Consider the following 68,941-nt stretch of genomic DNA (forward strand, 5'->3'; position numbering starts at 1 on the left):
GGCACGCAAAGACGCTGCGGCTTCCAAAACGTGAACGCGACCTTCAAGGGAGGATTCCCAAAGGGCAGTTTGCTCCCGGCTGTGGAACGAAGTTGGAACCTGGGGCGCACCCTAGGGAAGTTGCACACTGCGAGTTAAGTGCAGGCCCAGACCCTTAGGCTTCCACAACGTAAACTCGACCTGAAGTCAAGTTTCCTATGGGGCAGCACGTTCCCTGCTGTGGAAAGAAGTTAGAACAAGGCCACACAGGAGGCAAGTTGGACACTCTCAGGGCAGGGCACCCCAGGTCCCCTTTTGCTTCCAAAAGGTATCATCGCTCCTAAGGTGACGTCTCCTGGGGGTGGCGTGAGATCCCAGGGGAGGAAAGACCTTAGAACAGGGGCGGACTAGAGGCCTGTTGGGTACTCCGAGTTGAGTTCCAGGGAAGCCCCTTAGGCTCCCCAAACCTACAAACGCAGCGAAGACGAACACTACTAGAGGGCAGTGTTTTCCCAGTTGCGGAAAGGTGTTAGAACAAAGGCGGACTCTAAGGCAGGTTGGAGACTCTGAGTGAAGTGCTCGCCAATGCGCCTCTACGCCAAGTTGCAAGCTCTGAGTAAAGTGCAGGCTAAGGCCCTTCTGCTTCCAAAACGTAGAAACGCTCTGAAGGCCAAGAGGCCTATGCGGCCGTGTGTTCCCATTGCAGGAAGGAAAGAACTTAGAACCAAGGCCGACTAGAAGGCAGATGGAGCTTCTGAGTTAAGTTGCCCGTCCAATCCCTTGGGCTGCAAAGCGTGTCATCGCGCTTCAGGTGAAGTCTCCTCAGGGGCAGTGTGTTCCCAAGCGAAGGGAAGACTTGAGAAGAAGGGCGTACTAGAAGCTTGTTGGATACTCCGAGTTAAGGGCACGCAAAGACGCTGCGGCTTCCAAAACGTGAACGCGACCTTCAAAGGGAGGATTCCCAAGGGGCAGTTTGCTCCCGGCTGTGGAAAGCAGTTGGAACCTGGGGCGCACCGTAGGCAAGTTGCACACTGCGAGTTAAGTGCAGGCCCAGACCCTTAGGCTTCCACAACGTAAACTCGACCTGAAGTCAAGTTTCCTATGGGGCAGCGTGTTCCCTGCTGTGGAAAGAAGTTAGAACAAGGCCGCACTGGAGGCAAGTTGGACACTCTCAGGGCAGGGCACCCCAGGTCCCCTTTTGCTTCCAAAACGTATCACCGCTCCTAAGTTGACGTCTCCTGGGGGGGGGGGCGTGAGATCCCAGGGGAGGAAAGACCTTAGAACAGGGGCGGACTAGAGGCCTGTTGGGTACACCGAGTTGAATTCCAGCGAAGCCCCTTAGGCTCCCCAAACCTACAAACGCAGCGAGGACGAACACTACAAGAGGGCAGTGTTTTCCCAGTTGCGGAAAGGTATTAGAACAAAGGCGTACTCTAAGGCAGTTGGAGACTCTGAGTGAAGTGCTCGCCAATGCGCCTCTACGCCAAGTTGCAAGCTCTGAGTAAAGTGCAGGCTAAGGCCCTTCTGCTTCCAAAACGTAGAAACGCTCTGAAGGCCAAGAGGCCTATGCGGCCGTGTGTTCCCATTGCAGGAAAGAACTGAGAACCAAGGCCGACTAGAAGGCAGTTGGAGCTTCTGAGTTAAGTTGCCCGTCCAGTCCCTTGGGCTGCAAAGCGTGTCATCGCGCTTCAGGTGAAGTCTCCTCAGTGGCAGTGTGTTCCCAAGATAAGGGAAGACTTGAGAAGAAGGGCGTATTAGAAGCTTGTTGGATATTCCGAGTAAAGGGTACGCAAAGACGCTGCGGCTTCCAAAACGTGAACGCGACCTTCAAGGGAGGATTCCCAAAGGGCAGTTTGCTCCCGGCTGTGGAAAGAAGTTGGAACCTGGGGCGCACCCTAGGCAAGTTGCACACTCCGAGTTAAGTGCGGGCCCAGACCCTTAGGCTTCCACAACGTAAACTCGACCTGAAGTCAAGTTTCCTATGGGGCAGCGTGTTCCCTGCTGTGGAAAGAAGTTAGAACAAGGCCACACAGGAGGCAAGTTGGACACTCTCAGGGCAGGGCACCCCAGGTCCCCTTTTGCTTCCAAAAGGTATCATCGCTCCTAAGGTGACGTCTCCTGGGGGGGGCGTGAGATCCCAGGGGAGGAAAGACCTTAGAACAGGGGCGGACTAGAGGCCTGTTGGGTACACCGAGTTGAGTTCCAGGGAAGCCCCTTAGGCTCCCCAAACCTACAAACGCAGTGAAGACGAACACTACTAGAGGGCAGTGTTTCCCCAGTGGCGGAAAGGTGTTACAACAAAGGCGGACTCTAAGGCAGGTTGGAGACTCTGAGTGAAGTGCTCGCCAATGCGCCTCTACGCCAAGTTGCAAGCTCTGAATAAAGTGCAGGCTAAGGCCCTTCTGCTTCCAAAACGTAGAAACGCTCTGAAGGCCAAGCGGCCTATGCGGCCGTGTGTTCCCATTGCAGGAAAGAACTGAGAACCAAGGCCGACTAGAAGGCAGTTGGAGCTTCTGAGTTAAGTTGCCCGTCCAGTCCCTTGGGCTGCAAAGCGTGTCATCGCGCTTCAGGTGAAGTCTCCTCAGTGGCAGTGTGTTCCCAAGTGAAGGGAAGACTTGAGAAGAAGGGCGTACTAGAAGCTTGTTGGATACTCCGAGTTAAGGGCACGCAAAGACGCTGCGGCTTCCAAAACGTGAACGCGACCTTCAAGGGAGGATTCCCAAAGGGCAATTTGCTCCCGGCTGTGGAAAGAAGTTGGAACCTGGGGCGCACCCTAGGCAAGTTGCACACTGCGAGTTAAGTGCAGGCCCAGACCCTTAGGCTTCCACAACGTAAACTCGACCTGAAGTCAAGTTTCCTATGGGGCAGCGTGTTCCCTGCTGTGGAAAGAAGTTAGAACAAGGCCGCACTGGAGGCAAGTTGGACACTCTCAGGGCAGGGCACCCCAGGTCCCCTTTTGCTTCCAAAACGTATCATCGCTCCTAAGGTGACGTCTCCTGGGGGGGGGGGCGTGAGATCCCAGGGGAGGAAAGACCTTAGAACAGGGGCGGACTAGAGGCCTGTTGGCTACACCGAGTTGAATTCCAGCGAAGCCCCTTAGGCTCCCCAAACCTACAAACGCAGCGAGGACGAACACTACTAGAGGGCAGTGTTTTCCCAGTTGCGGAAAGGTGTTAGAACAAAGGCGTACTCTAAGGCAGGTTGGAGACTCTGAGTGAAGTGCTCGCCAATGCGCCTCTACGCCAAGTTGCAAGCTGTGAGTAAAGTGCAGGCTAAGGCCCTTCTGCTTCCAAAACGCAGAAACGCTCTGAAGGCCAAGAGGCCTATGTGGCCGTGTGTTCCCATTGCAGGAAAGAACTTAGAACCAAGGCCGACTAGAAGGCAGTTGGAGCTTCTGAGTTAAGTTGTCCGTCCAGTCCCTTGGGCTGCAAAGCGTGTCATCGCGCTTCAGGTGAAGTCTCCTCAGTGGCAGTGTGTTCCCAAGTGAAGGGAAGACTTGAGAAGAAGAGCGTACTAGAAGCTTGTTGGATACTCCGAGTTAAGGGCACGCAAAGACGCTGCGGCTTCCAAAACGTGAACGCGACCTTCAAAGGGAGGATTCCCAAAGGGCAGTTTGCTCCCAGCTGTGGAAAGAAGTTGGAACCTGGGGCGCACCCTAGGCAAGATGCACACTGCGAGTTAAGTGCAGGCCCAGACCCTTAGGCTTCCACAACGTAAACTCGACCTGAAGTCAAGTTTCCTATGGGGCAGCGTGTTCCCTGCTGTGGAAAGAAGTTAGAACAAGGCCGCACTGGAGGCAAGTTGGACACTCTCAGGGCAGGGCACCCCAGGTCCCCTTTTGCTTCCAAAACGTATCATCGCTCCTAAGTTGACGTCTCCTGGGGGGGGGGGCGTGAGATCCCAGGGGAGGAAAGACCTTAGAACAAGGGCGGACTAGAGGCCTGTTGGCTACACCGAGTTGAATTCCAGCGAAGCCCCTTAGGCTCCCCAAACCTACAAACGCAGCGAGGACGAACACTACAAGAGGGCAGTGTTTTCCCAGTTGCGGAAAGGTATTAGAACAAAGGCGTACTCTAAGGCAGTTGGAGACTCTGAGTGAAGTGCTCGCCAATGCGCCTCTACGCCAAGTTGCAAGCTCTGAGTAAAGTGCAGGCTAAGGCCCTTCTGCTTCCAAAACGCAGAAACGCTCTGAAGGCCAAGAGGCCTATGCGGCCGTGTGTTCCCATTGCAGGAAAGAACTTAGAACCAAGGCCGACTAGAAGGCAGTTGGAGCTTCTGAGTTAAGTTGCCCGTCCAGTCCCTTGGGCTGCAAAGCGTGTCATCGCGCTTCAGGTGAAGTCTCCTCAGTGGCAGTGTGTTCCCAAGTGAAGGGAAGACTTGAGAAGAAGGGAGTACTAGAACCTTGTTGGATACTCCGAGTTCAGGGCACGCAAAGACGCTGCGGCTTCCAAAACGTGAACGCGACCTTCAAGGGAGGATTCCCAAAGGGCAGTTTGCTCCCGGCTGTGGAAAGAAGTTGGAACCTGGGGCGCACCCTAGGCAAGTTGCACACTGCGAGTTAAGTGCAGGCCCAGACCCTTAGGCTTCCACAACGTAAACTCGACCTGAAGTCAAGTTTCCTATGGGGCAGCGTGTTCCCTGCTGTGGAAAGAAGTTAGAAAAAGGCCGCACTGGAGGCAAGTTGGACACTCTCAGGGCAGGGCACCCCAGGTCCCCTTTTGCTTCCAAAACGTATCATCGCTCCTAAGGTGACGTCTCCTGGGGGGGGGCGTGAGATCCCAGGGGAGGAAAGACCTTAGAACAGGGGCGGACTAGAGGCCTGTTGGCTACACCGAGTTGAATTCCAGCGAAGCCCCTTAGGCTCCCCAAACCTACAAACGCAGCGAGGACGAACACTACAAGAGGGCAGTGTTTTCCCAGTTGCGGAAAGGTATTAGAACAAAGGCGTACTCTAAGGCAGGTTGGAGACTCTGAGTGAAGTGCTCGCCAATGCGCCTCTACGCCAAGTTGCAAGCTCTGAGTAAAGTGCAGGCTAAGGCCCTTCTGCTTCCAAAACGCAGAAACGCTCTGAAGGCCAAGAGGCCTATGCGGCCGTGTGTTCCCATTGCAGGAAAGAACTGAGAACCAAGGCCGACTAGAAGGCAGTTGGAGCTTCTGAGTTAAGTTGCCCGTCCAGTCCCTTGGGCTGCAAAGCGTGTCATCGCGCTTCAGGTGAAGTCTCCTCAGTGGCAGTGTGTTCCCAAGTGAAGGGAAGACTTGAGAAGAAGGGCGTACTAGAACCTTGTTGGATACTCCGAGTTCAGGGCACGCAAAGACGCTGCAGCTTCCAAAACGTGAACGCGACCTTCAAGGGAGGATTCCCAAAGGGCAGTTTGCTCCCGGCTGTGGAACGAAGTTGGAACCTGGGGCGCACCCTAGGGAAGTTGCACACTGCGAGTTAAGTGCAGGCCCAGACCCTTAGGCTTCCACAACGTAAACTCGACCTGAAGTCAAGTTTCCTATGGGGCAGCACGTTCCCTGCTGTGGAAAGAAGTTAGAACAAGGCCACACAGGAGGCAAGTTGGACACTCTCAGGGCAGGGCACCCCAGGTCCCCTTTTGCTTCCAAAAGGTATCATCGCTCCTAAGGTGACGTCTCCTGGGGGTGGCGTGAGATCCCAGGGGAGGAAAGACCTTAGAACAGGGGCGGACTAGAGGCCTGTTGGGTACTCCGAGTTGAGTTCCAGGGAAGCCCCTTAGGCTCCCCAAACCTACAAACGCAGCGAAGACGAACACTACTAGAGGGCAGTGTTTTCCCAGTTGCGGAAAGGTGTTAGAACAAAGGCGGACTCTAAGGCAGGTTGGAGACTCTGAGTGAAGTGCTCGCCAATGCGCCTCTACGCCAAGTTGCAAGCTCTGAGTAAAGTGCAGGCTAAGGCCCTTCTGCTTCCAAAACGTAGAAACGCTCTGAAGGCCAAGAGGCCTATGCGGCCGTGTGTTCCCATTGCAGGAAGGAAAGAACTTAGAACCAAGGCCGACTAGAAGGCAGATGGAGCTTCTGAGTTAAGTTGCCCGTCCAATCCCTTGGGCTGCAAAGCGTGTCATCGCGCTTCAGGTGAAGTCTCCTCAGGGGCAGTGTGTTCCCAAGCGAAGGGAAGACTTGAGAAGAAGGGCGTACTAGAAGCTTGTTGGATACTCCGAGTTAAGGGCACGCAAAGACGCTGCGGCTTCCAAAACGTGAACGCGACCTTCAAAGGGAGGATTCCCAAGGGGCAGTTTGCTCCCGGCTGTGGAAAGCAGTTGGAACCTGGGGCGCACCGTAGGCAAGTTGCACACTGCGAGTTAAGTGCAGGCCCAGACCCTTAGGCTTCCACAACGTAAACTCGACCTGAAGTCAAGTTTCCTATGGGGCAGCGTGTTCCCTGCTGTGGAAAGAAGTTAGAACAAGGCCGCACTGGAGGCAAGTTGGACACTCTCAGGGCAGGGCACCCCAGGTCCCCTTTTGCTTCCAAAACGTATCACCGCTCCTAAGTTGACGTCTCCTGGGGGGGGGGGCGTGAGATCCCAGGGGAGGAAAGACCTTAGAACAGGGGCGGACTAGAGGCCTGTTGGGTACACCGAGTTGAATTCCAGCGAAGCCCCTTAGGCTCCCCAAACCTACAAACGCAGCGAGGACGAACACTACAAGAGGGCAGTGTTTTCCCAGTTGCGGAAAGGTATTAGAACAAAGGCGTACTCTAAGGCAGTTGGAGACTCTGAGTGAAGTGCTCGCCAATGCGCCTCTACGCCAAGTTGCAAGCTCTGAGTAAAGTGCAGGCTAAGGCCCTTCTGCTTCCAAAACGTAGAAACGCTCTGAAGGCCAAGAGGCCTATGCGGCCGTGTGTTCCCATTGCAGGAAAGAACTGAGAACCAAGGCCGACTAGAAGGCAGTTGGAGCTTCTGAGTTAAGTTGCCCGTCCAGTCCCTTGGGCTGCAAAGCGTGTCATCGCGCTTCAGGTGAAGTCTCCTCAGTGGCAGTGTGTTCCCAAGATAAGGGAAGACTTGAGAAGAAGGGCGTATTAGAAGCTTGTTGGATATTCCGAGTAAAGGGTACGCAAAGACGCTGCGGCTTCCAAAACGTGAACGCGACCTTCAAGGGAGGATTCCCAAAGGGCAGTTTGCTCCCGGCTGTGGAAAGAAGTTGGAACCTGGGGCGCACCCTAGGCAAGTTGCACACTCCGAGTTAAGTGCGGGCCCAGACCCTTAGGCTTCCACAACGTAAACTCGACCTGAAGTCAAGTTTCCTATGGGGCAGCGTGTTCCCTGCTGTGGAAAGAAGTTAGAACAAGGCCACACAGGAGGCAAGTTGGACACTCTCAGGGCAGGGCACCCCAGGTCCCCTTTTGCTTCCAAAAGGTATCATCGCTCCTAAGGTGACGTCTCCTGGGGGGGGCGTGAGATCCCAGGGGAGGAAAGACCTTAGAACAGGGGCGGACTAGAGGCCTGTTGGGTACACCGAGTTGAGTTCCAGGGAAGCCCCTTAGGCTCCCCAAACCTACAAACGCAGTGAAGACGAACACTACTAGAGGGCAGTGTTTCCCCAGTGGCGGAAAGGTGTTACAACAAAGGCGGACTCTAAGGCAGGTTGGAGACTCTGAGTGAAGTGCTCGCCAATGCGCCTCTACGCCAAGTTGCAAGCTCTGAATAAAGTGCAGGCTAAGGCCCTTCTGCTTCCAAAACGTAGAAACGCTCTGAAGGCCAAGCGGCCTATGCGGCCGTGTGTTCCCATTGCAGGAAAGAACTGAGAACCAAGGCCGACTAGAAGGCAGTTGGAGCTTCTGAGTTAAGTTGCCCGTCCAGTCCCTTGGGCTGCAAAGCGTGTCATCGCGCTTCAGGTGAAGTCTCCTCAGTGGCAGTGTGTTCCCAAGTGAAGGGAAGACTTGAGAAGAAGGGCGTACTAGAAGCTTGTTGGATACTCCGAGTTAAGGGCACGCAAAGACGCTGCGGCTTCCAAAACGTGAACGCGACCTTCAAGGGAGGATTCCCAAAGGGCAATTTGCTCCCGGCTGTGGAAAGAAGTTGGAACCTGGGGCGCACCCTAGGCAAGTTGCACACTGCGAGTTAAGTGCAGGCCCAGACCCTTAGGCTTCCACAACGTAAACTCGACCTGAAGTCAAGTTTCCTATGGGGCAGCGTGTTCCCTGCTGTGGAAAGAAGTTAGAACAAGGCCGCACTGGAGGCAAGTTGGACACTCTCAGGGCAGGGCACCCCAGGTCCCCTTTTGCTTCCAAAACGTATCATCGCTCCTAAGGTGACGTCTCCTGGGGGGGGGGGCGTGAGATCCCAGGGGAGGAAAGACCTTAGAACAGGGGCGGACTAGAGGCCTGTTGGCTACACCGAGTTGAATTCCAGCGAAGCCCCTTAGGCTCCCCAAACCTACAAACGCAGCGAGGACGAACACTACTAGAGGGCAGTGTTTTCCCAGTTGCGGAAAGGTGTTAGAACAAAGGCGTACTCTAAGGCAGTTGGAGACTCTGAGTGAAGTGCTCGCCAATGCGCCTCTACGCCAAGTTGCAAGCTCTGAGTAAAGTGCAGGCTAAGGCCCTTCTGCTTCCAAAACGCAGAAACGCTCTGAAGGCCAAGAGGCCTATGCGGCCGTGTGTTCCCATTGCAGGAAAGAACTTAGAACCAAGGCCGACTAGAAGGCAGTTGGAGCTTCTGAGTTAAGTTGCCCGTCCAGTCCCTTGGGCTGCAAAGCGTGTCATCGCGCTTCAGGTGAAGTCTCCTCAGTGGCAGTGTGTTCCCAAGTTAAGGGAAGACTTGAGAAGAAGGGCGTATTAGAAGCTTGTTGGATATTCCGAGTAAAGGGTACGCAAAGACGCTGCGGCTTCCAAAACGTGAACGCGACCTTCAAGGGAGGATTCCCAAAGGGCAGTTTGCTCCCGGCTGTGGAAAGAAGTTGGAACCTGGGGCGCACCCTAGGCAAGTTGCACACTCCGAGTTAAGTGCGGGCCCAGACCCTTAGGCTTCCACAACGTAAACTCGACCTGAAGTCAAGTTTCCTATGGGGCAGCGTGTTCCCTGCTGTGGAAAGAAGTTAGAACAAGGCCACACAGGAGGCAAGTTGGACACTCTCAGGGCAGGGCACCCCAGGTCCCCTTTTGCTTCCAAAAGGTATCATCGCTCCTAAGGTGACGTCTCCTGGGGGGGGCGTGAGATCCCAGGGGAGGAAAGACCTTAGAACAGGGGCGGACTAGAGGCCTGTTGGGTACACCGAGTTGAGTTCCAGGGAAGCCCCTTAGGCTCCCCAAACCTACAAACGCAGTGAAGACGAACACTACTAGAGGGCAGTGTTTCCCCAGTGGCGGAAAGGTGTTACAACAAAGGCGGACTCTAAGGCAGGTTGGAGACTCTGAGTGAAGTGCTCGCCAATGCGCCTCTACGCCAAGTTGCAAGCTCTGAGTAAAGTGCAGGCTAAGGCCCTTCTGCTTCCAAAACGCAGAAACGCTCTGAAGGCCAAGAGGCCTATGCGGCCGTGTGTTCCCATTGCAGGAAAGAACTGAGAACCAAGGCCGACTAGAAGGCAGTTGGAGCTTCTGAGTTAAGTTGCCCGTCCAGTCCCTTGGGCTGCAAAGCGTGTCATCGCGCTTCAGGTGAAGTCTCCTCAGTGGCAGTGTGTTCCCAAGTGAAGGGAAGACTTGAGAAGAAGGGCGTACTAGAACCTTGTTGGATACTCCGAGTTCAGGGCACGCAAAGACGCTGCGGCTTCCAAAACGTGAACGCGACCTTCAAGGGAGGATTCCCAAAGGGCAGTTTGCTCCCGGCTGTGGAACGAAGTTGGAACCTGGGGCGCACCCTAGGGAAGTTGCACACTGCGAGTTAAGTGCAGGCCCAGACCCTTAGGCTTCCACAACGTAAACTCGACCTGAAGTCAAGTTTCCTATGGGGCAGCACGTTCCCTGCTGTGGAAAGAAGTTAGAACAAGGCCACACAGGAGGCAAGTTGGACACTCTCAGGGCAGGGCACCCCAGGTCCCCTTTTGCTTCCAAAAGGTATCATCGCTCCTAAGGTGACGTCTCCTGGGGGTGGCGTGAGATCCCAGGGGAGGAAAGACCTTAGAACAGGGGCGGACTAGAGGCCTGTTGGGTACTCCGAGTTGAGTTCCAGGGAAGCCCCTTAGGCTCCCCAAACCTACAAACGCAGCGAAGACGAACACTACTAGAGGGCAGTGTTTTCCCAGTTGCGGAAAGGTGTTAGAACAAAGGCGGACTCTAAGGCAGGTTGGAGACTCTGAGTGAAGTGCTCGCCAATGCGCCTCTACGCCAAGTTGCAAGCTCTGAGTAAAGTGCAGGCTAAGGCCCTTCTGCTTCCAAAACGTAGAAACGCTCTGAAGGCCAAGAGGCCTATGCGGCCGTGTGTTCCCATTGCAGGAAGGAAAGAACTTAGAACCAAGGCCGACTAGAAGGCAGATGGAGCTTCTGAGTTAAGTTGCCCGTCCAATCCCTTGGGCTGCAAAGCGTGTCATCGCGCTTCAGGTGAAGTCTCCTCAGGGGCAGTGTGTTCCCAAGCGAAGGGAAGACTTGAGAAGAAGGGCGTACTAGAAGCTTGTTGGATACTCCGAGTTAAGGGCACGCAAAGACGCTGCGGCTTCCAAAACGTGAACGCGACCTTCAAGGGAGGATTCCCAAAGGGCAATTTGCTCCCGGCTGTGGAAAGAAGTTGGAACCTGGGGCGCACCCTAGGCAAGTTGCACACTGCGAGTTAAGTGCAGGCCCAGACCCTTAGGCTTCCACAACGTAAACTCGACCTGAAGTCAAGTTTCCTATGGGGCAGCGTGTTCCCTGCTGTGGAAAGAAGTTAGAACAAGGCCGCACTGGAGGCAAGTTGGACACTCTCAGGGCAGGGCACCCCAGGTCCCCTTTTGCTTCCAAAACGTATCATCGCTCCTAAGGTGACGTCTCCTGGGGGGGGGGCGTGAGATCCCAGGGGAGGAAAGACCTTAGAACAGGGGCGGACTAGAGGCCTGTTGGCTACACCGAGTTGAATTCCAGCGAAGCCCCTTAGGCTCCCCAAACCTACAAACGCAGCGAGGACGAACACTACTAGAGGGCAGTGTTTTCCCAGTTGCGGAAAGGTGTTAGAACAAAGGCGTACTCTAAGGCAGGTTGGAGACTCTGAGTGAAGTGCTCGCCAATGCGCCTCTACGCCAAGTTGCAAGCTGTGAGTAAAGTGCAGGCTAAGGCCCTTCTGCTTCCAAAACGCAGAAACGCTCTGAAGGCCAAGAGGCCTATGCGGCCGTGTGTTCCCATTGCAGGAAAGAACTTAGAACCAAGGCCGACTAGAAGGCAGTTGGAGCTTCTGAGTTAAGTTGCCCGTCCAGTCCCTTGGGCTGCAAAGCGTGTCATCGCGCTTCAGGTGAAGTCTCCTCAGTGGCAGTGTGTTCCCAAGTGAAGGGAAGACTTGAGAAGAAGAGCGTACTAGAAGCTTGTTGGATACTCCGAGTTAAGGGCACGCAAAGACGCTGCGGCTTCCAAAACGTGAACGCGACCTTCAAAGGGAGGATTCCCAAAGGGCAGTTTGCTCCCAGCTGTGGAAAGAAGTTGGAACCTGGGGCGCACCCTAGGCAAGATGCACACTGCGAGTTAAGTGCAGGCCCAGACCCTTAGGCTTCCACAACGTAAACTCGACCTGAAGTCAAGTTTCCTATGGGGCAGCGTGTTCCCTGCTGTGGAAAGAAGTTAGAACAAGGCCGCACTGGAGGCAAGTTGGACACTCTCAGGGCAGGGCACCCCAGGTCCCCTTTTGCTTCCAAAAGGTATCATCGCTCCTAAGTTGACGTCTCCTGGGGGGGGGCGTGAGATCCCAGGGGAGGAAAGACCTTAGAACAAGGGCGGACTAGAGGCCTGTTGGCTACACCGAGTTGAATTCCAGCGAAGCCCCTTAGGCTCCCCAAACCTACAAACGCAGCGAGGACGAACACTACAAGAGGGCAGTGTTTTCCCAGTTGCGGAAAGGTATTAGAACAAAGGCGTACTCTAAGGCAGTTGGAGACTCTGAGTGAAGTGCTCGCCAATGCGCCTCTACGCCAAGTTGCAAGCTCTGAGTAAAGTGCAGGCTAAGGCCCTTCTGCTTCCAAAACGCAGAAACGCTCTGAAGGCCAAGAGGCCTATGCGGCCGTGTGTTCCCATTGCAGGAAAGAACTTAGAACCAAGGCCGACTAGAAGGCAGTTGGAGCTTCTGAGTTAAGTTGCCCGTCCAGTCCCTTGGGCTGCAAAGCGTGTCATCGCGCTTCAGGTGAAGTCTCCTCAGTGGCAGTGTGTTCCCAAGTTAAGGGAAGACTTGAGAAGAAGGGCGTATTAGAAGCTTGTTGGATATTCCGAGTAAAGGGTACGCAAAGACGCTGCGGCTTCCAAAACGTGAACGCGACCTTCAAGGGAGGATTCCCAAAGGGCAGTTTGCTCCCGGCTGTGGAAAGAAGTTGGAACCTGGGGCGCACCCTAGGCAAGTTGCACACTCCGAGTTAAGTGCGGGCCCAGACCCTTAGGCTTCCACAACGTAAACTCGACCTGAAGTCAAGTTTCCTATGGGGCAGCGTGTTCCCTGCTGTGGAAAGAAGTTAGAACAAGGCCACACAGGAGGCAAGTTGGACACTCTCAGGGCAGGGCACCCCAGGTCCCCTTTTGCTTCCAAAAGGTATCATCGCTCCTAAGGTGACGTCTCCTGGGGGGGGCGTGAGATCCCAGGGGAGGAAAGACCTTAGAACAGGGGCGGACTAGAGGCCTGTTGGGTACACCGAGTTGAGTTCCAGGGAAGCCCCTTAGGCTCCCCAAACCTACAAACGCAGTGAAGACGAACACTACTAGAGGGCAGTGTTTCCCCAGTGGCGGAAAGGTGTTACAACAAAGGCGGACTCTAAGGCAGGTTGGAGACTCTGAGTGAAGTGCTCGCCAATGCGCCTCTACGCCAAGTTGCAAGCTCTGAGTAAAGTGCAGGCTAAGGCCCTTCTGCTTCCAAAACGCAGAAACGCTCTGAAGGCCAAGAGGCCTATGCGGCCGTGTGTTCCCATTGCAGGAAAGAACTGAGAACCAAGGCCGACTAGAAGGCAGTTGGAGCTTCTGAGTTAAGTTGCCCGTCCAGTCCCTTGGGCTGCAAAGCGTGTCATCGCGCTTCAGGTGAAGTCTCCTCAGTGGCAGTGTGTTCCCAAGTGAAGGGAAGACTTGAGAAGAAGGGCGTACTAGAACCTTGTTGGATACTCCGAGTTCAGGGCACGCAAAGACGCTGCGGCTTCCAAAACGTGAACGCGACCTTCAAGGGAGGATTCCCAAAGGGCAGTTTGCTCCCGGCTGTGGAACGAAGTTGGAACCTGGGGCGCACCCTAGGGAAGTTGCACACTGCGAGTTAAGTGCAGGCCCAGACCCTTAGGCTTCCACAACGTAAACTCGACCTGAAGTCAAGTTTCCTATGGGGCAGCACGTTCCCTGCTGTGGAAAGAAGTTAGAACAAGGCCACACAGGAGGCAAGTTGGACACTCTCAGGGCAGGGCACCCCAGGTCCCCTTTTGCTTCCAAAAGGTATCATCGCTCCTAAGGTGACGTCTCCTGGGGGTGGCGTGAGATCCCAGGGGAGGAAAGACCTTAGAACAGGGGCGGACTAGAGGCCTGTTGGGTACTCCGAGTTGAGTTCCAGGGAAGCCCCTTAGGCTCCCCAAACCTACAAACGCAGCGAAGACGAACACTACTAGAGGGCAGTGTTTTCCCAGTTGCGGAAAGGTGTTAGAACAAAGGCGGACTCTAAGGCAGGTTGGAGACTCTGAGTGAAGTGCTCGCCAATGCGCCTCTACGCCAAGTTGCAAGCTCTGAGTAAAGTGCAGGCTAAGGCCCTTCTGCTTCCAAAACGTAGAAACGCTCTGAAGGCCAAGAGGCCTATGCGGCCGTGTGTTCCCATTGCAGGAAGGAAAGAACTTAGAACCAAGGCCGACTAGAAGGCAGATGGAGCTTCTGAGTTAAGTTGCCCGTCCAATCCCTTGGGCTGCAAAGCGTGTCATCGCGCTTCAGGTGAAGTCTCCTCAGGGGCAGTGTGTTCCCAAGCGAAGGGAAGACTTGAGAAGAAGGGCGTACTAGAAGCTTGTTGGATACTCCGAGTTAAGGGCACGCAAAGACGCTGCGGCTTCCAAAACGTGAACGCGACCTTCAAAGGGAGGATTCCCAAGGGGCAGTTTGCTCCCGGCTGTGGAAAGCAGTTGGAACCTGGGGCGCACCGTAGGCAAGTTGCACACTGCGAGTTAAGTGCAGGCCCAGACCCTTAGGCTTCCACAACGTAAACTCGACCTGAAGTCAAGTTTCCTATGGGGCAGCGTGTTCCCTGCTGTGGAAAGAAGTTAGAACAAGGCCGCACTGGAGGCAAGTTGGACACTCTCAGGGCAGGGCACCCCAGGTCCCCTTTTGCTTCCAAAACGTATCACCGCTCCTAAGTTGACGTCTCCTGGGGGGGGGGGCGTGAGATCCCAGGGGAGGAAAGACCTTAGAACAGGGGCGGACTAGAGGCCTGTTGGGTACACCGAGTTGAATTCCAGCGAAGCCCCTTAGGCTCCCCAAACCTACAAACGCAGCGAGGACGAACACTACAAGAGGGCAGTGTTTTCCCAGTTGCGGAAAGGTATTAGAACAAAGGCGTACTCTAAGGCAGTTGGAGACTCTGAGTGAAGTGCTCGCCAATGCGCCTCTACGCCAAGTTGCAAGCTCTGAGTAAAGTGCAGGCTAAGGCCCTTCTGCTTCCAAAACGTAGAAACGCTCTGAAGGCCAAGAGGCCTATGCGGCCGTGTGTTCCCATTGCAGGAAAGAACTGAGAACCAAGGCCGACTAGAAGGCAGTTGGAGCTTCTGAGTTAAGTTGCCCGTCCAGTCCCTTGGGCTGCAAAGCGTGTCATCGCGCTTCAGGTGAAGTCTCCTCAGTGGCAGTGTGTTCCCAAGATAAGGGAAGACTTGAGAAGAAGGGCGTATTAGAAGCTTGTTGGATATTCCGAGTAAAGGGTACGCAAAGACGCTGCGGCTTCCAAAACGTGAACGCGACCTTCAAGGGAGGATTCCCAAAGGGCAGTTTGCTCCCGGCTGTGGAAAGAAGTTGGAACCTGGGGCGCACCCTAGGCAAGTTGCACACTCCGAGTTAAGTGCGGGCCCAGACCCTTAGGCTTCCACAACGTAAACTCGACCTGAAGTCAAGTTTCCTATGGGGCAGCGTGTTCCCTGCTGTGGAAAGAAGTTAGAACAAGGCCACACAGGAGGCAAGTTGGACACTCTCAGGGCAGGGCACCCCAGGTCCCCTTTTGCTTCCAAAAGGTATCATCGCTCCTAAGGTGACGTCTCCTGGGGGGGGCGTGAGATCCCAGGGGAGGAAAGACCTTAGAACAGGGGCGGACTAGAGGCCTGTTGGGTACACCGAGTTGAGTTCCAGGGAAGCCCCTTAGGCTCCCCAAACCTACAAACGCAGTGAAGACGAACACTACTAGAGGGCAGTGTTTCCCCAGTGGCGGAAAGGTGTTACAACAAAGGCGGACTCTAAGGCAGGTTGGAGACTCTGAGTGAAGTGCTCGCCAATGCGCCTCTACGCCAAGTTGCAAGCTCTGAATAAAGTGCAGGCTAAGGCCCTTCTGCTTCCAAAACGTAGAAACGCTCTGAAGGCCAAGCGGCCTATGCGGCCGTGTGTTCCCATTGCAGGAAAGAACTGAGAACCAAGGCCGACTAGAAGGCAGTTGGAGCTTCTGAGTTAAGTTGCCCGTCCAGTCCCTTGGGCTGCAAAGCGTGTCATCGCGCTTCAGGTGAAGTCTCCTCAGTGGCAGTGTGTTCCCAAGTGAAGGGAAGACTTGAGAAGAAGGGCGTACTAGAAGCTTGTTGGATACTCCGAGTTAAGGGCACGCAAAGACGCTGCGGCTTCCAAAACGTGAACGCGACCTTCAAGGGAGGATTCCCAAAGGGCAATTTGCTCCCGGCTGTGGAAAGAAGTTGGAACCTGGGGCGCACCCTAGGCAAGTTGCACACTGCGAGTTAAGTGCAGGCCCAGACCCTTAGGCTTCCACAACGTAAACTCGACCTGAAGTCAAGTTTCCTATGGGGCAGCGTGTTCCCTGCTGTGGAAAGAAGTTAGAACAAGGCCGCACTGGAGGCAAGTTGGACACTCTCAGGGCAGGGCACCCCAGGTCCCCTTTTGCTTCCAAAACGTATCATCGCTCCTAAGGTGACGTCTCCTGGGGGGGGGGGCGTGAGATCCCAGGGGAGGAAAGACCTTAGAACAGGGGCGGACTAGAGGCCTGTTGGCTACACCGAGTTGAATTCCAGCGAAGCCCCTTAGGCTCCCCAAACCTACAAACGCAGCGAGGACGAACACTACTAGAGGGCAGTGTTTTCCCAGTTGCGGAAAGGTGTTAGAACAAAGGCGTACTCTAAGGCAGGTTGGAGACTCTGAGTGAAGTGCTCGCCAATGCGCCTCTACGCCAAGTTGCAAGCTGTGAGTAAAGTGCAGGCTAAGGCCCTTCTGCTTCCAAAACGCAGAAACGCTCTGAAGGCCAAGAGGCCTATGTGGCCGTGTGTTCCCATTGCAGGAAAGAACTTAGAACCAAGGCCGACTAGAAGGCAGTTGGAGCTTCTGAGTTAAGTTGTCCGTCCAGTCCCTTGGGCTGCAAAGCGTGTCATCGCGCTTCAGGTGAAGTCTCCTCAGTGGCAGTGTGTTCCCAAGTGAAGGGAAGACTTGAGAAGAAGAGCGTACTAGAAGCTTGTTGGATACTCCGAGTTAAGGGCACGCAAAGACGCTGCGGCTTCCAAAACGTGAACGCGACCTTCAAAGGGAGGATTCCCAAAGGGCAGTTTGCTCCCAGCTGTGGAAAGAAGTTGGAACCTGGGGCGCACCCTAGGCAAGATGCACACTGCGAGTTAAGTGCAGGCCCAGACCCTTAGGCTTCCACAACGTAAACTCGACCTGAAGTCAAGTTTCCTATGGGGCAGCGTGTTCCCTGCTGTGGAAAGAAGTTAGAACAAGGCCGCACTGGAGGCAAGTTGGACACTCTCAGGGCAGGGCACCCCAGGTCCCCTTTTGCTTCCAAAACGTATCATCGCTCCTAAGTTGACGTCTCCTGGGGGGGGGGGCGTGAGATCCCAGGGGAGGAAAGACCTTAGAACAAGGGCGGACTAGAGGCCTGTTGGCTACACCGAGTTGAATTCCAGCGAAGCCCCTTAGGCTCCCCAAACCTACAAACGCAGCGAGGACGAACACTACAAGAGGGCAGTGTTTTCCCAGTTGCGGAAAGGTATTAGAACAAAGGCGTACTCTAAGGCAGTTGGAGACTCTGAGTGAAGTGCTCGCCAATGCGCCTCTACGCCAAGTTGCAAGCTCTGAGTAAAGTGCAGGCTAAGGCCCTTCTGCTTCCAAAACGCAGAAACGCTCTGAAGGCCAAGAGGCCTATGCGGCCGTGTGTTCCCATTGCAGGAAAGAACTTAGAACCAAGGCCGACTAGAAGGCAGTTGGAGCTTCTGAGTTAAGTTGCCCGTCCAGTCCCTTGGGCTGCAAAGCGTGTCATCGCGCTTCAGGTGAAGTCTCCTCAGTGGCAGTGTGTTCCCAAGTGAAGGGAAGACTTGAGAAGAAGGGCGTACTAGAACCTTGTTGGATACTCCGAGTTCAGGGCACGCAAAGACGCTGCGGCTTCCAAAACGTGAACGCGACCTTCAAGGGAGGATTCCCAAAGGGCAGTTTGCTCCCGGCTGTGGAAAGAAGTTGGAACCTGGGGCGCACCCTAGGCAAGTTGCACACTGCGAGTTAAGTGCAGGCCCAGACCCTTAGGCTTCCACAACGTAAACTCGACCTGAAGTCAAGTTTCCTATGGGGCAGCGTGTTCCCTGCTGTGGAAAGAAGTTAGAAAAAGGCCGCACTGGAGGCAAGTTGGACACTCTCAGGGCAGGGCACCCCAGGTCCCCTTTTGCTTCCAAAACGTATCATCGCTCCTAAGGTGACGTCTCCTGGGGGGGGGCGTGAGATCCCAGGGGAGGAAAGACCTTAGAACAGGGGCGGACTAGAGGCCTGTTGGCTACACCGAGTTGAATTCCAGCGAAGCCCCTTAGGCTCCCCAAACCTACAAACGCAGCGAGGACGAACACTACAAGAGGGCAGTGTTTTCCCAGTTGCGGAAAGGTATTAGAACAAAGGCGTACTCTAAGGCAGGTTGGAGACTCTGAGTGAAGTGCTCGCCAATGCGCCTCTACGCCAAGTTGCAAGCTCTGAGTAAAGTGCAGGCTAAGGCCCTTCTGCTTCCAAAACGCAGAAACGCTCTGAAGGCCAAGAGGCCTATGCGGCCGTGTGTTCCCATTGCAGGAAAGAACTGAGAACCAAGGCCGACTAGAAGGCAGTTGGAGCTTCTGAGTTAAGTTGCCCGTCCAGTCCCTTGGGCTGCAAAGCGTGTCATCGCGCTTCAGGTGAAGTCTCCTCAGTGGCAGTGTGTTCCCAAGTGAAGGGAAGACTTGAGAAGAAGGGCGTACTAGAACCTTGTTGGATACTCCGAGTTCAGGGCACGCAAAGACGCTGCAGCTTCCAAAACGTGAACGCGACCTTCAAGGGAGGATTCCCAAAGGGCAGTTTGCTCCCGGCTGTGGAACGAAGTTGGAACCTGGGGCGCACCCTAGGGAAGTTGCACACTGCGAGTTAAGTGCAGGCCCAGACCCTTAGGCTTCCACAACGTAAACTCGACCTGAAGTCAAGTTTCCTATGGGGCAGCACGTTCCCTGCTGTGGAAAGAAGTTAGAACAAGGCCACACAGGAGGCAAGTTGGACACTCTCAGGGCAGGGCACCCCAGGTCCCCTTTTGCTTCCAAAAGGTATCATCGCTCCTAAGGTGACGTCTCCTGGGGGTGGCGTGAGATCCCAGGGGAGGAAAGACCTTAGAACAGGGGCGGACTAGAGGCCTGTTGGGTACTCCGAGTTGAGTTCCAGGGAAGCCCCTTAGGCTCCCCAAACCTACAAACGCAGCGAAGACGAACACTACTAGAGGGCAGTGTTTTCCCAGTTGCGGAAAGGTGTTAGAACAAAGGCGGACTCTAAGGCAGGTTGGAGACTCTGAGTGAAGTGCTCGCCAATGCGCCTCTACGCCAAGTTGCAAGCTCTGAGTAAAGTGCAGGCTAAGGCCCTTCTGCTTCCAAAACGTAGAAACGCTCTGAAGGCCAAGAGGCCTATGCGGCCGTGTGTTCCCATTGCAGGAAGGAAAGAACTTAGAACCAAGGCCGACTAGAAGGCAGATGGAGCTTCTGAGTTAAGTTGCCCGTCCAATCCCTTGGGCTGCAAAGCGTGTCATCGCGCTTCAGGTGAAGTCTCCTCAGGGGCAGTGTGTTCCCAAGCGAAGGGAAGACTTGAGAAGAAGGGCGTACTAGAAGCTTGTTGGATACTCCGAGTTAAGGGCACGCAAAGACGCTGCGGCTTCCAAAACGTGAACGCGACCTTCAAAGGGAGGATTCCCAAGGGGCAGTTTGCTCCCGGCTGTGGAAAGCAGTTGGAACCTGGGGCGCACCGTAGGCAAGTTGCACACTGCGAGTTAAGTGCAGGCCCAGACCCTTAGGCTTCCACAACGTAAACTCGACCTGAAGTCAAGTTTCCTATGGGGCAGCGTGTTCCCTGCTGTGGAAAGAAGTTAGAACAAGGCCGCACTGGAGGCAAGTTGGACACTCTCAGGGCAGGGCACCCCAGGTCCCCTTTTGCTTCCAAAACGTATCACCGCTCCTAAGTTGACGTCTCCTGGGGGGGGTGGCGTGAGATCCCAGGGGAGGAAAGACCTTAGAACAGGGGCGGACTAGAGGCCTGTTGGGTACACCGAGTTGAATTCCAGCGAAGCCCCTTAGGCTCCCCAAACCTACAAACGCAGCGAGGACGAACACTACAAGAGGGCAGTGTTTTCCCAGTTGCGGAAAGGTATTAGAACAAAGGCGTACTCTAAGGCAGTTGGAGACTCTGAGTGAAGTGCTCGCCAATGCGCCTCTACGCCAAGTTGCAAGCTCTGAGTAAAGTGCAGGCTAAGGCCCTTCTGCTTCCAAAACGTAGAAACGCTCTGAAGGCCAAGAGGCCTATGCGGCCGTGTGTTCCCATTGCAGGAAAGAACTGAGAACCAAGGCCGACTAGAAGGCAGTTGGAGCTTCTGAGTTAAGTTGCCCGTCCAGTCCCTTGGGCTGCAAAGCGTGTCATCGCGCTTCAGGTGAAGTCTCCTCAGTGGCAGTGTGTTCCCAAGATAAGGGAAGACTTGAGAAGAAGGGCGTATTAGAAGCTTGTTGGATATTCCGAGTAAAGGGTACGCAAAGACGCTGCGGCTTCCAAAACGTGAACGCGACCTTCAAGGGAGGATTCCCAAAGGGCAGTTTGCTCCCGGCTGTGGAAAGAAGTTGGAACCTGGGGCGCACCCTAGGCAAGTTGCACACTCCGAGTTAAGTGCGGGCCCAGACCCTTAGGCTTCCACAACGTAAACTCGACCTGAAGTCAAGTTTCCTATGGGGCAGCGTGTTCCCTGCTGTGGAAAGAAGTTAGAACAAGGCCACACAGGAGGCAAGTTGGACACTCTCAGGGCAGGGCACCCCAGGTCCCCTTTTGCTTCCAAAAGGTATCATCGCTCCTAAGGTGACGTCTCCTGGGGGGGGCGTGAGATCCCAGGGGAGGAAAGACCTTAGAACAGGGGCGGACTAGAGGCCTGTTGGGTACACCGAGTTGAGTTCCAGGGAAGCCCCTTAGGCTCCCCAAACCTACAAACGCAGTGAAGACGAACACTACTAGAGGGCAGTGTTTCCCCAGTGGCGGAAAGGTGTTACAACAAAGGCGGACTCTAAGGCAGGTTGGAGACTCTGAGTGAAGTGCTCGCCAATGCGCCTCTACGCCAAGTTGCAAGCTCTGAATAAAGTGCAGGCTAAGGCCCTTCTGCTTCCAAAACGTAGAAACGCTCTGAAGGCCAAGCGGCCTATGCGGCCGTGTGTTCCCATTGCAGGAAAGAACTGAGAACCAAGGCCGACTAGAAGGCAGTTGGAGCTTCTGAGTTAAGTTGCCCGTCCAGTCCCTTGGGCTGCAAAGCGTGTCATCGCGCTTCAGGTGAAGTCTCCTCAGTGGCAGTGTGTTCCCAAGTGAAGGGAAGACTTGAGAAGAAGGGCGTACTAGAAGCTTGTTGGATACTCCGAGTTAAGGGCACGCAAAGACGCTGCGGCTTCCAAAACGTGAACGCGACCTTCAAGGGAGGATTCCCAAAGGGCAATTTGCTCCCGGCTGTGGAAAGAAGTTGGAACCTGGGGCGCACCCTAGGCAAGTTGCACACTGCGAGTTAAGTGCAGGCCCAGACCCTTAGGCTTCCACAACGTAAACTCGACCTGAAGTCAAGTTTCCTATGGGGCAGCGTGTTCCCTGCTGTGGAAAGAAGTTAGAACAAGGCCGCACTGGAGGCAAGTTGGACACTCTCAGGGCAGGGCACCCCAGGTCCCCTTTTGCTTCCAAAACGTATCATCGCTCCTAAGGTGACGTCTCCTGGGGGGGGGGGCGTGAGATCCCAGGGGAGGAAAGACCTTAGAACAGGGGCGGACTAGAGGCCTGTTGGCTACACCGAGTTGAATTCCAGCGAAGCCCCTTAGGCTCCCCAAACCTACAAACGCAGCGAGGACGAACACTACTAGAGGGCAGTGTTTTCCCAGTTGCGGAAAGGTGTTAGAACAAAGGCGTACTCTAAGGCAGTTGGAGACTCTGAGTGAAGTGCTCGCCAATGCGCCTCTACGCCAAGTTGCAAGCTCTGAGTAAAGTGCAGGCTAAGGCCCTTCTGCTTCCAAAACGCAGAAACGCTCTGAAGGCCAAGAGGCCTATGCGGCCGTGTGTTCCCATTGCAGGAAAGAACTTAGAACCAAGGCCGACTAGAAGGCAGTTGGAGCTTCTGAGTTAAGTTGCCCGTCCAGTCCCTTGGGCTGCAAAGCGTGTCATCGCGCTTCAGGTGAAGTCTCCTCAGTGGCAGTGTGTTCCCAAGTTAAGGGAAGACTTGAGAAGAAGGGCGTATTAGAAGCTTGTTGGATATTCCGAGTAAAGGGTACGCAAAGACGCTGCGGCTTCCAAAACGTGAACGCGACCTTCAAGGGAGGATTCCCAAAGGGCAGTTTGCTCCCGGCTGTGGAAAGAAGTTGGAACCTGGGGCGCACCCTAGGCAAGTTGCACACTCCGAGTTAAGTGCGGGCCCAGACCCTTAGGCTTCCACAACGTAAACTCGACCTGAAGTCAAGTTTCCTATGGGGCAGCGTGTTCCCTGCTGTGGAAAGAAGTTAGAACAAGGCCACACAGGAGGCAAGTTGGACACTCTCAGGGCAGGGCACCCCAGGTCCCCTTTTGCTTCCAAAAGGTATCATCGCTCCTAAGGTGACGTCTCCTGGGGGGGGCGTGAGATCCCAGGGGAGGAAAGACCTTAGAACAGGGGCGGACTAGAGGCCTGTTGGGTACACCGAGTTGAGTTCCAGGGAAGCCCCTTAGGCTCCCCAAACCTACAAACGCAGTGAAGACGAACACTACTAGAGGGCAGTGTTTCCCCAGTGGCGGAAAGGTGTTACAACAAAGGCGGACTCTAAGGCAGGTTGGAGACTCTGAGTGAAGTGCTCGCCAATGCGCCTCTACGCCAAGTTGCAAGCTCTGAGTAAAGTGCAGGCTAAGGCCCTTCTGCTTCCAAAACGCAGAAACGCTCTGAAGGCCAAGAGGCCTATGCGGCCGTGTGTTCCCATTGCAGGAAAGAACTGAGAACCAAGGCCGACTAGAAGGCAGTTGGAGCTTCTGAGTTAAGTTGCCCGTCCAGTCCCTTGGGCTGCAAAGCGTGTCATCGCGCTTCAGGTGAAGTCTCCTCAGTGGCAGTGTGTTCCCAAGTGAAGGGAAGACTTGAGAAGAAGGGCGTACTAGAACCTTGTTGGATACTCCGAGTTCAGGGCACGCAAAGACGCTGCGGCTTCCAAAACGTGAACGCGACCTTCAAGGGAGGATTCCCAAAGGGCAGTTTGCTCCCGGCTGTGGAACGAAGTTGGAACCTGGGGCGCACCCTAGGGAAGTTGCACACTGCGAGTTAAGTGCAGGCCCAGACCCTTAGGCTTCCACAACGTAAACTCGACCTGAAGTCAAGTTTCCTATGGGGCAGCACGTTCCCTGCTGTGGAAAGAAGTTAGAACAAGGCCACACAGGAGGCAAGTTGGACACTCTCAGGGCAGGGCACCCCAGGTCCCCTTTTGCTTCCAAAAGGTATCATCGCTCCTAAGGTGACGTCTCCTGGGGGTGGCGTGAGATCCCAGGGGAGGAAAGACCTTAGAACAGGGGCGGACTAGAGGCCTGTTGGGTACTCCGAGTTGAGTTCCAGGGAAGCCCCTTAGGCTCCCCAAACCTACAAACGCAGCGAAGACGAACACTACTAGAGGGCAGTGTTTTCCCAGTTGCGGAAAGGTGTTAGAACAAAGGCGGACTCTAAGGCAGGTTGGAGACTCTGAGTGAAGTGCTCGCCAATGCGCCTCTACGCCAAGTTGCAAGCTCTGAGTAAAGTGCAGGCTAAGGCCCTTCTGCTTCCAAAACGTAGAAACGCTCTGAAGGCCAAGAGGCCTATGCGGCCGTGTGTTCCCATTGCAGGAAGGAAAGAACTTAGAACCAAGGCCGACTAGAAGGCAGATGGAGCTTCTGAGTTAAGTTGCCCGTCCAATCCCTTGGGCTGCAAAGCGTGTCATCGCGCTTCAGGTGAAGTCTCCTCAGGGGCAGTGTGTTCCCAAGCGAAGGGAAGACTTGAGAAGAAGGGCGTACTAGAAGCTTGTTGGATACTCCGAGTTAAGGGCACGCAAAGACGCTGCGGCTTCCAAAACGTGAACGCGACCTTCAAAGGGAGGATTCCCAAGGGGCAGTTTGCTCCCGGCTGTGGAAAGCAGTTGGAACCTGGGGCGCACCGTAGGCAAGTTGCACACTGCGAGTTAAGTGCAGGCCCAGACCCTTAGGCTTCCACAACGTAAACTCGACCTGAAGTCAAGTTTCCTATGGGGCAGCGTGTTCCCTGCTGTGGAAAGAAGTTAGAACAAGGCCGCACTGGAGGCAAGTTGGACACTCTCAGGGCAGGGCACCCCAGGTCCCCTTTTGCTTCCAAAACGTATCACCGCTCCTAAGTTGACGTCTCCTGGGGGGGGGGGCGTGAGATCCCAGGGGAGGAAAGACCTTAGAACAGGGGCGGACTAGAGGCCTGTTGGGTACACCGAGTTGAATTCCAGCGAAGCCCCTTAGGCTCCCCAAACCTACAAACGCAGCGAGGACGAACACTACAAGAGGGCAGTGTTTTCCCAGTTGCGGAAAGGTATTAGAACAAAGGCGTACTCTAAGGCAGTTGGAGACTCTGAGTGAAGTGCTCGCCAATGCGCCTCTACGCCAAGTTGCAAGCTCTGAGTAAAGTGCAGGCTAAGGCCCTTCTGCTTCCAAAACGTAGAAACGCTCTGAAGGCCAAGAGGCCTATGCGGCCGTGTGTTCCCATTGCAGGAAAGAACTGAGAACCAAGGCCGACTAGAAGGCAGTTGGAGCTTCTGAGTTAAGTTGCCCGTCCAGTCCCTTGGGCTGCAAAGCGTGTCATCGCGCTTCAGGTGAAGTCTCCTCAGTGGCAGTGTGTTCCCAAGATAAGGGAAGACTTGAGAAGAAGGGCGTATTAGAAGCTTGTTGGATATTCCGAGTAAAGGGTACGCAAAGACGCTGCGGCTTCCAAAACGTGAACGCGACCTTCAAGGGAGGATTCCCAAAGGGCAGTTTGCTCCCGGCTGTGGAAAGAAGTTGGAACCTGGGGCGCACCCTAGGCAAGTTGCACACTCCGAGTTAAGTGCGGGCCCAGACCCTTAGGCTTCCACAACGTAAACTCGACCTGAAGTCAAGTTTCCTATGGGGCAGCGTGTTCCCTGCTGTGGAAAGAAGTTAGAACAAGGCCACACAGGAGGCAAGTTGGACACTCTCAGGGCAGGGCACCCCAGGTCCCCTTTTGCTTCCAAAAGGTATCATCGCTCCTAAGGTGACGTCTCCTGGGGGGGGCGTGAGATCCCAGGGGAGGAAAGACCTTAGAACAGGGGCGGACTAGAGGCCTGTTGGGTACACCGAGTTGAGTTCCAGGGAAGCCCCTTAGGCTCCCCAAACCTACAAACGCAGTGAAGACGAACACTACTAGAGGGCAGTGTTTCCCCAGTGGCGGAAAGGTGTTACAACAAAGGCGGACTCTAAGGCAGGTTGGAGACTCTGAGTGAAGTGCTCGCCAATGCGCCTCTACGCCAAGTTGCAAGCTCTGAATAAAGTGCAGGCTAAGGCCCTTCTGCTTCCAAAACGTAGAAACGCTCTGAAGGCCAAGCGGCCTATGCGGCCGTGTGTTCCCATTGCAGGAAAGAACTGAGAACCAAGGCCGACTAGAAGGCAGTTGGAGCTTCTGAGTTAAGTTGCCCGTCCAGTCCCTTGGGCTGCAAAGCGTGTCATCGCGCTTCAGGTGAAGTCTCCTCAGTGGCAGTGTGTTCCCAAGTGAAGGGAAGACTTGAGAAGAAGGGCGTACTAGAAGCTTGTTGGATACTCCGAGTTAAGGGCACGCAAAGACGCTGCGGCTTCCAAAACGTGAACGCGACCTTCAAGGGAGGATTCCCAAAGGGCAATTTGCTCCCGGCTGTGGAAAGAAGTTGGAACCTGGGGCGCACCCTAGGCAAGTTGCACACTGCGAGTTAAGTGCAGGCCCAGACCCTTAGGCTTCCACAACGTAAACTCGACCTGAAGTCAAGTTTCCTATGGGGCAGCGTGTTCCCTGCTGTGGAAAGAAGTTAGAACAAGGCCGCACTGGAGGCAAGTTGGACACTCTCAGGGCAGGGCACCCCAGGTCCCCTTTTGCTTCCAAAACGTATCATCGCTCCTAAGGTGACGTCTCCTGGGGGGGGGGGGCGTGAGATCCCAGGGGAGGAAAGACCTTAGAACAGGGGCGGACTAGAGGCCTGTTGGCTACACCGAGTTGAATTCCAGCGAAGCCCCTTAGGCTCCCCAAACCTACAAACGCAGCGAGGACGAACACTACTAGAGGGCAGTGTTTTCCCAGTTGCGGAAAGGTGTTAGAACAAAGGCGTACTCTAAGGCAGTTGGAGACTCTGAGTGAAGTGCTCGCCAATGCGCCTCTACGCCAAGTTGCAAGCTCTGAGTAAAGTGCAGGCTAAGGCCCTTCTGCTTCCAAAACGCAGAAACGCTCTGAAGGCCAAGAGGCCTATGCGGCCGTGTGTTCCCATTGCAGGAAAGAACTTAGAACCAAGGCCGACTAGAAGGCAGTTGGAGCTTCTGAGTTAAGTTGCCCGTCCAGTCCCTTGGGCTGCAAAGCGTGTCATCGCGCTTCAGGTGAAGTCTCCTCAGTGGCAGTGTGTTCCCAAGTTAAGGGAAGACTTGAGAAGAAGGGCGTATTAGAAGCTTGTTGGATATTCCGAGTAAAGGGTACGCAAAGACGCTGCGGCTTCCAAAACGTGAACGCGACCTTCAAGGGAGGATTCCCAAAGGGCAGTTTGCTCCCGGCTGTGGAAAGAAGTTGGAACCTGGGGCGCACCCTAGGCAAGTTGCACACTCCGAGTTAAGTGCGGGCCCAGACCCTTAGGCTTCCACAACGTAAACTCGACCTGAAGTCAAGTTTCCTATGGGGCAGCGTGTTCCCTGCTGTGGAAAGAAGTTAGAACAAGGCCACACAGGAGGCAAGTTGGACACTCTCAGGGCAGGGCACCCCAGGTCCCCTTTTGCTTCCAAAAGGTATCATCGCTCCTAAGGTGACGTCTCCTGGGGGGGGCGTGAGATCCCAGGGGAGGAAAGACCTTAGAACAGGGGCGGACTAGAGGCCTGTTGGGTACACCGAGTTGAGTTCCAGGGAAGCCCCTTAGGCTCCCCAAACCTACAAACGCAGTGAAGACGAACACTACTAGAGGGCAGTGTTTCCCCAGTGGCGGAAAGGTGTTACAACAAAGGCGGACTCTAAGGCAGGTTGGAGACTCTGAGTGAAGTGCTCGCCAATGCGCCTCTACGCCAAGTTGCAAGCTCTGAGTAAAGTGCAGGCTAAGGCCCTTCTGCTTCCAAAACGCAGAAACGCTCTGAAGGCCAAGAGGCCTATGCGGCCGTGTGTTCCCATTGCAGGAAAGAACTGAGAACCAAGGCCGACTAGAAGGCAGTTGGAGCTTCTGAGTTAAGTTGCCCGTCCAGTCCCTTGGGCTGCAAAGCGTGTCATCGCGCTTCAGGTGAAGTCTCCTCAGTGGCAGTGTGTTCCCAAGTGAAGGGAAGACTTGAGAAGAAGGGCGTACTAGAACCTTGTTGGATACTCCGAGTTCAGGGCACGCAAAGACGCTGCGGCTTCCAAAACGTGAACGCGACCTTCAAGGGAGGATTCCCAAAGGGCAGTTTGCTCCCGGCTGTGGAACGAAGTTGGAACCTGGGGCGCACCCTAGGGAAGTTGCACACTGCGAGTTAAGTGCAGGCCCAGACCCTTAGGCTTCCACAACGTAAACTCGACCTGAAGTCAAGTTTCCTATGGGGCAGCACGTTCCCTGCTGTGGAAAGAAGTTAGAACAAGGCCACACAGGAGGCAAGTTGGACACTCTCAGGGCAGGGCACCCCAGGTCCCCTTTTGCTTCCAAAAGGTATCATCGCTCCTAAGGTGACGTCTCCTGGGGGTGGCGTGAGATCCCAGGGGAGGAAAGACCTTAGAACAGGGGCGGACTAGAGGCCTGTTGGGTACTCCGAGTTGAGTTCCAGGGAAGCCCCTTAGGCTCCCCAAACCTACAAACGCAGCGAAGACGAACACTACTAGAGGGCAGTGTTTTCCCAGTTGCGGAAAGGTGTTAGAACAAAGGCGGACTCTAAGGCAGGTTGGAGACTCTGAGTGAAGTGCTCGCCAATGCGCCTCTACGCCAAGTTGCAAGCTCTGAGTAAAGTGCAGGCTAAGGCCCTTCTGCTTCCAAAACGTAGAAACGCTCTGAAGGCCAAGAGGCCTATGCGGCCGTGTGTTCCCATTGCAGGAAGGAAAGAACTTAGAACCAAGGCCGACTAGAAGGCAGATGGAGCTTCTGAGTTAAGTTGCCCGTCCAATCCCTTGGGCTGCAAAGCGTGTCATCGCGCTTCAGGTGAAGTCTCCTCAGGGGCAGTGTGTTCCCAAGCGAAGGGAAGACTTGAGAAGAAGGGCGTACTAGAAGCTTGTTGGATACTCCGAGTTAAGGGCACGCAAAGACGCTGCGGCTTCCAAAACGTGAACGCGACCTTCAAAGGGAGGATTCCCAAGGGGCAGTTTGCTCCCGGCTGTGGAAAGCAGTTGGAACCTGGGGCGCACCGTAGGCAAGTTGCACACTGCGAGTTAAGTGCAGGCCCAGACCCTTAGGCTTCCACAACGTAAACTCGACCTGAAGTCAAGTTTCCTATGGGGCAGCGTGTTCCCTGCTGTGGAAAGAAGTTAGAACAAGGCCGCACTGGAGGCAAGTTGGACACTCTCAGGGCAGGGCACCCCAGGTCCCCTTTTGCTTCCAAAACGTATCACCGCTCCTAAGTTGACGTCTCCTGGGGGGGGGGGCGTGAGATCCCAGGGGAGGAAAGACCTTAGAACAGGGGCGGACTAGAGGCCTGTTGGGTACACCGAGTTGAATTCCAGCGAAGCCCCTTAGGCTCCCCAAACCTACAAACGCAGCGAGGACGAACACTACAAGAGGGCAGTGTTTTCCCAGTTGCGGAAAGGTATTAGAACAAAGGCGTACTCTAAGGCAGTTGGAGACTCTGAGTGAAGTGCTCGCCAATGCGCCTCTACGCCAAGTTGCAAGCTCTGAGTAAAGTGCAGGCTAAGGCCCTTCTGCTTCCAAAACGTAGAAACGCTCTGAAGGCCAAGAGGCCTATGCGGCCGTGTGTTCCCATTGCAGGAAAGAACTGAGAACCAAGGCCGACTAGAAGGCAGTTGGAGCTTCTGAGTTAAGTTGCCCGTCCAGTCCCTTGGGCTGCAAAGCGTGTCATCGCGCTTCAGGTGAAGTCTCCTCAGTGGCAGTGTGTTCCCAAGATAAGGGAAGACTTGAGAAGAAGGGCGTATTAGAAGCTTGTTGGATATTCCGAGTAAAGGGTACGCAAAGACGCTGCGGCTTCCAAAACGTGAACGCGACCTTCAAGGGAGGATTCCCAAAGGGCAGTTTGCTCCCGGCTGTGGAAAGAAGTTGGAACCTGGGGCGCACCCTAGGCAAGTTGCACACTCCGAGTTAAGTGCGGGCCCAGACCCTTAGGCTTCCACAACGTAAACTCGACCTGAAGTCAAGTTTCCTATGGGGCAGCGTGTTCCCTGCTGTGGAAAGAAGTTAGAACAAGGCCACACAGGAGGCAAGTTGGACACTCTCAGGGCAGGGCACCCCAGGTCCCCTTTTGCTTCCAAAAGGTATCATCGCTCCTAAGGTGACGTCTCCTGGGGGGGGCGTGAGATCCCAGGGGAGGAAAGACCTTAGAACAGGGGCAGACTAGAGGCCTGTTGGGTACACCGAGTTGAGTTCCAGGGAAGCCCCTTAGGCTCCCCAAACCTACAAACGCAGTGAAGACGAACACTACTAGAGGGCAGTGTTTCCCCAGTGGCGGAAAGGTGTTACAACAAAGGCGGACTCTAAGGCAGGTTGGAGACTCTGAGTGAAGTGCTCGCCAATGCGCCTCTACGCCAAGTTGCAAGCTCTGAATAAAGTGCAGGCTAAGGCCCTTCTGCTTCCAAAACGTAGAAACGCTCTGAAGGCCAAGCGGCCTATGCGGCCGTGTGTTCCCATTGCAGGAAAGAACTGAGAACCAAGGCCGACTAGAAGGCAGTTGGAGCTTCTGAGTTAAGTTGCCCGTCCAGTCCCTTGGGCTGCAAAGCGTGTCATCGCGCTTCAGGTGAAGTCTCCTCAGTGGCAGTGTGTTCCCAAGTGAAGGGAAGACTTGAGAAGAAGGGCGTACTAGAAGCTTGTTGGATACTCCGAGTTAAGGGCACGCAAAGACGCTGCGGCTTCCAAAACGTGAACGCGACCTTCAAGGGAGGATTCCCAAAGGGCAATTTGCTCCCGGCTGTGGAAAGAAGTTGGAACCTGGGGCGCACCCTAGGCAAGTTGCACACTGCGAGTTAAGTGCAGGCCCAGACCCTTAGGCTTCCACAACGTAAACTCGACCTGAAGTCAAGTTTCCTATGGGGCAGCGTGTTCCCTGCTGTGGAAAGAAGTTAGAACAAGGCCGCACTGGAGGCAAGTTGGACACTCTCAGGGCAGGGCACCCCAGGTCCCCTTTTGCTTCCAAAACGTATCATCGCTCCTAAGGTGACGTCTCCTGGGGGGGGGGGCGTGAGATCCCAGGGGAGGAAAGACCTTAGAACAGGGGCGGACTAGAGGCCTGTTGGCTACACCGAGTTGAATTCCAGCGAAGCCCCTTAGGCTCCCCAAACCTACAAACGCAGCGAGGACGAACACTACTAGAGGGCAGTGTTTTCCCAGTTGCGGAAAGGTGTTAGAACAAAGGCGTACTCTAAGGCAGGTTGGAGACTCTGAGTGAAGTGCTCGCCAATGCGCCTCTACGCCAAGTTGCAAGCTGTGAGTAAAGTGCAGGCTAAGGCCCTTCTGCTTCCAAAACGCAGAAACGCTCTGAAGGCCAAGAGGCCTATGCGGCCGTGTGTTCCCATTGCAGGAAAGAACTTAGAACCAAGGCCGACTAGAAGGCAGTTGGAGCTTCTGAGTTAAGTTGTCCGTCCAGTCCCTTGGGCTGCAAAGCGTGTCATCGCGCTTCAGGTGAAGTCTCCTCAGTGGCAGTGTGTTCCCAAGTGAAGGGAAGACTTGAGAAGAAGAGCGTACTAGAAGCTTGTTGGATACTCCGAGTTAAGGGCACGCAAAGACGCTGCGGCTTCCAAAACGTGAACGCGACCTTCAAAGGGAGGATTCCCAAAGGGCAGTTTGCTCCCAGCTGTGGAAAGAAGTTGGAACCTGGGGCGCACCCTAGGCAAGATGCACACTGCGAGTTAAGTGCAGGCCCAGACCCTTAGGCTTCCACAACGTAAACTCGACCTGAAGTCAAGTTTCCTATGGGGCAGCGTGTTCCCTGCTGTGGAAAGAAGTTAGAACAAGGCCGCACTGGAGGCAAGTTGGACACTCTCAGGGCAGGGCACCCCAGGTCCCCTTTTGCTTCCAAAACGTATCATCGCTCCTAAGTTGACGTCTCCTGGGGGGGGGGCGTGAGATCCCAGGGGAGGAAAGACCTTAGAACAAGGGCGGACTAGAGGCCTGTTGGCTACACCGAGTTGAATTCCAGCGAAGCCCCTTAGGCTCCCCAAACCTACAAACGCAGCGAGGACGAACACTACAAGAGGGCAGTGTTTTCCCAGTTGCGGAAAGGTATTAGAACAAAGGCGTACTCTAAGGCAGTTGGAGACTCTGAGTGAAGTGCTCGCCAATGCGCCTCTACGCCAAGTTGCAAGCTCTGAGTAAAGTGCAGGCTAAGGCCCTTCTGCTTCCAAAACGCAGAAACGCTCTGAAGGCCAAGAGGCCTATGCGGCCGTGTGTTCCCATTGCAGGAAAGAACTTAGAACCAAGGCCGACTAGAAGGCAGTTGGAGCTTCTGAGTTAAGTTGCCCGTCCAGTCCCTTGGGCTGCAAAGCGTGTCATCGCGCTTCAGGTGAAGTCTCCTCAGTGGCAGTGTGTTCCCAAGTGAAGGGAAGACTTGAGAAGAAGGGCGTACTAGAACCTTGTTGGATACTCCGAGTTCAGGGCACGCAAAGACGCTGCGGCTTCCAAAACGTGAACGCGACCTTCAAGGGAGGATTCCCAAAGGGCAGTTTGCTCCCGGCTGTGGAAAGAAGTTGGAACCTGGGGCGCACCCTAGGCAAGTTGCACACTGCGAGTTAAGTGCAGGCCCAGACCCTTAGGCTTCCACAACGTAAACTCGACCTGAAGTCAAGTTTCCTATGGGGCAGCGTGTTCCCTGCTGTGGAAAGAAGTTAGAAAAAGGCCGCACTGGAGGCAAGTTGGACACTCTCAGGGCAGGGCACCCCAGGTCCCCTTTTGCTTCCAAAACGTATCATCGCTCCTAAGGTGACGTCTCCTGGGGGGGGGCGTGAGATCCCAGGGGAGGAAAGACCTTAGAACAGGGGCGGACTAGAGGCCTGTTGGCTACACCGAGTTGAATTCCAGCGAAGCCCCTTAGGCTCCCCAAACCTACAAACGCAGCGAGGACGAACACTACAAGAGGGCAGTGTTTTCCCAGTTGCGGAAAGGTATTAGAACAAAGGCGTACTCTAAGGCAGGTTGGAGACTCTGAGTGAAGTGCTCGCCAATGCGCCTCTACGCCAAGTTGCAAGCTCTGAGTAAAGTGCAGGCTAAGGCCCTTCTGCTTCCAAAACGCAGAAACGCTCTGAAGGCCAAGAGGCCTATGCGGCCGTGTGTTCCCATTGCAGGAAAGAACTGAGAACCAAGGCCGACTAGAAGGCAGTTGGAGCTTCTGAGTTAAGTTGCCCGTCCAGTCCCTTGGGCTGCAAAGCGTGTCATCGCGCTTCAGGTGAAGTCTCCTCAGTGGCAGTGTGTTCCCAAGTGAAGGGAAGACTTGAGAAGAAGGGCGTACTAGAACCTTGTTGGATACTCCGAGTTCAGGGCACGCAAAGACGCTGCAGCTTCCAAAACGTGAACGCGACCTTCAAGGGAGGATTCCCAAAGGGCAGTTTGCTCCCGGCTGTGGAACGAAGTTGGAACCTGGGGCGCACCCTAGGGAAGTTGCACACTGCGAGTTAAGTGCAGGCCCAGACCCTTAGGCTTCCACAACGTAAACTCGACCTGAAGTCAAGTTTCCTATGGGGCAGCACGTTCCCTGCTGTGGAAAGAAGTTAGAACAAGGCCACACAGGAGGCAAGTTGGACACTCTCAGGGCAGGGCACCCCAGGTCCCCTTTTGCTTCCAAAAGGTATCATCGCTCCTAAGGTGACGTCTCCTGGGGGTGGCGTGAGATCCCAGGGGAGGAAAGACCTTAGAACAGGGGCGGACTAGAGGCCTGTTGGGTACTCCGAGTTGAGTTCCAGGGAAGCCCCTTAGGCTCCCCAAACCTACAAACGCAGCGAAGACGAACACTACTAGAGGGCAGTGTTTTCCCAGTTGCGGAAAGGTGTTAGAACAAAGGCGGACTCTAAGGCAGGTTGGAGACTCTGAGTGAAGTGCTCGCCAATGCGCCTCTACGCCAAGTTGCAAGCTCTGAGTAAAGTGCAGGCTAAGGCCCTTCTGCTTCCAAAACGTAGAAACGCTCTGAAGGCCAAGAGGCCTATGCGGCCGTGTGTTCCCATTGCAGGAAGGAAAGAACTTAGAACCAAGGCCGACTAGAAGGCAGATGGAGCTTCTGAGTTAAGTTGCCCGTCCAATCCCTTGGGCTGCAAAGCGTGTCATCGCGCTTCAGGTGAAGTCTCCTCAGGGGCAGTGTGTTCCCAAGCGAAGGGAAGACTTGAGAAGAAGGGCGTACTAGAAGCTTGTTGGATACTCCGAGTTAAGGGCACGCAAAGACGCTGCGGCTTCCAAAACGTGAACGCGACCTTCAAAGGGAGGATTCCCAAGGGGCAGTTTGCTCCCGGCTGTGGAAAGCAGTTGGAACCTGGGGCGCACCGTAGGCAAGTTGCACACTGCGAGTTAAGTGCAGGCCCAGACCCTTAGGCTTCCACAACGTAAACTCGACCTGAAGTCAAGTTTCCTATGGGGCAGCGTGTTCCCTGCTGTGGAAAGAAGTTAGAACAAGGCCGCACTGGAGGCAAGTTGGACACTCTCAGGGCAGGGCACCCCAGGTCCCCTTTTGCTTCCAAAACGTATCACCGCTCCTAAGTTGACGTCTCCTGGGGGGGGGGGCGTGAGATCCCAGGGGAGGAAAGACCTTAGAACAGGGGCGGACTAGAGGCCTGTTGGGTACACCGAGTTGAATTCCAGCGAAGCCCCTTAGGCTCCCCAAACCTACAAACGCAGCGAGGACGAACACTACAAGAGGGCAGTGTTTTCCCAGTTGCGGAAAGGTATTAGAACAAAGGCGTACTCTAAGGCAGTTGGAGACTCTGAGTGAAGTGCTCGCCAATGCGCCTCTACGCCAAGTTGCAAGCTCTGAGTAAAGTGCAGGCTAAGGCCCTTCTGCTTCCAAAACGTAGAAACGCTCTGAAGGCCAAGAGGCCTATGCGGCCGTGTGTTCCCATTGCAGGAAAGAACTGAGAACCAAGGCCGACTAGAAGGCAGTTGGAGCTTCTGAGTTAAGTTGCCCGTCCAGTCCCTTGGGCTGCAAAGCGTGTCATCGCGCTTCAGGTGAAGTCTCCTCAGTGGCAGTGTGTTCCCAAGATAAGGGAAGACTTGAGAAGAAGGGCGTATTAGAAGCTTGTTGGATATTCCGAGTAAAGGGTACGCAAAGACGCTGCGGCTTCCAAAACGTGAACGCGACCTTCAAGGGAGGATTCCCAAAGGGCAGTTTGCTCCCGGCTGTGGAAAGAAGTTGGAACCTGGGGCGCACCCTAGGCAAGTTGCACACTCCGAGTTAAGTGCGGGCCCAGACCCTTAGGCTTCCACAACGTAAACTCGACCTGAAGTCAAGTTTCCTATGGGGCAGCGTGTTCCCTGCTGTGGAAAGAAGTTAGAACAAGGCCACACAGGAGGCAAGTTGGACACTCTCAGGGCAGGGCACCCCAGGTCCCCTTTTGCTTCCAAAAGGTATCATCGCTCCTAAGGTGACGTCTCCTGGGGGGGGCGTGAGATCCCAGGGGAGGAAAGACCTTAGAACAGGGGCGGACTAGAGGCCTGTTGGGTACACCGAGTTGAGTTCCAGGGAAGCCCCTTAGGCTCCCCAAACCTACAAACGCAGTGAAGACGAACACTACTAGAGGGCAGTGTTTCCCCAGTGGCGGAAAGGTGTTACAACAAAGGCGGACTCTAAGGCAGGTTGGAGACTCTGAGTGAAGTGCTCGCCAATGCGCCTCTACGCCAAGTTGCAAGCTCTGAATAAAGTGCAGGCTAAGGCCCTTCTGCTTCCAAAACGTAGAAACGCTCTGAAGGCCAAGCGGCCTATGCGGCCGTGTGTTCCCATTGCAGGAAAGAACTGAGAACCAAGGCCGACTAGAAGGCAGTTGGAGCTTCTGAGTTAAGTTGCCCGTCCAGTCCCTTGGGCTGCAAAGCGTGTCATCGCGCTTCAGGTGAAGTCTCCTCAGTGGCAGTGTGTTCCCAAGTGAAGGGAAGACTTGAGAAGAAGGGCGTACTAGAAGCTTGTTGGATACTCCGAGTTAAGGGCACGCAAAGACGCTGCGGCTTCCAAAACGTGAACGCGACCTTCAAGGGAGGATTCCCAAAGGGCAATTTGCTCCCGGCTGTGGAAAGAAGTTGGAACCTGGGGCGCACCCTAGGCAAGTTGCACACTGCGAGTTAAGTGCAGGCCCAGACCCTTAGGCTTCCACAACGTAAACTCGACCTGAAGTCAAGTTTCCTATGGGGCAGCGTGTTCCCTGCTGTGGAAAGAAGTTAGAACAAGGCCGCACTGGAGGCAAGTTGGACACTCTCAGGGCAGGGCACCCCAGGTCCCCTTTTGCTTCCAAAACGTATCATCGCTCCTAAGGTGACGTCTCCTGGGGGGGGGGGCGTGAGATCCCAGGGGAGGAAAGACCTTAGAACAGGGGCGGACTAGAGGCCTGTTGGCTACACCGAGTTGAATTCCAGCGAAGCCCCTTAGGCTCCCCAAACCTACAAACGCAGCGAGGACGAACACTACTAGAGGGCAGTGTTTTCCCAGTTGCGGAAAGGTGTTAGAACAAAGGCGTACTCTAAGGCAGGTTGGAGACTCTGAGTGAAGTGCTCGCCAATGCGCCTCTACGCCAAGTTGCAAGCTGTGAGTAAAGTGCAGGCTAAGGCCCTTCTGCTTCCAAAACGCAGAAACGCTCTGAAGGCCAAGAGGCCTATGCGGCCGTGTGTTCCCATTGCAGGAAAGAACTTAGAACCAAGGCCGACTAGAAGGCAGTTGGAGCTTCTGAGTTAAGTTGTCCGTCCAGTCCCTTGGGCTGCAAAGCGTGTCATCGCGCTTCAGGTGAAGTCTCCTCAGTGGCAGTGTGTTCCCAAGTGAAGGGAAGACTTGAGAAGAAGAGCGTACTAGAAGCTTGTTGGATACTCCGAGTTAAGGGCACGCAAAGACGCTGCGGCTTCCAAAACGTGAACGCGACCTTCAAAGGGAGGATTCCCAAAGGGCAGTTTGCTCCCAGCTGTGGAAAGAAGTTGGAACCTGGGGCGCACCCTAGGCAAGATGCACACTGCGAGTTAAGTGCAGGCCCAGACCCTTAGGCTTCCACAACGTAAACTCGACCTGAAGTCAAGTTTCCTATGGGGCAGCGTGTTCCCTGCTGTGGAAAGAAGTTAGAACAAGGCCGCACTGGAGGCAAGTTGGACACTCTCAGGGCAGGGCACCCCAGGTCCCCTTTTGCTTCCAAAACGTATCATCGCTCCTAAGTTGACGTCTCCTGGGGGGGGGGGGGCGTGAGATCCCAGGGGAGGAAAGACCTTAGAACAAGGGCGGACTAGAGGCCTGTTGGCTACACCGAGTTGAATTCCAGCGAAGCCCCTTAGGCTCCCCAAACCTACAAACGCAGCGAGGACGAACACTACAAGAGGGCAGTGTTTTCCCAGTTGCGGAAAGGTATTAGAACAAAGGCGTACTCTAAGGCAGTTGGAGACTCTGAGTGAAGTGCTCGCCAATGCGCCTCTACGCCAAGTTGCAAGCTCTGAGTAAAGTGCAGGCTAAGGCCCTTCTGCTTCCAAAACGCAGAAACGCTCTGAAGGCCAAGAGGCCTATGCGGCCGTGTGTTCCCATTGCAGGAAAGAACTTAGAACCAAGGCCGACTAGAAGGCAGTTGGAGCTTCTGAGTTAAGTTGCCCGTCCAGTCCCTTGGGCTGCAAAGCGTGTCATCGCGCTTCAGGTGAAGTCTCCTCAGTGGCAGTGTGTTCCCAAGTGAAGGGAAGACTTGAGAAGAAGGGCGTACTAGAACCTTGTTGGATACTCCGAGTTCAGGGCACGCAAAGACGCTGCGGCTTCCAAAACGTGAACGCGACCTTCAAGGGAGGATTCCCAAAGGGCAGTTTGCTCCCGGCTGTGGAAAGAAGTTGGAACCTGGGGCGCACCCTAGGCAAGTTGCACACTGCGAGTTAAGTGCAGGCCCAGACCCTTAGGCTTCCACAACGTAAACTCGACCTGAAGTCAAGTTTCCTATGGGGCAGCGTGTTCCCTGCTGTGGAAAGAAGTTAGAAAAAGGCCGCACTGGAGGCAAGTTGGACACTCTCAGGGCAGGGCACCCCAGGTCCCCTTTTGCTTCCAAAACGTATCATCGCTCCTAAGGTGACGTCTCCTGGGGGGGGGCGTGAGATCCCAGGGGAGGAAAGACCTTAGAACAGGGGCGGACTAGAGGCCTGTTGGCTACACCGAGTTGAATTCCAGCGAAGCCCCTTAGGCTCCCCAAACCTACAAACGCAGCGAGGACGAACACTACAAGAGGGCAGTGTTTTCCCAGTTGCGGAAAGGTATTAGAACAAAGGCGTACTCTAAGGCAGGTTGGAGACTCTGAGTGAAGTGCTCGCCAATGCGCCTCTACGCCAAGTTGCAAGCTCTGAGTAAAGTGCAGGCTAAGGCCCTTCTGCTTCCAAAACGCAGAAACGCTCTGAAGGCCAAGAGGCCTATGCGGCCGTGTGTTCCCATTGCAGGAAAGAACTGAGAACCAAGGCCGACTAGAAGGCAGTTGGAGCTTCTGAGTTAAGTTGCCCGTCCAGTCCCTTGGGCTGCAAAGCGTGTCATCGCGCTTCAGGTGAAGTCTCCTCAGTGGCAGTGTGTTCCCATGTGAAGGGAAGACTTGAGAAGAAGGGCGTACTAGAACCTTGTTGGATACTCCGAGTTCAGGGCACGCAAAGACGCTGCGGCTTCCAAAACGTGAACGCGACCTTCAAGGGAGGATTTCCAAAGGGCAGTTTGCTCCCGGCTGTGGAACGAAGTTGGAACCTGGGGCGCACCCTAGGGAAGTTGCACACTGCGAGTTAAGTGCAGGCCCAGACCCTTAGGCTTCCACAACGTAAACTCGACCTGAAGTCAAGTTTCCTATGGGGCAGCGTGTTCCCTGCTGTGGAAAGAAGTTAGAACAAGGCCGCACTGGAGGCAAGTTGGACACTCTCAGGGCAGGGCACCCCAGGTCCCCTTTTGCTTCCAAAACGTATCATCGCTCCTAAGGTGACGTCTCCTGGGGGGGGGCGTGAGATCCCAGGGGAGGAAAGACCTTAGAACAATGGCGGACTAGAGGCCTGTTGGGTACACCGAGTTGAGTTCCAGGGAAGCCCCTTAGGCTCCCCAAACCTACAAACGCAGTGAAGACGAACACTACTAGAGGGCAGTGTTTTCCCAGTTGCGGAAAGGTGTTAGAACAAAGGCGGACTCTAAGGCAGGTTGGAGACTCTGAGTGAAGTGCTCGCCAATGCGCCTCTACGCCAAGTTGCAAGCTCTGAGTAAAGTGCAGGCTAAGGCCCTTCTGCTTCCAAAACGTAGAAACGCTCTGAAGGCCAAGAGGCCTATGCGGCCGTGTGTTCCCATTGCAGGAAAGAACTTAGAACCAAGGCCGACTAGAAGGCAGTTGGAGCTTCTGAGTTAGTTGCCAGTCCAGTCCCTTGGGCTGCAAAGCGTGTCATCGCGCTTCAGGTGAAGTCTCCTCAGTGGCAGTGTGTTCCCAAGTGAAGGGAAGACTTGAGAAGAAGGGCGTACTAGAACCTTGTTGGATACTCCGAGTAAAGGGCACGCAAAGACGCTGCGGCTTCCAAAACGTGAACGCGACCTTCAAGGGAGGATTCCCAAAGGGCAGTTTGCTCCCGGCTGTGGAAAGAAGTTGGAACCTGGGGCGCAACCTAGGCAAGTTGCACACTGCGAGTTAAGTGCAGGCCCAGACCCTTAGGCTTCCACAACGTAAACTAGACCTGAAGTCAAGTATCCTATGGGGCAGCGTGTTGCCTGCTGCGGAAAGAAGTTAGAACAAGGCCGCACTGGAGGCAAGTTGGACACTCTCAGGGCAGGGCACCCCAGGACCCCTTTTGCTTCCAAAAGGTATCATCGCTCCTAAGGTGACGTCTCCTGGGGGGGGCGTGAGATCCCAGGGGAGGAAAGACCTTAGAACAGGGGAGGACTAGAGGCCTGTTGGCTACACCGAGTTGAATTCCAGGGAAGCCCCTTAGGCTCCCCAAACCTACAAACGCAGCGAGGACGAACACTACAAGAGGGCAGTGTTTTCCCAGTTGCGGAAAGGTGTTAGAACAAAGGCGGACTCTAAAGCAGGTTGGAGACTCTGAGTGAAGTGCTCGCCAATGCGCCTCTACGCCAAGTTGCAAGCTCTGACTAAAGTGCAGGCTAAGGCCCTTCTGCTTCCAAAACGTAGAAACGCTCTGAAGGCCAAGAGGCCTATGCGGCCGTGTGTTCCCATTGCAGGAAGGAAAGAACTTAGAACCAAGGCCGACTAGAAGGCAGATGGAGCTTCTGAGTTAAGTTGCCCGTCCAATCCCTTGGGCTGCAAAGCGTGTCATCGCGCTTCAGGTGAAGTCTCCTCAGGGGCAGTGTGTTCCCAAGCGAAGGGAAGACTTGAGAAGAAGGGCGTACTAGAAGCTTGTTGGATACTCCGAGTTCAGGGCACGCAAAGACGCTGCGGCTTCCAAAACGTGAACGCGACCTTCAACGGAGGATTCCCAAAGGGCAGTTTGCTCCCGGCTGTGGAAAGAAGTTGGAACCTGGGGCGCACCCTAGGCAAGTTGCACACTGCGAGTTAAGTGCAGGCCCAGACCCTTAGGCTTCCACAACGTAAACTCGACCTGAAGTCAAGTTTCCTATGGGGCAGCGTGTTCCCTGCTGTGGAAAGAAGTTAGAACAAGGCCGCACTGGAGGCAAGTTGGACACTCTCAGGGCAGGGCACCCCAGGTCCCCTTTTGCTTCCAAAACGTATCATCGCTCCTAAGGTGACGTCTCCTGGGGGGGGGCGTGAGATCCCAGGGGAGGAAAGACCTTAGAACAGGGGCGGACTAGAGACCTGTTGGCTACACCGAGTTGAATTCCAACGAAGCCCCTTAGGCTCCCCAAACCTACAAACGCAGCGAGGACGAACACTACAAGAGGGCAGTGTTTTCCCAGTGGCGGAAAGGTATTAGAACAAAGGCGTACTCTAAGGCAGGTTGGAGACTCTGAGTGAAGTGCTCGCAAATGCGCCTCTACGCCAAGTTGCAAGCTCTGAGTAAAGTGCAGGCTAAGGCCCTTCTGCTTCCAAAACGCAGAAACGCTCTGAAGGCCAAGAGGCCTATGCGGCCGTGTGTTCCCATTGCAGGAAAGAACTTAGAACCAAGGCCGACTAGAAGGCAGTTGGAGCTTCTGAGTTAAGTTGCCCGTCTAGTCCCTTGGGCTGCAAAGCGTGTCATCGCGCTTCAGGTGAAGTCTCCTCAGTGGCAGTGTGTTCCCAAGTGAAGGGAAGACTTGAGAAGAAGGGCGTACTAGGAGCTTGTTGGATACTCCGAGTTAAGGGCACGCAAAGACGCTGCGGCTTCCAAAACGTGAACGCGACCTTCAAGGGAGGATTCCCAAAGGGCAGTTTGCTCCCGGCTGTGGAAAGAAGTTGGAACCTGGGGCGCACCCTAGGCAAGTTGCACACTGCGAGTTAAGTGCAGGCCCAGACCCTTAGGCTTCCACAACGTAAACTCGACCTGAAGTCAAGTTTCCAATGGGGCAGCGTGTTCCCTGCTGTGGAAAGAAGTTAGAACAAGGCCGCACTGGAGGCAAGTTGGACACTCTCAGGGCAGGGCACCCCAGGTCCCCTTTTGCTTCCAAAACGTATCATCGCTCCTAAGGTGACGTCTCCTGGGGGGGGCGTGAGATCTCAGGGGAGGAAAGACCTTAGAACAGGGGCGGACTAGAGGCCTGTTGGCTACACCGAGTTGAATTCCAGCGAAGCCCCTTAGGCTCCCCAAACCTACAAACGCAGCGAGGACGAACACTACAAGAGGGCAGTGTTTTCCCAGTTGCGGAAAGGTGTTAGAACAAAGGCGTACTCTAAGGCAGGTTGGAGACTCTGAGTGAAGTGCTCGCCAATGCGCCTCTACGCCAAGTTGCAAGCTGTGAGTAAAGTGCAGGCTAAGGCCCTTCTGCTTCCAAAACGCAGAAACGCTCTGAAGGCCAAGAGGCCTATGCGGCCGTGTGTTCCCATTGCAGGAAAGAACTTAGAACCAAGGCCGACTAGAAGGTAGTTGGAGCTTCTGAGTTAAGTTGTCCGTCCAGTCCCTTGGGCTGCAAAGCGTGTCATCGCGCTTCAGGTGAAGTCTCCTCAGTGGCAGTGTGTTCCCAAGTGAAGGGAAGACTTGAGAAGAAGGGCGTACTAGAACCTTGTTGGATACTCCGAGTAAAGGGCACGCAAAGACGCTGCGGCTTCCAAAACGTGAACGCGACCTTCAAGGGAGGATTCCCAAAGGGCAGTTTGCTCCCGGCTGTGGAAAGAAGTTGGAACCTGGGGCGCAACCTAGGCAAGTTGCACACTGCGAGTTAAGTGCAGGCCCAGACCCTTAGGCTTCCACAACGTAAACTAGACCTGAAGTCAAGTATCCTATGGGGCAGCGTGTTGCCTGCTGCGGAAAGAAGTTAGAACAAGGCCGCACTGGAGGCAAGTTGGACACTCTCAGGGCAGGGCACCCCAGGACCCCTTTTGCTTCCAAAAGGTATCATCGCTCCTAAGGTGACGTCTCCTGGGGGGGGCGTGAGATCCCAGGGGAGGAAAGACCTTAGAACAGGGGAGGACTAGAGGCCTGTTGGCTACACCGAGTTGAATTCCAGGGAAGCCCCTTAGGCTCCCCAAACCTACAAACGCAGCGAGGACGAACACTACAAGAGGGCAGTGTTTTCCCAGTTGCGGAAAGGTGTTAGAACAAAGGCGGACTCTAAAGCAGGTTGGAGACTCTGAGTGAAGTGCTCGCCAATGCGCCTCTACGCCAAGTTGCAAGCTCTGAGTAAAGTGCAGGCTAAGGCCCTTCTGCTTCCAAAACGTAGAAACGCTCTGAAGGCCAAGAGGCCTATGCGGCCGTGTGTTCCCATTGCAGGAAGGAAAGAACTTAGAACCAGGGCCGACTAGAAGGCAGATGGAGCTTCTGAGTTAAGTTGCCCGTCCAATCCCTTGGGCTGCAAAGCGTGTCATCGCGCTTCAGGTGAAGTCTCCTCAGGGGCAGTGTGTTCCCAAGCGAAGGGAAGACTTGAGAAGAAGGGCGTACTAGAAGCTTGTTGGATACTCCGAGTTAAGGGCACGCAAAGACGCTGCGGCTTCCAAAACGTGAACGCGACCTTCAAAGGGAGGATTCCCAAGGGGCAGTTTGCTCCCGGCTGTGGAAAGCAGTTGGAACCTGGGGCGCACCGTAGGCAAGTTGCACACTGCGAGTTAAGTGCAGGCCCAGACCCTTAGGCTTCCACAACATAAACTCGACCTGAAGTCAAGTTTCCTATGGGGCAGCGTGTTCCCTGCTGTGGAAAGAAGTTAGAACAAGGCCGCACTGGAGGCAAGTTGGACACTCTCAGGGCAGGGCACCCCAGGTCCCCTTTTGCTTCCAAAACGTATCACCGCTCCTAAGTTGACGTCTCCTGGGGGGGGGGCGTGAGATCCCAGGGGAGGAAAGACCTTAGAACAGGGGCGGACTAGAGGCCTGTTGGCTACACCGAGTTGAATTCCAGCGAAGCCCCTTAGGCTCCCCAAACCTACAAACGCAGCGAGGACGAACACTACAAGAGGGCAGTGTTTTCCCAGTTGCGGAAAGGTATTAGAACAAAGGCGTACTCTAAGGCAGTTGGAGACTCTGAGTGAAGTGCTCGCCAATGCGCCTCTACGCCAAGTTGCAAGCTCTGAGTAAAGTGCAGGCTAAGGCCCTTCTGCTTCCAAAACGTAGAAACGCTCTGAAGGCCAAGAGGCCTATGCGGCCGTGTGTTCCCATTGCAGGAAAGAACTGAGAACCAAGGCCGACTAGAAGGCAGTTGGAGCTTCTGAGTTAAGTTGCCCGTCCAGTCCCTTGGGCTGCAAAGCGTGTCATCGCGCTTCAGGTGAAGTCTCCTCAGTGGCAGTGTGTTCCCAAGTGAAGGGAAGACTTGAGAAGAAGGGCGTATTAGAAGCTTGTTGGATATTCCGAGTAAAGGGTACGCAAAGACGCTGCGGCTTCCAAAACGTGAACGCGACCTTCAAGGGAGGATTCCCAAAGGGCAGTTTGCTCCCGGCTGTGGAAAGAAGTTGGAACCTGGGGCGCACCCTAGGCAAGTTGCACACTCCGAGTTAAGTGCGGGCCCAGACCCTTAGGCTTCCACAACGTAAACTCGACCTGAAGTCAAGTTTCCTATGGGGCAGCGTGTTCCCTGCTGTGGAAAGAAGTTAGAACAAGGCCACACAGGAGGCAAGTTGGACACTCTCAGGGCAGGGCACCCCAGGTCCCCTTTTGCTTCCAAAAGGTATCATCGCTCCTAAGGTGACGTCTCCTGGGGGGGGCGTGAGATCCCAGGGGAGGAAAGACCTTAGAACAGGGGCGGACTAGAGGCCTGTTGGGTACACCGAGTTGAGTTCCAGGGAAGCCCCTTAGGCTCCCCAAACCTACAAACGCAGTGAAGACGAACACTACTAGAGGGCAGTGTTTCCCCAGTGGCGGAAAGGTGTTACAACAAAGGCGGACTCTAAGGCAGGTTGGAGACTCTGAGTGAAGTGCTCGCCAATGCGCCTCTACGCCAAGTTGCAAGCTCTGAATAAAGTGCAGGCTAAGGCCCTTCTGCTTCCAAAACGTAGAAACGCTCTGAAGGCCAAGCGGCCTATGCGGCCGTGTGTTCCCATTGCAGGAAAGAACTGAGAACCAAGGCCGACTAGAAGGCAGTTGGAGCTTCTGAGTTAAGTTGCCCGTCCAGTCCCTTGGGCTGCAAAGCGTGTCATCGCGCTTCAGGTGAAGTCTCCTCAGTGGCAGTGTGTTCCCAAGTGAAGGGAAGACTTGAGAAGAAGGGCGTACTAGAAGCTTGTTGGATACTCCGAGTTAAGGGCACGCAAAGACGCTGCGGCTTCCAAAACGTGAACGCGACCTTCAAGGGAGGATTCCCAAAGGGCAGTTTGCTCCCGGCTGTGGAAAGAAGTTGGAACCTGGGGCGCACCCTAGGCAAGTTGCACACTGCGAGTTAAGTGCAGGCCCAGACCCTTAGGCTTCCACAACGTAAACTCGACCTGAAGTCAAGTTTCCTATGGGGCAGCGTGTTCCCTGCTGTGGAAAGAAGTTAGAACAAGGCCGCACTGGAGGCAAGTTGGACACTCTCAGGGCAGGGCACCCCAGGTCCCCTTTTGCTTCCAAAACGTATCATCGCTCCTAAGGTGACGTCTCCTGGGGGGGGGGCGTGAGATCCCAGGGGAGGAAAGACCTTAGAACAGGGGCGGACTAGAGGCCTGTTGGCTACACCGAGTTGAATTCCAGCGAAGCCCCTTAGGCTCCCCAAACCTACAAACGCAGCGAGGACGAACACTACTAGAGGGCAGTGTTTTCCCAGTTGCGGAAAGGTGTTAGAACAAAGGCGTACTCTAAGGCAGGTTGGAGACTCTGAGTGAAGTGCTCGCCAATGCGCCTCTACGCCAAGTTGCAAGCTGTGAGTAAAGTGCAGGCTAAGGCCCTTCTGCTTCCAAAACGCAGAAACGCTCTGAAGGCCAAGAGGCCTATGCGGCCGTGTGTTCCCATTGCAGGAAAGAACTTAGAACCAAGGCCGACTAGAAGGCAGTTGGAGCTTCTGAGTTAAGTTGTCCGTCCAGTCCCTTGGGCTGCAAAGCGTGTCATCGCGCTTCAGGTGAAGTCTCCTCAGTGGCAGTGTGTTCCCAAGTGAAGGGAAGACTTGAGAAGAAGAGCGTACTAGAAGCTTGTTGGATACTCCGAGTTAAGGGCACGCAAAGACGCTGCGGCTTCCAAAACGTGAACGCGACCTTCAAAGGGAGGATTCCCAAAGGGCAGTTTGCTCCCAGCTGTGGAAAGAAGTTGGAACCTGGGGCGCACCCTAGGCAAGATGCACACTGCGAGTTAAGTGCAGGCCCAGACCCTTAGGCTTCCACAACGTAAACTCGACCTGAAGTCAAGTTTCCTATGGGGCAGCGTGTTCCCTGCTGTGGAAAGAAGTTAGAACAAGGCCGCACTGGAGGCAAGTTGGACACTCTCAGGGCAGGGCACCCCAGGTCCCCTTTTGCTTCCAAAACGTATCATCGCTCCTAAGTTGACGTCTCCTGGGGGGGGGGCGTGAGATCCCAGGGGAGGAAAGACCTTAGAACAAGGGCGGACTAGAGGCCTGTTGGCTACACCGAGTTGAATTCCAGCGAAGCCCCTTAGGCTCCCCAAACCTACAAACGCAGCGAGGACGAACACTACAAGAGGGCAGTGTTTTCCCAGTTGCGGAAAGGTATTAGAACAAAGGCGTACTCTAAGGCAGTTGGAGACTCTGAGTGAAGTGCTCGCCAATGCGCCTCTACGCCAAGTTGCAAGCTCTGAGTAAAGTGCAGGCTAAGGCCCTTCTGCTTCCAAAACGCAGAAACGCTCTGAAGGCCAAGAGGCCTATGCGGCCGTGTGTTCCCATTGCAGGAAAGAACTTAGAACCAAGGCCGACTAGAAGGCAGTTGGAGCTTCTGAGTTAAGTTGCCCGTCCAGTCCCTTGGGCTGCAAAGCGTGTCATCGCGCTTCAGGTGAAGTCTCCTCAGTGGCAGTGTGTTCCCAAGTGAAGGGAAGACTTGAGAAGAAGGGCGTACTAGAACCTTGTTGGATACTCCGAGTTCAGGGCACGCAAAGACGCTGCGGCTTCCAAAACGTGAACGCGACCTTCAAGGGAGGATTCCCAAAGGGCAGTTTGCTCCCGGCTGTGGAAAGAAGTTGGAACCTGGGGCGCACCCTAGGCAAGTTGCACACTGCGAGTTAAGTGCAGGCCCAGACCCTTAGGCTTCCACAACGTAAACTCGACCTGAAGTCAAGTTTCCTATGGGGCAGCGTGTTCCCTGCTGTGGAAAGAAGTTAGAAAAAGGCCGCACTGGAGGCAAGTTGGACACTCTCAGGGCAGGGCACCCCAGGTCCCCTTTTGCTTCCAAAACGTATCATCGCTCCTAAGGTGACGTCTCCTGGGGGGGGGCGTGAGATCCCAGGGGAGGAAAGACCTTAGAACAGGGGCGGACTAGAGGCCTGTTGGCTACACCGAGTTGAATTCCAGCGAAGCCCCTTAGGCTCCCCAAACCTACAAACGCAGCGAGGACGAACACTACAAGAGGGCAGTGTTTTCCCAGTTGCGGAAAGGTATTAGAACAAAGGCGTACTCTAAGGCAGGTTGGAGACTCTGAGTGAAGTGCTCGCCAATGCGCCTCTACGCCAAGTTGCAAGCTCTGAGTAAAGTGCAGGCTAAGGCCCTTCTGCTTCCAAAACGCAGAAACGCTCTGAAGGCCAAGAGGCCTATGCGGCCGTGTGTTCCCATTGCAGGAAAGAACTGAGAACCAAGGCCGACTAGAAGGCAGTTGGAGCTTCTGAGTTAAGTTGCCCGTCCAGTCCCTTGGGCTGCAAAGCGTGTCATCGCGCTTCAGGTGAAGTCTCCTCAGTGGCAGTGTGTTCCCAAGTGAAGGGAAGACTTGAGAAGAAGGGCGTACTAGAAGCTTGTTGGATACTCCGAGTTAAGGGCACGCAAAGACGCTGCGGCTTCCAAAACGTGAACGCGACCTTCAACGGAGGATTCCCAAAGGGCAGTTTGCTCCCGGCTGTGGAAAGAAGTTGGAACCTGGGGCGCACCCTAGGCAAGTTGCACACTGCGAGTTAAGTGCAGGCCCAGACCCTTAGGCTTCCACAACGTAAACTCGACCTGAAGTCAAGTTTCCTATGGGGCAGCGTGTTCCCTGCTGTGGAAAGAAGTTAGAACAAGGCCGCACTGGAGGCAAGTTGGACACTCTCAGGGCAGGGCACCCCAGGTCCCCTTTTGCTTCCAAAACGTATCATCGCTCCTAAGGTGACGTCTCCTGGGGGGGGGCGTGAGATCCCAGGGGAGGAAAGACCTTAGAACAGGGGCGGACTAGAGACCTGTTGGCTACACCGAGTTGAATTCCAGCGAAGCCCCTTAGGCTCCCCAAACCTACAAACGCAGCGAGGACGAACACTACTAGAGGGCAGTGTTTTCCCAGTTGCGGAAAGGTGTTAGAACAAAGGCGTACTCTAAGGCAGGTTGGAGACTCTGAGTGAAGTGCTCGCCAATGCGCCTCTACGCCAAGTTGCAAGCTGTGAGTAAAGTGCAGGCTAAGGCCCTTCTGCTTCCAAAACGCAGAAACGCTCTGAAGGCCAAGAGGCCTATGCGGCCGTGTGTTCCCATTGCAGGAAAGAACTTAGAACCAAGGCCGACTAGAAGGCAGTTGGAGCTTCTGAGTTAAGTTGCCCGTCCAGTCCCTTGGGCTGCAAAGCGTGTCATCGCGCTTCAGGTGAAGTCTCCTCAGTGGCAGTGTGTTCCCAAGTGAAGGGAAGACTTGAGAAGAAGGGCGTACTAGAACCTTGTTGGATACTCCGAGTTCAGGGCACGCAAAGACGCTGCGGCTTCCAAAACGTGAACGCGACCTTCAAGGGAGGATTCCCAAAGGGCAGTTTGCTCCCGGCTGTGGAAAGAAGTTGGAACCTGGGGCGCACCCTAGGCAAGTTGCACACTGCGAGTTAAGTGCAGGCCCAGACCCTTAGGCTTCCACAACGTAAACTCGACCTGAAGTCAAGTTTCCTATGGGGCAGCGTGTTCCCTGCTGTGGAAAGAAGTTAGAAAAAGGCCGCACTGGAGGCAAGTTGGACACTCTCAGGGCAGGGCACCCCAGGTCCCCTTTTGCTTCCAAAACGTATCATCGCTCCTAAGGTGACGTCTCCTGGGGGGGGGCGTGAGATCCCAGGGGAGGAAAGACCTTAGAACAGGGGCGGACTAGAGGCCTGTTGGCTACACCGAGTTGAATTCCAGCGAAGCCCCTTAGGCTCCCCAAACCTACAAACGCAGCGAGGACGAACACTACAAGAGGGCAGTGTTTTCCCAGTTGCGGAAAGGTATTAGAACAAAGGCGTACTCTAAGGCAGGTTGGAGACTCTGAGTGAAGTGCTCGCCAATGCGCCTCTACGCCAAGTTGCAAGCTCTGAGTAAAGTGCAGGCTCTGGCCCTTCTGCTTCCAAAACGCAGAAACGCTCTGAAGGCCAAGAGGCCTATGCGGCCGTGTGTTCCCATTGCAGGAAAGAACTGAGAACCAAGGCCGACTAGAAGGCAGTTGGAGCTTCTGAGTTAAGTTGCCCGTCCAGTCCCTTGGGCTGCAAAGCGTGTCATCGCGCTTCAGGTGAAGTCTCCTCAGTGGCAGTGTGTTCCCAAGTGAAGGGAAGACTTGAGAAGAAGGGCGTACTAGAACCTTGTTGGATACTCCGAGTTCAGGGCACGCAAAGACGCTGCAGCTTCCAAAACGTGAACGCGACCTTCAAGGGAGGATTCCCAAAGGGCAGTTTGCTCCCGGCTGTGGAACGAAGTTGGAACCTGGGGCGCACCCTAGGGAAGTTGCACACTGCGAGTTAAGTGCAGGCCCAGACCCTTAGGCTTCCACAACGTAAACTCGACCTGAAGTCAAGTTTCCTATGGGGCAGCACGTTCCCTGCTGTGGAAAGAAGTTAGAACAAGGCCACACAGGAGGCAAGTTGGACACTCTCAGGGCAGGGCACCCCAGGTCCCCTTTTGCTTCCAAAAGGTATCATCGCTCCTAAGGTGACGTCTCCTGGGGGTGGCGTGAGATCCCAGGGGAGGAAAGACCTTAGAACAGGGGCGGACTAGAGGCCTGTTGGGTACTCCGAGTTGAGTTCCAGGGAAGCCCCTTAGGCTCCCCAAACCTACAAACGCAGCGAAGACGAACACTACTAGAGGGCAGTGTTTTCCCAGTTGCGGAAAGGTGTTAGAACAAAGGCGGACTCTAAGGCAGGTTGGAGACTCTGAGTGAAGTGCTCGCCAATGCGCCTCTACGCCAAGTTGCAAGCTCTGAGTAAAGTGCAGGCTAAGGCCCTTCTGCTTCCAAAACGTAGAAACGCTCTGAAGGCCAAGAGGCCTATGCGGCCGTGTGTTCCCATTGCAGGAAAGAACTGAGAACCAAGGCCGACTAGAAGGCAGTTGGAGCTTCTGAGTTAAGTTGCCCGTCCAGTCCCTTGGGCTGCAAAGCGTGTCATCGCGCTTCAGGTGAAGTCTCCTCAGTGGCAGTGTGTTCCCAAGATAAGGGAAGACTTGAGAAGAAGGGCGTATTAGAAGCTTGTTGGATATTCCGAGTAAAGGGTACGCAAAGACGCTGCGGCTTCCAAAACGTGAACGCGACCTTCAAGGGAGGATTCCCAAAGGGCAGTTTGCTCCCGGCTGTGGAAAGAAGTTGGAACCTGGGGCGCACCCTAGGCAAGTTGCACACTCCGAGTTAAGTGCGGGCCCAGACCCTTAGGCTTCCACAACGTAAACTCGACCTGAAGTCAAGTTTCCTATGGGGCAGCGTGTTCCCTGCTGTGGAAAGAAGTTAGAACAAGGCCACACAGGAGGCAAGTTGGACACTCTCAGGGCAGGGCACCCCAGGTCCCCTTTTGCTTCCAAAAGGTATCATCGCTCCTAAGGTGACGTCTCCTGGGGGGGGCGTGAGATCCCAGGGGAGGAAAGACCTTAGAACAGGGGCGGACTAGAGGCCTGTTGGGTACACCGAGTTGAGTTCCAGGGAAGCCCCTTAGGCTCCCCAAACCTACAAACGCAGTGAAGACGAACACTACTAGAGGGCAGTGTTTCCCCAGTGGCGGAAAGGTGTTACAACAAAGGCGGACTCTAAGGCAGGTTGGAGACTCTGAGTGAAGTGCTCGCCAATGCGCCTCTACGCCAAGTTGCAAGCTCTGAATAAAGTGCAGGCTAAGGCCCTTCTGCTTCCAAAACGTAGAAACGCTCTGAAGGCCAAGCGGCCTATGCGGCCGTGTGTTCCCATTGCAGGAAAGAACTGAGAACCAAGGCCGACTAGAAGGCAGTTGGAGCTTCTGAGTTAAGTTGCCCGTCCAGTCCCTTGGGCTGCAAAGCGTGTCATCGCGCTTCAGGTGAAGTCTCCTCAGTGGCAGTGTGTTCCCAAGTGAAGGGAAGACTTGAGAAGAAGGGCGTACTAGAAGCTTGTTGGATACTCCGAGTTAAGGGCACGCAAAGACGCTGCGGCTTCCAAAACGTGAACGCGACCTTCAAGGGAGGATTCCCAAAGGGCAATTTGCTCCCGGCTGTGGAAAGAAGTTGGAACCTGGGGCGCACCCTAGGCAAGTTGCACACTGCGAGTTAAGTGCAGGCCCAGACCCTTAGGCTTCCACAACGTAAACTCGACCTGAAGTCAAGTTTCCTATGGGGCAGCGTGTTCCCTGCTGTGGAAAGAAGTTAGAACAAGGCCGCACTGGAGGCAAGTTGGACACTCTCAGGGCAGGGCACCCCAGGTCCCCTTTTGCTTCCAAAACGTATCATCGCTCCTAAGGTGACGTCTCCTGGGGGGGGGGGCGTGAGATCCCAGGGGAGGAAAGACCTTAGAACAGGGGCGGACTAGAGGCCTGTTGGCTACACCGAGTTGAATTCCAGCGAAGCCCCTTAGGCTCCCCAAACCTACAAACGCAGCGAGGACGAACACTACTAGAGGGCAGTGTTTTCCCAGTTGCGGAAAGGTGTTAGAACAAAGGCGTACTCTAAGGCAGGTTGGAGACTCTGAGTGAAGTGCTCGCCAATGCGCCTCTACGCCAAGTTGCAAGCTGTGAGTAAAGTGCAGGCTAAGGCCCTTCTGCTTCCAAAACGCAGAAACGCTCTGAAGGCCAAGAGGCCTATGCGGCCGTGTGTTCCCATTGCAGGAAAGAACTTAGAACCAAGGCCGACTAGAAGGCAGTTGGAGCTTCTGAGTTAAGTTGTCCGTCCAGTCCCTTGGGCTGCAAAGCGTGTCATCGCGCTTCAGGTGAAGTCTCCTCAGTGGCAGTGTGTTCCCAAGTGAAGGGAAGACTTGAGAAGAAGAGCGTACTAGAAGCTTGTTGGATACTCCGAGTTAAGGGCACGCAAAGACGCTGCGGCTTCCAAAACGTGAACGCGACCTTCAAAGGGAGGATTCCCAAAGGGCAGTTTGCTCCCAGCTGTGGAAAGAAGTTGGAACCTGGGGCGCACCCTAGGCAAGATGCACACTGCGAGTTAAGTGCAGGCCCAGACCCTTAGGCTTCCACAACGTAAACTCGACCTGAAGTCAAGTTTCCTATGGGGCAGCGTGTTCCCTGCTGTGGAAAGAAGTTAGAACAAGGCCGCACTGGAGGCAAGTTGGACACTCTCAGGGCAGGGCACCCCAGGTCCCCTTTTGCTTCCAAAACGTATCATCGCTCCTAAGTTGACGTCTCCTGGGGGGGGGGGGCGTGAGATCCCAGGGGAGGAAAGACCTTAGAACAAGGGCGGACTAGAGGCCTGTTGGCTACACCGAGTTGAATTCCAGCGAAGCCCCTTAGGCTCCCCAAACCTACAAACGCAGCGAGGACGAACACTACAAGAGGGCAGTGTTTTCCCAGTTGCGGAAAGGTATTAGAACAAAGGCGTACACTAAGGCAGTTGGAGACTCTGAGTGAAGTGCTCGCCAATGCGCCTCTACGCCAAGTTGCAAGCTCTGAGTAAAGTGCAGGCTAAGGCCCTTCTGCTTCCAAAACGCAGAAACGCTCTGAAGGCCAAGAGGCCTATGCGGCCGTGTGTTCCCATTGCAGGAAAGAACTTAGAACCAAGGCCGACTAGAAGGCAGTTGGAGCTTCTGAGTTAAGTTGCCCGTCCAGTCCCTTGGGCTGCAAAGCGTGTCATCGCGCTTCAGGTGAAGTCTCCTCAGTGGCAGTGTGTTCCCAAGTGAAGGGAAGACTTGAGAAGAAGGGCGTACTAGAACCTTGTTGGATACTCCGAGTTCAGGGCACGCAAAGACGCTGCGGCTTCCAAAACGTGAACGCGACCTTCAAGGGAGGATTCCCAAAGGGCAGTTTGCTCCCGGCTGTGGAAAGAAGTTGGAACCTGGGGCGCACCCTAGGCAAGTTGCACACTGCGAGTTAAGTGCAGGCCCAGACCCTTAGGCTTCCACAACGTAAACTCGACCTGAAGTCAAGTTTCCTATGGGGCAGCGTGTTCCCTGCTGTGGAAAGAAGTTAGAAAAAGGCCGCACTGGAGGCAAGTTGGACACTCTCAGGGCAGGGCACCCCAGGTCCCCTTTTGCTTCCAAAACGTATCATCGCTCCTAAGGTGACGTCTCCTGGGGGGGGGCGTGAGATCCCAGGGGAGGAAAGACCTTAGAACAGGGGCGGACTAGAGGCCTGTTGGCTACACCGAGTTGAATTCCAGCGAAGCCCCTTAGGCTCCCCAAACCTACAAACGCAGCGAGGACGAACACTACAAGAGGGCAGTGTTTTCCCAGTTGCGGAAAGGTATTAGAACAAAGGCGTACTCTAAGGCAGGTTGGAGACTCTGAGTGAAGTGCTCGCCAATGCGCCTCTACGCCAAGTTGCAAGCTCTGAGTAAAGTGCAGGCTAAGGCCCTTCTGCTTCCAAAACGCAGAAACGCTCTGAAGGCCAAGAGGCCTATGCGGCCGTGTGTTCCCATTGCAGGAAAGAACTGAGAACCAAGGCCGACTAGAAGGCAGTTGGAGCTTCTGAGTTAAGTTGCCCGTCCAGTCCCTTGGGCTGCAAAGCGTGTCATCGCGCTTCAGGTGAAGTCTCCTCAGTGGCAGTGTGTTCCCAAGTGAAGGGAAGACTTGAGAAGAAGGGCGTACTAGAACCTTGTTGGATACTCCGAGTTCAGGGCACGCAAAGACGCTGCGGCTTCCAAAACGTGAACGCGACCTTCAAGGGAGGATTCCCAAAGGGCAGTTTGCTCCCGGCTGTGGAACGAAGTTGGAACCTGGGGCGCACCCTAGGGAAGTTGCACACTGCGAGTTAAGTGCAGGCCCAGACCCTTAGGCTTCCACAACGTAAACTCGACCTGAAGTCAAGTTTCCTATGGGGCAGCGTGTTCCCTGCTGTGGAAAGAAGTTAGAACAAGGCCGCACTGGAGGCAAGTTGGACACTCTCAGGGCAGGGCACCCCAGGTCCCCTTTTGCTTCCAAAACGTATCATCGCTCCTAAGGTGACGTCTCCTGGGGGGGGGCGTGAGATCCCAGGGGAGGAAAGACCTTAGAACAATGGCGGACTAGAGGCCTGTTGGGTACACCGAGTTGAGTTCCAGGGAAGCCCCTTAGGCTCCCCAAACCTACAAACGCAGTGAAGACGAACACTACTAGAGGGCAGTGTTTTCCCAGTTGCGGAAAGGTGTTAGAACAAAGGCGGACTCTAAGGCAGGTTGGAGACTCTGAGTGAAGTGCTCGCCAATGCGCCTCTACGCCAAGTTGCAAGCTCTGAGTAAAGTGCAGGCTAAGGCCCTTCTGCTTCCAAAACGTAGAAACGCTCTGAAGGCCAAGAGGCCTATGCGGCCGTGTGTTCCCATTGCAGGAAAGAACTTAGAACCAAGGCCGACTAGAAGGCAGTTGGAGCTTCTGAGTTAGTTGCCAGTCCAGTCCCTTGGGCTGCAAAGCGTGTCATCGCGCTTCAGGTGAAGTCTCCTCAGTGGCAGTGTGTTCCCAAGTGAAGGGAAGACTTGAGAAGAAGGGCGTACTAGAACCTTGTTGGATACTCCGAGTAAAGGGCACGCAAAGACGCTGCGGCTTCCAAAACGTGAACGCGACCTTCAAGGGAGGATTCCCAAAGGGCAGTTTGCTCCCGGCTGTGGAAAGAAGTTGGAACCTGGGGCGCAACCTAGGCAAGTTGCACACTGCGAGTTAAGTGCAGGCCCAGACCCTTAGGCTTCCACAACGTAAACTAGACCTGAAGTCAAGTATCCTATGGGGCAGCGTGTTGCCTGCTGCGGAAAGAAGTTAGAACAAGGCCGCACTGGAGGCAAGTTGGACACTCTCAGGGCAGGGCACCCCAGGACCCCTTTTGCTTCCAAAAGGTATCATCGCTCCTAAGGTGACGTCTCCTGGGGGGGGCGTGAGATCCCAGGGGAGGAAAGACCTTAGAACAGGGGAGGACTAGAGGCCTGTTGGCTACACCGAGTTGAATTCCAGGGAAGCCCCTTAGGCTCCCCAAACCTACAAACGCAGCGAGGACGAACACTACAAGAGGGCAGTGTTTTCCCAGTTGCGGAAAGGTGTTAGAACAAAGGCGGACTCTAAAGCAGGTTGGAGACTCTGAGTGAAGTGCTCGCCAATGCGCCTCTACGCCAAGTTGCAAGCTCTGACTAAAGTGCAGGCTAAGGCCCTTCTGCTTCCAAAACGTAGAAACGCTCTGAAGGCCAAGAGGCCTATGCGGCCGTGTGTTCCCATTGCAGGAAGGAAAGAACTTAGAACCAAGGCCGACTAGAAGGCAGATGGAGCTTCTGAGTTAAGTTGCCCGTCCAATCCCTTGGGCTGCAAAGCGTGTCATCGCGCTTCAGGTGAAGTCTCCTCAGTGGCAGTGTGTTCCCAAGTGAAGGGAAGACTTGAGAAGAAGAGCGTACTAGAAGCTTGTTGGATACTCCGAGTTAAGGGCACGCAAAGACGCTGCGGCTTCCAAAACGTGAACGCGACCTTCAAAGGGAGGATTCCCAAAGGGCAGTTTGCTCCCAGCTGTGGAAAGAAGTTGGAACCTGGGGCGCACCCTAGGCAAGATGCACACTGCGAGTTAAGTGCAGGCCCAGACCCTTAGGCTTCCACAACGTAAACTCGACCTGAAGTCAAGTTTCCTATGGGGCAGCGTGTTCCCTGCTGTGGAAAGAAGTTAGAACAAGGCCGCACTGGAGGCAAGTTGGACACTCTCAGGGCAGGGCACCCCAGGTCCCCTTTTGCTTCCAAAACGTATCATCGCTCCTAAGTTGACGTCTCCTGGGGGGGGGGCGTGAGATCCCAGGGGAGGAAAGACCTTAGAACAAGGGCGGACTAGAGGCCTGTTGGCTACACCGAGTTGAATTCCAGCGAAGCCCCTTAGGCTCCCCAAACCTACAAACGCAGCGAGGACGAACACTACAAGAGGGCAGTGTTTTCCCAGTTGCGGAAAGGTATTAGAACAAAGGCGTACTCTAAGGCAGTTGGAGACTCTGAGTGAAGTGCTCGCCAATGCGCCTCTACGCCAAGTTGCAAGCTCTGAGTAAAGTGCAGGCTAAGGCCCTTCTGCTTCCAAAACGCAGAAACGCTCTGAAGGCCAAGAGGCCTATGCGGCCGTGTGTTCCCATTGCAGGAAAGAACTTAGAACCAAGGCCGACTAGAAGGCAGTTGGAGCTTCTGAGTTAAGTTGCCCGTCCAGTCCCTTGGGCTGCAAAGCGTGTCATCGCGCTTCAGGTGAAGTCTCCTCAGTGGCAGTGTGTTCCCAAGTGAAGGGAAGACTTGAGAAGAAGGGCGTACTAGAACCTTGTTGGATACTCCGAGTTCAGGGCACGCAAAGACGCTGCGGCTTCCAAAACGTGAACGCGACCTTCAAGGGAGGATTCCCAAAGGGCAGTTTGCTCCCGGCTGTGGAAAGAAGTTGGAACCTGGGGCGCACCCTAGGCAAGTTGCACACTGCGAGTTAAGTGCAGGCCCAGACCCTTAGGCTTCCACAACGTAAACTCGACCTGAAGTCAAGTTTCCTATGGGGCAGCGTGTTCCCTGCTGTGGAAAGAAGTTAGAAAAAGGCCGCACTGGAGGCAAGTTGGACACTCTCAGGGCAGGGCACCCCAGGTCCCCTTTTGCTTCCAAAACGTATCATCGCTCCTAAGGTGACGTCTCCTGGGGGGGGGCGTGAGATCCCAGGGGAGGAAAGACCTTAGAACAGGGGCGGACTAGAGGCCTGTTGGCTACACCGAGTTGAATTCCAGCGAAGCCCCTTAGGCTCCCCAAACCTACAAACGCAGCGAGGACGAACACTACAAGAGGGCAGTGTTTTCCCAGTTGCGGAAAGGTATTAGAACAAAGGCGTACTCTAAGGCAGGTTGGAGACTCTGAGTGAAGTGCTCGCCAATGCGCCTCTACGCCAAGTTGCAAGCTCTGAGTAAAGTGCAGGCTAAGGCCCTTCTGCTTCCAAAACGCAGAAACGCTCTGAAGGCCAAGAGGCCTATGCGGCCGTGTGTTCCCATTGCAGGAAAGAACTGAGAACCAAGGCCGACTAGAAGGCAGTTGGAGCTTCTGAGTTAAGTTGCCCGTCCAGTCCCTTGGGCTGCAAAGCGTGTCATCGCGCTTCAGGTGAAGTCTCCTCAGTGGCAGTGTGTTCCCAAGTGAAGGGAAGACTTGAGAAGAAGGGCGTACTAGAAGCTTGTTGGATACTCCGAGTTAAGGGCACGCAAAGACGCTGCGGCTTCCAAAACGTGAACGCGACCTTCAACGGAGGATTCCCAAAGGGCAGTTTGCTCCCGGCTGTGGAAAGAAGTTGGAACCTGGGGCGCACCCTAGGCAAGTTGCACACTGCGAGTTAAGTGCAGGCCCAGACCCTTAGGCTTCCACAACGTAAACTCGACCTGAAGTCAAGTTTCCTATGGGGCAGCGTGTTCCCTGCTGTGGAAAGAAGTTAGAACAAGGCCGCACTGGAGGCAAGTTGGACACTCTCAGGGCAGGGCACCCCAGGTCCCCTTTTGCTTCCAAAACGTATCATCGCTCCTAAGGTGACGTCTCCTGGGGGGGGGCGTGAGATCCCAGGGGAGGAAAGACCTTAGAACAGGGGCGGACTAGAGACCTGTTGGCTACACCGAGTTGAATTCCAGCGAAGCCCCTTAGGCTCCCCAAACCTACAAACGCAGCGAGGACGAACACTACTAGAGGGCAGTGTTTTCCCAGTTGCGGAAAGGTGTTAGAACAAAGGCGTACTCTAAGGCAGGTTGGAGACTCTGAGTGAAGTGCTCGCCAATGCGCCTCTACGCCAAGTTGCAAGCTGTGAGTAAAGTGCAGGCTAAGGCCCTTCTGCTTCCAAAACGCAGAAACGCTCTGAAGGCCAAGAGGCCTATGCGGCCGTGTGTTCCCATTGCAGGAAAGAACTTAGAACCAAGGCCGACTAGAAGGCAGTTGGAGCTTCTGAGTTAAGTTGCCCGTCCAGTCCCTTGGGCTGCAAAGCGTGTCATCGCGCTTCAGGTGAAGTCTCCTCAGTGGCAGTGTGTTCCCAAGTGAAGGGAAGACTTGAGAAGAAGGGCGTACTAGAACCTTGTTGGATACTCCGAGTTCAGGGCACGCAAAGACGCTGCGGCTTCCAAAACGTGAACGCGACCTTCAAGGGAGGATTCCCAAAGGGCAGTTTGCTCCCGGCTGTGGAAAGAAGTTGGAACCTGGGGCGCACCCTAGGCAAGTTGCACACTGCGAGTTAAGTGCAGGCCCAGACCCTTAGGCTTCCACAACGTAAACTCGACCTGAAGTCAAGTTTCCTATGGGGCAGCGTGTTCCCTGCTGTGGAAAGAAGTTAGAAAAAGGCCGCACTGGAGGCAAGTTGGACACTCTCAGGGCAGGGCACCCCAGGTCCCCTTTTGCTTCCAAAACGTATCATCGCTCCTAAGGTGACGTCTCCTGGGGGGGGGCGTGAGATCCCAGGGGAGGAAAGACCTTAGAACAGGGGCGGACTAGAGGCCTGTTGGCTACACCGAGTTGAATTCCAGCGAAGCCCCTTAGGCTCCCCAAACCTACAAACGCAGCGAGGACGAACACTACAAGAGGGCAGTGTTTTCCCAGTTGCGGAAAGGTATTAGAACAAAGGCGTACTCTAAGGCAGGTTGGAGACTCTGAGTGAAGTGCTCGCCAATGCGCCTCTACGCCAAGTTGCAAGCTCTGAGTAAAGTGCAGGCTCTGGCCCTTCTGCTTCCAAAACGCAGAAACGCTCTGAAGGCCAAGAGGCCTATGCGGCCGTGTGTTCCCATTGCAGGAAAGAACTGAGAACCAAGGCCGACTAGAAGGCAGTTGGAGCTTCTGAGTTAAGTTGCCCGTCCAGTCCCTTGGGCTGCAAAGCGTGTCATCGCGCTTCAGGTGAAGTCTCCTCAGTGGCAGTGTGTTCCCAAGTGAAGGGAAGACTTGAGAAGAAGGGCGTACTAGAACCTTGTTGGATACTCCGAGTTCAGGGCACGCAAAGACGCTGCAGCTTCCAAAACGTGAACGCGACCTTCAAGGGAGGATTCCCAAAGGGCAGTTTGCTCCCGGCTGTGGAACGAAGTTGGAACCTGGGGCGCACCCTAGGGAAGTTGCACACTGCGAGTTAAGTGCAGGCCCAGACCCTTAGGCTTCCACAACGTAAACTCGACCTGAAGTCAAGTTTCCTATGGGGCAGCACGTTCCCTGCTGTGGAAAGAAGTTAGAACAAGGCCACACAGGAGGCAAGTTGGACACTCTCAGGGCAGGGCACCCCAGGTCCCCTTTTGCTTCCAAAAGGTATCATCGCTCCTAAGGTGACGTCTCCTGGGGGTGGCGTGAGATCCCAGGGGAGGAAAGACCTTAGAACAGGGGCGGACTAGAGGCCTGTTGGGTACTCCGAGTTGAGTTCCAGGGAAGCCCCTTAGGCTCCCCAAACCTACAAACGCAGCGAAGACGAACACTACTAGAGGGCAGTGTTTTCCCAGTTGCGGAAAGGTGTTAGAACAAAGGCGGACTCTAAGGCAGGTTGGAGACTCTGAGTGAAGTGCTCGCCAATGCGCCTCTACGCCAAGTTGCAAGCTCTGAGTAAAGTGCAGGCTAAGGCCCTTCTGCTTCCAAAACGTAGAAACGCTCTGAAGGCCAAGAGGCCTATGCGGCCGTGTGTTCCCATTGCAGGAAAGAACTGAGAACCAAGGCCGACTAGAAGGCAGTTGGAGCTTCTGAGTTAAGTTGCCCGTCCAGTCCCTTGGGCTGCAAAGCGTGTCATCGCGCTTCAGGTGAAGTCTCCTCAGTGGCAGTGTGTTCCCAAGATAAGGGAAGACTTGAGAAGAAGGGCGTATTAGAAGCTTGTTGGATATTCCGAGTAAAGGGTACGCAAAGACGCTGCGGCTTCCAAAACGTGAACGCGACCTTCAAGGGAGGATTCCCAAAGGGCAGTTTGCTCCCGGCTGTGGAAAGAAGTTGGAACCTGGGGCGCACCCTAGGCAAGTTGCACACTCCGAGTTAAGTGCGGGCCCAGACCCTTAGGCTTCCACAACGTAAACTCGACCTGAAGTCAAGTTTCCTATGGGGCAGCGTGTTCCCTGCTGTGGAAAGAAGTTAGAACAAGGCCACACAGGAGGCAAGTTGGACACTCTCAGGGCAGGGCACCCCAGGTCCCCTTTTGCTTCCAAAAGGTATCATCGCTCCTAAGGTGACGTCTCCTGGGGGGGGCGTGAGATCCCAGGGGAGGAAAGACCTTAGAACAGGGGCGGACTAGAGGCCTGTTGGGTACACCGAGTTGAGTTCCAGGGAAGCCCCTTAGGCTCCCCAAACCTACAAACGCAGTGAAGACGAACACTACTAGAGGGCAGTGTTTCCCCAGTGGCGGAAAGGTGTTACAACAAAGGCGGACTCTAAGGCAGGTTGGAGACTCTGAGTGAAGTGCTCGCCAATGCGCCTCTACGCCAAGTTGCAAGCTCTGAATAAAGTGCAGGCTAAGGCCCTTCTGCTTCCAAAACGTAGAAACGCTCTGAAGGCCAAGCGGCCTATGCGGCCGTGTGTTCCCATTGCAGGAAAGAACTGAGAACCAAGGCCGACTAGAAGGCAGTTGGAGCTTCTGAGTTAAGTTGCCCGTCCAGTCCCTTGGGCTGCAAAGCGTGTCATCGCGCTTCAGGTGAAGTCTCCTCAGTGGCAGTGTGTTCCCAAGTGAAGGGAAGACTTGAGAAGAAGGGCGTACTAGAAGCTTGTTGGATACTCCGAGTTAAGGGCACGCAAAGACGCTGCGGCTTCCAAAACGTGAACGCGACCTTCAAGGGAGGATTCCCAAAGGGCAATTTGCTCCCGGCTGTGGAAAGAAGTTGGAACCTGGGGCGCACCCTAGGCAAGTTGCACACTGCGAGTTAAGTGCAGGCCCAGACCCTTAGGCTTCCACAACGTAAACTCGACCTGAAGTCAAGTTTCCTATGGGGCAGCGTGTTCCCTGCTGTGGAAAGAAGTTAGAACAAGGCCGCACTGGAGGCAAGTTGGACACTCTCAGGGCAGGGCACCCCAGGTCCCCTTTTGCTTCCAAAACGTATCATCGCTCCTAAGGTGACGTCTCCTGGGGGGGGGGGCGTGAGATCCCAGGGGAGGAAAGACCTTAGAACAGGGGCGGACTAGAGGCCTGTTGGCTACACCGAGTTGAATTCCAGCGAAGCCCCTTAGGCTCCCCAAACCTACAAACGCAGCGAGGACGAACACTACTAGAGGGCAGTGTTTTCCCAGTTGCGGAAAGGTGTTAGAACAAAGGCGTACTCTAAGGCAGGTTGGAGACTCTGAGTGAAGTGCTCGCCAATGCGCCTCTACGCCAAGTTGCAAGCTGTGAGTAAAGTGCAGGCTAAGGCCCTTCTGCTTCCAAAACGCAGAAACGCTCTGAAGGCCAAGAGGCCTATGCGGCCGTGTGTTCCCATTGCAGGAAAGAACTTAGAACCAAGGCCGACTAGAAGGCAGTTGGAGCTTCTGAGTTAAGTTGTCCGTCCAGTCCCTTGGGCTGCAAAGCGTGTCATCGCGCTTCAGGTGAAGTCTCCTCAGTGGCAGTGTGTTCCCAAGTGAAGGGAAGACTTGAGAAGAAGAGCGTACTAGAAGCTTGTTGGATACTCCGAGTTAAGGGCACGCAAAGACGCTGCGGCTTCCAAAACGTGAACGCGACCTTCAAAGGGAGGATTCCCAAAGGGCAGTTTGCTCCCAGCTGTGGAAAGAAGTTGGAACCTGGGGCGCACCCTAGGCAAGATGCACACTGCGAGTTAAGTGCAGGCCCAGACCCTTAGGCTTCCACAACGTAAACTCGACCTGAAGTCAAGTTTCCTATGGGGCAGCGTGTTCCCTGCTGTGGAAAGAAGTTAGAACAAGGCCGCACTGGAGGCAAGTTGGACACTCTCAGGGCAGGGCACCCCAGGTCCCCTTTTGCTTCCAAAACGTATCATCGCTCCTAAGTTGACGTCTCCTGGGGGGGGGGGGCGTGAGATCCCAGGGGAGGAAAGACCTTAGAACAAGGGCGGACTAGAGGCCTGTTGGCTACACCGAGTTGAATTCCAGCGAAGCCCCTTAGGCTCCCCAAACCTACAAACGCAGCGAGGACGAACACTACAAGAGGGCAGTGTTTTCCCAGTTGCGGAAAGGTATTAGAACAAAGGCGTACTCTAAGGCAGTTGGAGACTCTGAGTGAAGTGCTCGCCAATGCGCCTCTACGCCAAGTTGCAAGCTCTGAGTAAAGTGCAGGCTAAGGCCCTTCTGCTTCCAAAACGCAGAAACGCTCTGAAGGCCAAGAGGCCTATGCGGCCGTGTGTTCCCATTGCAGGAAAGAACTTAGAACCAAGGCCGACTAGAAGGCAGTTGGAGCTTCTGAGTTAAGTTGCCCGTCCAGTCCCTTGGGCTGCAAAGCGTGTCATCGCGCTTCAGGTGAAGTCTCCTCAGTGGCAGTGTGTTCCCAAGTGAAGGGAAGACTTGAGAAGAAGGGCGTACTAGAACCTTGTTGGATACTCCGAGTTCAGGGCACGCAAAGACGCTGCGGCTTCCAAAACGTGAACGCGACCTTCAAGGGAGGATTCCCAAAGGGCAGTTTGCTCCCGGCTGTGGAAAGAAGTTGGAACCTGGGGCGCACCCTAGGCAAGTTGCACACTGCGAGTTAAGTGCAGGCCCAGACCCTTAGGCTTCCACAACGTAAACTCGACCTGAAGTCAAGTTTCCTATGGGGCAGCGTGTTCCCTGCTGTGGAAAGAAGTTAGAAAAAGGCCGCACTGGAGGCAAGTTGGACACTCTCAGGGCAGGGCACCCCAGGTCCCCTTTTGCTTCCAAAACGTATCATCGCTCCTAAGGTGACGTCTCCTGGGGGGGGGCGTGAGATCCCAGGGGAGGAAAGACCTTAGAACAGGGGCGGACTAGAGGCCTGTTGGCTACACCGAGTTGAATTCCAGCGAAGCCCCTTAGGCTCCCCAAACCTACAAACGCAGCGAGGACGAACACTACAAGAGGGCAGTGTTTTCCCAGTTGCGGAAAGGTATTAGAACAAAGGCGTACTCTAAGGCAGGTTGGAGACTCTGAGTGAAGTGCTCGCCAATGCGCCTCTACGCCAAGTTGCAAGCTCTGAGTAAAGTGCAGGCTAAGGCCCTTCTGCTTCCAAAACGCAGAAACGCTCTGAAGGCCAAGAGGCCTATGCGGCCGTGTGTTCCCATTGCAGGAAAGAACTGAGAACCAAGGCCGACTAGAAGGCAGTTGGAGCTTCTGAGTTAAGTTGCCCGTCCAGTCCCTTGGGCTGCAAAGCGTGTCATCGCGCTTCAGGTGAAGTCTCCTCAGTGGCAGTGTGTTCCCAAGTGAAGGGAAGACTTGAGAAGAAGGGCGTACTAGAACCTTGTTGGATACTCCGAGTTCAGGGCACGCAAAGACGCTGCGGCTTCCAAAACGTGAACGCGACCTTCAAGGGAGGATTCCCAAAGGGCAGTTTGCTCCCGGCTGTGGAACGAAGTTGGAACCTGGGGCGCACCCTAGGGAAGTTGCACACTGCGAGTTAAGTGCAGGCCCAGACCCTTAGGCTTCCACAACGTAAACTCGACCTGAAGTCAAGTTTCCTATGGGGCAGCGTGTTCCCTGCTGTGGAAAGAAGTTAGAACAAGGCCGCACTGGAGGCAAGTTGGACACTCTCAGGGCAGGGCACCCCAGGTCCCCTTTTGCTTCCAAAACGTATCATCGCTCCTAAGGTGACGTCTCCTGGGGGGGGGCGTGAGATCCCAGGGGAGGAAAGACCTTAGAACAATGGCGGACTAGAGGCCTGTTGGGTACACCGAGTTGAGTTCCAGGGAAGCCCCTTAGGCTCCCCAAACCTACAAACGCAGTGAAGACGAACACTACTAGAGGGCAGTGTTTTCCCAGTTGCGGAAAGGTGTTAGAACAAAGGCGGACTCTAAGGCAGGTTGGAGACTCTGAGTGAAGTGCTCGCCAATGCGCCTCTACGCCAAGTTGCAAGCTCTGAGTAAAGTGCAGGCTAAGGCCCTTCTGCTTCCAAAACGTAGAAACGCTCTGAAGGCCAAGAGGCCTATGCGGCCGTGTGTTCCCATTGCAGGAAAGAACTTAGAACCAAGGCCGACTAGAAGGCAGTTGGAGCTTCTGAGTTAGTTGCCAGTCCAGTCCCTTGGGCTGCAAAGCGTGTCATCGCGCTTCAGGTGAAGTCTCCTCAGTGGCAGTGTGTTCCCAAGTGAAGGGAAGACTTGAGAAGAAGGGCGTACTAGAACCTTGTTGGATACTCCGAGTAAAGGGCACGCAAAGACGCTGCGGCTTCCAAAACGTGAACGCGACCTTCAAGGGAGGATTCCCAAAGGGCAGTTTGCTCCCGGCTGTGGAAAGAAGTTGGAACCTGGGGCGCAACCTAGGCAAGTTGCACACTGCGAGTTAAGTGCAGGCCCAGACCCTTAGGCTTCCACAACGTAAACTAGACCTGAAGTCAAGTATCCTATGGGGCAGCGTGTTGCCTGCTGCGGAAAGAAGTTAGAACAAGGCCGCACTGGAGGCAAGTTGGACACTCTCAGGGCAGGGCACCCCAGGACCCCTTTTGCTTCCAAAAGGTATCATCGCTCCTAAGGTGACGTCTCCTGGGGGGGGCGTGAGATCCCAGGGGAGGAAAGACCTTAGAACAGGGGAGGACTAGAGGCCTGTTGGCTACACCGAGTTGAATTCCAGGGAAGCCCCTTAGGCTCCCCAAACCTACAAACGCAGCGAGGACGAACACTACAAGAGGGCAGTGTTTTCCCAGTTGCGGAAAGGTGTTAGAACAAAGGCGGACTCTAAAGCAGGTTGGAGACTCTGAGTGAAGTGCTCGCCAATGCGCCTCTACGCCAAGTTGCAAGCTCTGACTAAAGTGCAGGCTAAGGCCCTTCTGCTTCCAAAACGTAGAAACGCTCTGAAGGCCAAGAGGCCTATGCGGCCGTGTGTTCCCATTGCAGGAAGGAAAGAACTTAGAACCAAGGCCGACTAGAAGGCAGATGGAGCTTCTGAGTTAAGTTGCCCGTCCAATCCCTTGGGCTGCAAAGCGTGTCATCGCGCTTCAGGTGAAGTCTCCTCAGGGGCAGTGTGTTCCCAAGCGAAGGGAAGACTTGAGAAGAAGGGCGTACTAGAAGCTTGTTGGATACTCCGAGTTCAGGGCACGCAAAGACGCTGCGGCTTCCAAAACGTGAACGCGACCTTCAACGGAGGATTCCCAAAGGGCAGTTTGCTCCCGGCTGTGGAAAGAAGTTGGAACCTGGGGCGCACCCTAGGCAAGTTGCACACTGCGAGTTAAGTGCAGGCCCAGACCCTTAGGCTTCCACAACGTAAACTCGACCTGAAGTCAAGTTTCCTATGGGGCAGCGTGTTCCCTGCTGTGGAAAGAAGTTAGAACAAGGCCGCACTGGAGGCAAGTTGGACACTCTCAGGGCAGGGCACCCCAGGTCCCCTTTTGCTTCCAAAACGTATCATCGCTCCTAAGGTGACGTCTCCTGGGGGGGGGCGTGAGATCCCAGGGGAGGAAAGACCTTAGAACAGGGGCGGACTAGAGACCTGTTGGCTACACCGAGTTGAATTCCAACGAAGCCCCTTAGGCTCCCCAAACCTACAAACGCAGCGAGGACGAACACTACAAGAGGGCAGTGTTTTCCCAGTGGCGGAAAGGTATTAGAACAAAGGCGTACTCTAAGGCAGGTTGGAGACTCTGAGTGAAGTGCTCGCAAATGCGCCTCTACGCCAAGTTGCAAGCTCTGAGTAAAGTGCAGGCTAAGGCCCTTCTGCTTCCAAAACGCAGAAACGCTCTGAAGGCCAAGAGGCCTATGCGGCCGTGTGTTCCCATTGCAGGAAAGAACTTAGAACCAAGGCCGACTAGAAGGCAGTTGGAGCTTCTGAGTTAAGTTGCCCGTCTAGTCCCTTGGGCTGCAAAGCGTGTCATCGCGCTTCAGGTGAAGTCTCCTCAGTGGCAGTGTGTTCCCAAGTGAAGGGAAGACTTGAGAAGAAGGGCGTACTAGGAGCTTGTTGGATACTCCGAGTTAAGGGCACGCAAAGACGCTGCGGCTTCCAAAACGTGAACGCGACCTTCAAGGGAGGATTCCCAAAGGGCAGTTTGCTCCCGGCTGTGGAAAGAAGTTGGAACCTGGGGCGCACCCTAGGCAAGTTGCACACTGCGAGTTAAGTGCAGGCCCAGACCCTTAGGCTTCCACAACGTAAACTCGACCTGAAGTCAAGTTTCCAATGGGGCAGCGTGTTCCCTGCTGTGGAAAGAAGTTAGAACAAGGCCGCACTGGAGGCAAGTTGGACACTCTCAGGGCAGGGCACCCCAGGTCCCCTTTTGCTTCCAAAACGTATCATCGCTCCTAAGGTGACGTCTCCTGGGGGGGGCGTGAGATCTCAGGGGAGGAAAGACCTTAGAACAGGGGCGGACTAGAGGCCTGTTGGCTACACCGAGTTGAATTCCAGCGAAGCCCCTTAGGCTCCCCAAACCTACAAACGCAGCGAGGACGAACACTACAAGAGGGCAGTGTTTTCCCAGTTGCGGAAAGGTGTTAGAACAAAGGCGTACTCTAAGGCAGGTTGGAGACTCTGAGTGAAGTGCTCGCCAATGCGCCTCTACGCCAAGTTGCAAGCTGTGAGTAAAGTGCAGGCTAAGGCCCTTCTGCTTCCAAAACGCAGAAACGCTCTGAAGGCCAAGAGGCCTATGCGGCCGTGTGTTCCCATTGCAGGAAAGAACTTAGAACCAAGGCCGACTAGAAGGTAGTTGGAGCTTCTGAGTTAAGTTGTCCGTCCAGTCCCTTGGGCTGCAAAGCGTGTCATCGCGCTTCAGGTGAAGTCTCCTCAGTGGCAGTGTGTTCCCAAGTGAAGGGAAGACTTGAGAAGAAGGGCGTACTAGAAGCTTGTTGGATACTCCGAGTTAAGGGCACGCAAAGACGCTGCGGCTTCCAAAACGTGAACGCGACCTTCAAAGGGAGGATTCCCAAAGGGCAGTTTGCTCCCAGCTGTGGAAAGAAGTTGGAACCTGGGGCGCACCCTAGGCAAGATGCACACTGCGAGTTAAGTGCAGGCCCAGACCCTTAGGCTTCCACAACGTAAACTCGACCTGAAGTCAAGTTTCCTATGGGGCAGCGTGTTCCCTGCTGTGGAAAGAAGTTAGAACAAGGCCGCACTGGAGGCAAGTTGGACACTCTCAGGGCAGGGCACCCCAGGTCCCCTTTTGCTTCCAAAACGTATCATCGCTCCTAAGGTGACGTCTCCTGGGGGGGGGCGTGAGATCCCAGGGGAGGAAAGACCTTAGAACAGGGGCGGACTAGAGACCTGTTGGCTACACCGAGTTGAATTCCAACGAAGCCCCTTAGGCTCCCCAAACCTACAAACGCAGCGAGGACGAACACTACAAGAGGGCAATGTTTTCCCAGTTGCGGAAAGGTGTTAGAACAAAGGCGGACTCTAAGGCAGGTTGGAGACTCTGAGTGAAGTGCTCGCCAATGCGCCTCTACGCCAAGTTGCAAGCTCTGAGTAAAGTGCAGGCTAAGGCCCTTCTGCTTCCAAAACGTAGAAACGCTCTGAAGGCCAAGAGGCCTATGCGGCCGTGTGTTCCCATTGCAGGAAAGAACTTAGAACCAAGGCCGACTAGAAGGCAGTTGGAGCTTCTGAGTTAGTTGCCAGTCCAGTCCCTTGGGCTGCAAAGCGTGTCATCGCGCTTCAGGTGAAGTCTCCTCAGTGGCAGTGTGTTCCCAAGTGAAGGGAAGACTTGAGAAGAAGGGCGTACTAGAACCTTGTTGGATACTCCGAGTAAAGGGCACGCAAAGACGCTGCGGCTTCCAAAACGTGAACGCGACCTTCAAGGGAGGATTCCCAAAGGGCAGTTTGCTCCCGGCTGTGGAAAGAAGTTGGAACCTGGGGCGCAACCTAGGCAAGTTGCACACTGCGAGTTAAGTGCAGGCCCAGACCCTTAGGCTTCCACAACGTAAACTAGACCTGAAGTCAAGTATCCTATGGGGCAGCATGTTGCCTGCTGCGGAAAGAAGTTAGAACAAGGCCGCACTGGAGGCAAGTTGGACACTCTCAGGGCAGGGCACCCCAGGACCCCTTTTGCTTCCAAAAGGTATCATCGCTCCTAAGGTGACGTCTCCTGGGGGGGGCGTGAGATCCCAGGGGAGGAAAGACCTTAGAACAGGGGAGGACTAGAGGCCTGTTGGCTACACCGAGTTGAATTCCAGGGAAGCCCCTTAGGCTCCCCAAACCTACAAACGCAGCGAGGACGAACACTACAAGAGGGCAGTGTTTTCCCAGTTGCGGAAAGGTGTTAGAACAAAGGCGGACTCTAAAGCAGGTTGGAGACTCTGAGTGAAGTGCTCGCCAATGCGCCTCTACGCCAAGTTGCAAGCTCTGAGTAAAGTGCAGGCTAAGGCCCTTCTGCTTCCAAAACGTAGAAACGCTCTGAAGGCCAAGAGGCCTATGCGGCCGTGTGTTCCCATTGCAGGAAGGAAAGAACTTAGAACCAGGGCCGACTAGAAGGCAGATGGAGCTTCTGAGTTAAGTTGCCCGTCCAATCCCTTGGGCTGCAAAGCGTGTCATCGCGCTTCAGGTGAAGTCTCCTCAGGGGCAGTGTGTTCCCAAGCGAAGGGAAGACTTGAGAAGAAGGGCGTACTAGAAGCTTGTTGGATACTCCGAGTTAAGGGCACGCAAAGACGCTGCGGCTTCCAAAACGTGAACGCGACCTTCAAAGGGAGGATTCCCAAGGGGCAGTTTGCTCCCGGCTGTGGAAAGCAGTTGGAACCTGGGGCGCACCGTAGGCAAGTTGCACACTGCGAGTTAAGTGCAGGCCCAGACCCTTAGGCTTCCACAACATAAACTCGACCTGAAGTCAAGTTTCCTATGGGGCAGCGTGTTCCCTGCTGTGGAAAGAAGTTAGAACAAGGCCGCACTGGAGGCAAGTTGGACACTCTCAGGGCAGGGCACCCCAGGTCCCCTTTTGCTTCCAAAACGTATCACCGCTCCTAAGTTGACGTCTCCTGGGGGGGGGGCGTGAGATCCCAGGGGAGGAAAGACCTTAGAACAGGGGCGGACTAGAGGCCTGTTGGCTACACCGAGTTGAATTCCAGCGAAGCCCCTTAGGCTCCCCAAACCTACAAACGCAGCGAGGACGAACACTACAAGAGGGCAGTGTTTTCCCAGTTGCGGAAAGGTATTAGAACAAAGGCGTACTCTAAGGCAGTTGGAGACTCTGAGTGAAGTGCTCGCCAATGCGCCTCTACGCCAAGTTGCAAGCTCTGAGTAAAGTGCAGGCTAAGGCCCTTCTGCTTCCAAAACGTAGAAACGCTCTGAAGGCCAAGAGGCCTATGCGGCCGTGTGTTCCCATTGCAGGAAAGAACTGAGAACCAAGGCCGACTAGAAGGCAGTTGGAGCTTCTGAGTTAAGTTGCCCGTCCAGTCCCTTGGGCTGCAAAGCGTGTCATCGCGCTTCAGGTGAAGTCTCCTCAGTGGCAGTGTGTTCCCAAGTGAAGGGAAGACTTGAGAAGAAGGGCGTATTAGAAGCTTGTTGGATATTCCGAGTAAAGGGTACGCAAAGACGCTGCGGCTTCCAAAACGTGAACGCGACCTTCAAGGGAGGATTCCCAAAGGGCAGTTTGCTCCCGGCTGTGGAAAGAAGTTGGAACCTGGGGCGCACCCTAGGCAAGTTGCACACTCCGAGTTAAGTGCGGGCCCAGACCCTTAGGCTTCCACAACGTAAACTCGACCTGAAGTCAAGTTTCCTATGGGGCAGCGTGTTCCCTGCTGTGGAAAGAAGTTAGAACAAGGCCACACAGGAGGCAAGTTGGACACTCTCAGGGCAGGGCACCCCAGGTCCCCTTTTGCTTCCAAAAGGTA

Source organism: Meles meles, chromosome 9 (genome assembly GCF_922984935.1).
Source record: "Meles meles chromosome 9, mMelMel3.1 paternal haplotype, whole genome shotgun sequence".
Classification (NCBI taxonomy): domain Eukaryota; kingdom Metazoa; phylum Chordata; class Mammalia; order Carnivora; family Mustelidae; genus Meles; species Meles meles.